This window comes from Panthera tigris, chromosome C2 (genome assembly GCF_018350195.1).
Source record: "Panthera tigris isolate Pti1 chromosome C2, P.tigris_Pti1_mat1.1, whole genome shotgun sequence".
NCBI lineage: Eukaryota > Metazoa > Chordata > Mammalia > Carnivora > Felidae > Panthera > Panthera tigris.
Window position 1 is genome coordinate 101,196,008 of NC_056668.1, and position 72,089 is coordinate 101,268,096.

The window sequence follows — 72,089 nt, forward strand, 5'->3', positions numbered from 1 at the left end:
ATGTGGGAATTAGGGCATAAATTTTTGCTTATATAGAGAAAATAATCCCAATCCACTTTTTCCCTACCAGTCTCCTATTATAGAAGCTAAAAATGCTAGCTATTTGTCAACTCAGCCTCCCTCGCAGCCAAGTATAGACATTTGACTGAATTCTGGTAAATAAGAATCAGGGGGCTTCTAAAACAAAATTTAACTTCCAGTTTTTAATAAATGGGACAAACAAGATAATAGAAAACTGTAGAGCTTCTTCTCCCCTATTTCTACCATCCATGACCTTGACTTTGACATCAGAAGATAAACCAGTCACCTTATTACATCTAGGTAAAATAACAGGAAAATGAAAAACATGCTAAGGCAAGCAGAGCAAGAGTCATCATCACCATCACCATCTTTGAGCTAAATTCTCTATGATTTCATTGAGTCTTGACTCTATAAACCCGACCTTAAGAACCATAAATGCATTTAACCAGTGTTGGTTTGTTTTCCTGATTTAATAGCTGAAGGAATTACTAATTTAAACAGAATCTGTCAATGCAAAATGTTGTGATGAACTTAATTACAAATTACCATTGTATATTATGTGGGTGTGTATATGTGTGTGTGTGTGTGTGTGTGTGTGTATTTAAGTTTATTTATTTAGAGAGAAGAGGGGAGGGGCAGAGAGAGAGGGAGAAAGAATCCCAAACAGACTCCATGCTGTCAACCCAGAGCCCACTATGGTTCAATCCCTGAACTGGGAGATCATGACCTGAGCCAAAACCAAGAGTTGGATGCTCAACAACTAAGCCACCCAGGTGCCCCTATCTCTGTTTATATTTTAACTGAATAAAATTTGATAGCCAAATTCTCTATTTTAGATTATACACAGTATGACCAAAATGTATTTTATAGTAATATTTTTTAGTCCTTTCACTTACTTCATAATTGATATAATGTTGTTAAAGTGACAGTTTTCAAATATCTGTTGACAATTATTACCAGATCTGTGATCCATTTACATAATTGCTTCTTGTACAACCAAAATAAACAAATAATGAATTCCTTGTTCTATAAAATATATCTAAGAATACACAAGAATATTATAAAATTTAAAAATAACTCAAAATCTATACACTTAAATTTTAATATGTATAACATTATATATGTATTTGGTCCTTTTTAAAAAAATATATTTCCAGGGGTCCCTGGCTGGCTCAGTTGGCAGAAAAAGCAGCTGTTGATTTCAGAGTCATGAGTTCAAGCCCCATGTAGGGCATGCAGCCTTCTTAAAAAAATTATATATATATATATATTTATGTATTAAATTGGTTCAGTAAATTTGTGCTTTGATAAATGATTCTTTTCTACCACATGTAAGGAACAAAATCTATAAAGAAAAAACCATGAATGTAAAACTATACTCAGGGGCGCCTGGGTGGCTCAGTCGGTTGAGCGGCCGACTTCGGCTCAGGTCACTATCTCGCGGTCCATGAGTTCGAGCCCCGCATCAGGCTCTGTGTTGACAGCTCGGAGCCTGGAGCCTGTTTCGGGTTCTGTGTCTCCCTCTCTCTGACCCTCCCCCATTCATGCTCTGTCTCTCTCTGTCTCAAAAATAAATAAACGTTAAAAAAAATTTTTTTTAATAAAAAAAAAAAACTATACTCAAATACAGTTATTTATTTAATAACAATATTAATAATAATAATAATGGTCTAGGCTAACACCATGTACTTGCCATTCTCCACAACGGGAACTTGAAGCAGGGGTGGACCTCTGTGGAACGCTGCATGTGATTACCTGATGTTTCAATACAGGGGTTAGCCTCAGCTGAACAGGCTATGCAGGGCTAATCACAGTCTACTCTCCCCTGGCAACTCATCCTGGTGAAAAATAAAGCTCTGAAAAACTGGCAAATTATGAAATCCCTTTAGTTTCATGAAAATAGAAGATTATGCGGGTAAAGAGTCAGGCCTAATCTTATAATAAAGAGCTCAGTCCACCAGTCAGTTGTTTCTGTGAGTAGATTTGCAACATCCCAAGCTTCACCACATCAGCAGAAAGCAACAACTTCAGACTGTCTTCACAGAAGGGAGAGAAAGAGAGAAAGAAGCTCCTAAGATATGGCATTTCTGAAGAAATTTACTTGGAACAAGAGTAGTTTGGGACTACTTTTGTACTGTATGATAATATGTGATTATTCTCCATTCCCTTAAGCTGATTCCATTATTTTTTTAAGTTTAGTTATTTAAGTACTCTCTACACCCAACATGGGGCTTGAACTCATGACCCCGAGATCAAGAATCACATGTTCCTCCTACTGAGACAGCCAGGTGCTCCACATTCCATTACTTTTAACTGATCTTCCTGTTGGTATTATCAGTTCTGAGTTAAAACAAAAACAAAAAGAAAAATACCTCCATGCATTGGGAAAGGTGAGGGTAGTATAATAATTATAAGCTCCTCTTTTTTCCCTTTCCAGAGGCTATGTCCTGCAAAAAATAATAGCATATGGTGGGGGAGGTAAAGAAAGAAAAACATAATAGTAACAACGACCAAACCAACATAGAATTCCACACCTATCCCAACTCAGGAGATTGCTTATATATACCTAGCTTTTCTGAGGTTACTGGTTCTAAGAAGACCAGTCCATTTCAATTGGTGGATCCTTTTTTAAATATTTATTTATTTTGAGAGGGAGAAAAAGAGCACAAGTAGGGGAGGGGCAGAGAGCAAATCCCCAGCAGGCTTCATGTTCAGCCCAGAGCCTGATGTGGGGCTCAAACTCATGACCATGAGATGATGACCTGAGCTGAAATCAAGAGTCAGATGCTCAACCAACTGAGCCACCCAGCCACCCTGGTGAGTCCTATCTGATATTAATATTTTTTCCTCTCCATTAGACAAAAGTAAATTAATTTAGTAAGATTTTGTAAGTCTTCATTAAAAAGAGTATTTTCTTGGGGCAGCTGGGTGTCTCAGTTGCTTAAGCATCTGACTTCGGCTCAGGTCATGATTTCATGGTTTGTGAGTTCGAGTCCCTCAATGGGCTCTCTGCTGTCAGCACAGAGCCTGTTTGGATCCTCTGTCTCCCTCTCTCTCTGCCCCTACTCCACCTGTGCACGTGTTTTCTCTCTCTCTCTTTCAAAAATAATAAACATTTCAAAATTTAAAAAAAATAAAATAAAGAATAGGGGCGCCTGGGTGGCTCAGTCAGTTAAGTGGCTGACTTCGACTCAGGTCATGATCTCGCGGTCCGTGAGTTCGAGCCCCGTGTCGGGCTCTGTGCTGACAGCTCGGAGCCTGGAGCCTGTTTCAGATTCTGTGTCTCCCTCTCTCTGACCCTCCCCCATTCATGCTCTGTCTCTCTCTCAAAAATAAACGTTTAAAAAAAATTTTTTTTAAGTAAAGAATATTTTCTAGCAACATGCCATCCCCTTACTTCTTTCTTCATTCCCCAAATTTACTTTTTCTAACAATTGCATTTATAACACTTAACATTCTTACTTCCCCATTTTTAAGCATGGTGTGATTTAAAACCTTAAATGAAAAAGGTAGAATTGTTTCCATTGATTGTTGAAGTACTTTTATCTCACTGTGAATCAAGTGCTATTCCTAAATACTCTACTGACCTACTAGCATTTGAAATTCAATATATAATTAAGTTGTAAAATATGCTTAAACTTGGAAAGCAAAAATATACATACTTATGTTTCAGCTTCTAAAGGCAATTTTGCTTTGTTTTGTTTTGTTTTTATTACTATCCTCCTTTGCCTGGATGTTTTACATTCAGCTCAAAAATATACGGTGATAAAGTTCTATGATGGATGTTGTAGGTACAAAGGTATCAATAAAACTTTACTTGTATTACCTTCAATATGCTGCTTATATGTGGAAGATAAGCATGACTTGCATACAGAGAGTTTCAATACTATTAATGTTCTTTGTCTTAAACTGTTGATTGAGAAACTTGGGTTTTTTAAACCTATAGTTCCTTGGGGTGCCTGGGTAGCTCAGTCGGTTGAGCATCCAACTTTGGCTCAGGTCATGATCTCGCGATTTGTGAGTTCGGGCTCTGCGTCGGGCTCTGTGCTGACAGCTCGGAGCCTGCAGCCTGCTTTGAATTCTGTGTCTCCCTCTCGCTCTGCCCCTCCCATGCACATACTCTGCCTCTCTCTGTCTCTCAAAAATAAATAAATAAATGTAAAAAAAAAAATTTAAACCTATAGCTCTTTATAGTTTTCTATGTATCAATTTCTATAATTTCAAAGAGTAAAGAAAAAGAAAAGTGTAAATAAAACTATGTAACAAGTAGGACAAGGCTGTGTGTTCTTATAATTATGGAGGGAAGCAATTACAAATGAGCACAGACAGTCAAGTATAACTGCCCACACTGTATACATTTACATATATTTATATACATTTATATACTAAGGAGGGAAGTAGTGTGCTGCAGATTAGACCACAGAATAGTAAGCTAATAATTAAAAAATTAGTTTGGAAGGGAAAAAGTGATCCACTTAAAGGTTGTGAGGAATGAATTGTGATTGAAATTTCATTTTGTTTCTGTGTCATGACTGATGTCCTGATTTTATAACTACAGAATTAATGCAATCTTTCCAAAGAGCAAAAATGACAATAGACTAAATAGATGTTAGACTTTTCTCCTCACCAGCATAGGGTACCTTCAGCATGAAATTGAGTGCCACAGACAACCAACTGATCAAATTAATTACAGTCATTTTACCAAACCCTATTACATGCTGCCCATCTACTTGGCTGGGATTAGTAGTTTCTTCTCCAGGTCCCACTAAAATTACAGACTATAAACCAGATCACACGAGATTTCAACAAAAACTCTCTTTATTAGTTCATCCATTAATAATCTTCTATCCAAAATATCTCTCAGATAAAACTCTATGTTCTCTATGCCCTATTCTGCCTGTATGCTCCATCTCACATGCATTTTTTCCCAGAAGTCTTTAATTTTATTTGGAAAACATATATTACCTTGATTACTGCAATGTCTCCTAATTTTTCTCTCCAATTCCTTACTTACCCATTTCAATTTATTCTTCACATTGTCATCACCAGATTGCCAGTAATATAGACATCTGATAATGTCATTACCGTCATCATTTTGATGACACAATCCATTATACAAGTAGACTCTTTATGCTATGCTTTATTTCATGTTTTTTGTATATACTTACTCATTTTTCATCATAGTAAGATTTGTGTTAAATACTGTTATGAAATCAATTTTCAAGATAAATTGAAAAATATATACATATATAACTTATATACACATTAAATTATATGCATATATAAAATATATGCATAGAAATTGTATATAAATTATATATTATATATATTCCACTAAAGTAGAGATCTATGTCTTAACATTAAATACATAAAAATTTGAAATAATAGTAATAATTAAAATCCTTCTAACAAAGATATCCAAAGCAGTGTTTTCTCTTTCAATTTTATCAGGTGAGGTAGGGCACAGCTGAAAACATAAAGAACCCACTACTTCAATGTTTTTGAGTTTTGAGAATACTGTACATGCCTACAAGGTCATATCCCACATCTTTAACTTTATTATCCTTTGAACTTTTTTTCTTCAAAGCCACCACGTGATGCAAAATATTGTATATAAGTAATTTATCAATTTAGGTGTTATGAGCTCTAGGTCAAATAAATGTATCTAATTATAATAGACTCTAGTGTGCAAGCTCTCTTCCCCTCCCACTTTGTTCTCCTCCTCCTTTTCCTCCCCTACTACATGTTTTAAAACATAAATGGGTTTTGACCACAATTAGGATGATATTAATTAAAGCAAATGATCTTTCGGCACTAAAAGACTTTTTATTTTTTAATCTAGTATAGCAGAATGAACCCTATAGCCTTTCAGACTATGTTCACATCCAAGTTCCTGACAATTACCAGCTGTATGACCATGATCAAGTTACTTAATATTTTTGATGCTTACTTGCTAAACTGGGATATTACACACAGAGACATTGCTAAGACTGAATGTAAACAGAGTTTATAATTCCTGGTCATTTTATGCAGTCCAAGAATAATTCAGCTTCACTGAAATTGGATATAGAGACACCACACAATCTCTGGGTAGGATTCATAGTTACACAGAATTACACAGGATTAATAGTTACACAGAAAGTATCACTGGAAGTCAATTCTTCACTGAAGAAAAAAGCTAAAGCTTGCATAGAGTTTTATAGAGGTGAGATATTAAAGTTATCAGAATGACTAGGCCTTCCTGTGGTCCTGTTAAACTGAAGACATATTTTTTGAAAAAGTAGTTCTGATTTATCCAGGTGCTTTGAATCATATATTTGTCATCTCCCACTGTTTTCTCAAGATCTCAAGTCTAAAGCAAGGTATAAATCCTAGATGGTCTAGTGAAAATGGGTATGGCATTCAAACTCTGTTTTAGAGTTATCTCATTGCTTTATCATCTTCTGTGGCTTCTTGAATGTATACCTATGTTTTTCCTGATTTTAGTTTAGCCTCCTCCAAGTACCTCCTCTACTGTGACCTGGTATTCCCATTTACTCGTTTGGTTTCCTAAATTTATTTTATAATTTTCAATGAGATATTAATACCTGATTGCATATTTCCAATTTTTGAGGCTTAGACATTGCAATCACCACACATGTGTTATTGTTTTTATTGCAATGGGGGGCGTGGGTCTTAATAGGTCTTATATTTACCTCATACAGAAGATGTGATTTCTCTGCACAGCAAAAGAATAAAAAAAAAAAACTGCAATCTATAGAATGAGAGGAAATATTTGCAAACTACAAATATGAAAAGGGGTTAAGATCCAAAATATATAAGGAACTTCTACAATTCAGTGGCAAAAAAAAATTTTTTTCTAAGTGAAAAATGGACAAAGGACCTGAATAGACATTTTTTGAAAGAAAATATTAATATGGTCAATAAGTAAATTGAAAGGTGTATAAGATCACTAATTGTCAAGGAAATGCAAATCAAAACCACAAAGAAATATCAACTCATATCTGTTGGAATAGCTATTCTCAAAAAGATAAGAGTTAACAAGTATTGCTGAGGATGTAGAGAAAAGCGAATCTCAGCCACTGTTAGTGGGAATATAAATTAGTGCAGTCAGTCACTATACAGTTAGTATGAGGGTTCCTCAAAAAATTAGAAACTTCCATATTATCTAACAGTTATACTTCTAGGTATATATCCAAAGAAAATGAAATCACTATGTTGAAGAGACATCTGACTCCCATGTTCACTGAAGTATTAGTTACAATAGTAACGACATGTAAACAATCTATCTGTCCATAGGTAATGAAAGAATGTGATATATATATATATACATGTGTATATATATTATTCACACATCCCCACCAATACACAATGAAGTATTATTATTCAGCCATAGAAAAGAAGGAAACCTTGCTATTTATGACAACATGGACGAACCTTGAGAGCAGTGTGCTAAGTAAGTCAAAGGCAAATACTGAAATGAATTAAATAACAACAACAAAACAAACAAAAAACCTCAGTTATACAGAGAATGGACTGGTGATTGCCAGCAGTGAGGGGTGAGGGATAGGCAAAATGGGTCAAAGGGGTTAAAAGTTACAAACTTCTAATTATAAGACAACCAAGTTCTAGGGATATAATGTACAGCATGGTACTATAGTTAACGATACTGCAATGTATATTTGAAAAGTTACTAACAGAGTACACCTTAAAAGTTCTTATCAAAAGAGAAAAATTATTACTATGTGAGGTGATGATGTTAACTAAACAGTGATAAAGATTCCACAATGAATACATACCTTAAACTCATACAATGTTATATGTCAGTGATATATCATTAAAACTGGGGGAAAAAAAAGATAAAACATTTAAAAAAAAGAAAACATGACTTCATCAGAAGGTTAGATAAATTCTGCCAGAATATTTATTAGTTTCTCAGAGTTGCAATCAGAGGGGATTTAATCTTTTATACCTCTCTTAATGTTCAATTAAGATGCATTACCACAACAAAAATAAATACAGAAGAGTTAAGGAGACAGATATTACTTTTAAGATCTTTCTGGGTCTCGTTTTGTTGTTGTTGTTGTTGTTGTTGTTGTTGTTGTTGTTGTTGTTTTTAAGAAAGCAAGTATAAATGATACTTAGGAAGAACAACCCTTTAGTGACTCAGACCATTACCTCATTGATGAGAATGTCACCACAGTCAAGACTACTATGCTTTCTCAGTTGCAGAATGATGTTTTCTCATGTAATGCCTTTTAAATTGTCAGGATTCCATGATGCATTTTGGAAATATTATATTAATGCAAAAGAAAGGGTTCAAATCAGAATATTGCAGAGGTGAAGCATTTGATTTGTTTTAATGAAATTTTACTCATTACTAGTCAGAGCGTGTCATTTCAAATTGGAACTTTTGGCAAAAATACTGAATCGGTTATAAGATTTTTATCTTAAACATAATTGTCTAACTTTGAAAATTATTTAATCTGTAATCATTAGTGAATGGGTGCACTCAGTAGTGGCAGTGCTTACAACGACATTGACATGTGTCTCTAATTCACATTTTTCTATAAGCAATAGTTCAAAATATTTTATATAACAAGTATCAATAAATGATGTATTCCAAAATCTCACCACACCTAAGATCAATGTAAGTAAAACATAAACTTTTCATTAGACCAATGGTAGCAGAGATGACTAGTCACCTATCTGACATCCAGTCTTCCTTTCTTCTTTTCTAAGAGAAGCCCAATATTACTGAGGATGACAATGAACCCAGTTAATGATTGTTTTCTAATATCCCTCACACTTGCCACCAGCTATGTGACACGGTGACTAAGTTCATCCTTTCATGAAGGATATGGGAATGGAGACAAAAACTGCCATTTTACTCTTCCCATGTCTGTTATGCTTTATTTCTAATAAGCCTAAATGATGGCAGGAATTCTAGAAATCTTCCTATGTCCTGAATCTGTGAATAAATATTTTGTGGTTATATAGAGCATCAAATGGAAGAAAAGCCTGTCTTTTTTTTTTTTTTTTTTTAACGTTTATTTATTTTTGACAGAGAGAGAGACAGAGCATGCATGGGGGAGGGTCAGAGAGAGAGGGAGACACAGAATCTGAAACAGGCTCCAGGCTGAGCGGTCAGCACAGAGCCCGACGCGGAGCTCGAACTCACGGACCGCGAGATCATGACCTGAGCCGAAGTCGGATGCTTAACCGACTGAGCCACCCAGGCGCCCCTAAGCCTGTCTTAATATCATTGGCACTATAAACAGTTCTACATTGCAAATAACCAGATCATAATATTTACATGTATATTTTAGAAGATATTCAAATTGAGAAGTCAAATAAGGTCCTTTATATAGAAACATAAATCAATTCTCCCTAAATGGAGACACATAAAATGTAACATTTATTCTTAATAAAATTACAGAGAGTAATAAATTTAAGAAAAAGGAGGGAAAAGTCAGAATAAAGATGCTATAAAATTTCCAGTTTCCAGTAATAGTGAGATAGGTTATTCAGGAAAATATGTGCGCGCGCACACACACCCACAGACATGCAAACACACACACACACGCGTACACACACACACAAACCTCTAATGAAAACATAAAAATGCTTAGTGAAATGCCTTGTTCATTCTTTATATATTTCAACATATTAAGAAGATAAAAGATATTAAGAGAATCTTTAGCCAATAATACAGGGAAAATTAATATAGAGAGTTAAATGAGGCATTTACTACTTTTTGCTTTGAGTGCATTTGCCATTCCTGGCAACTTCAAATTCATTTTGAGAGCGTTATCAATGCAAGGGGATTAGAAAACAAATTATAGGGCTCTTGAAGGTATGGGAATATAATAAAGCACTCTCCTTCAAAACTAAGATGAGAATATAAATTCCTATAAATTCAGGGATGCATAGACCAGAAGCAAAACAACAGTTTTGAAGAATTTTCCCCTGATATTAACATCAGCAGGATAGCCCATGTTACTTCAAAGTTTTAATTTAGATTCAAGTAATCCTAATGATCTTAGAAGAGCAAAAGCAAACGTTCTCTGAATAAAAGTAGATGCAAACTGGGTCTCATTATTTAAAAATTATGTTTCAATTATAATAACTAGTGCATTGTCAAAGATAACCTGACATACACGGATGTCAGTGAAAATGAAAGAAAACGGATGAGGGAGCATAAGGCAAGCTGAGAGCAAAGCACAAGCTAACAACCCCCACCCTCACCCTCACTGCCCAGCCAGGTAGGATATATGTGATATTCCTCAGGCACCTCTGGCTGCCCAAGAACAAAGGAAAGGAAAGAAAACAAATGGCTACCTGATAGAGATCACAGTCATAGAAGACATGAGTCTCCATCAGTGTACATATCTCTTAGATATGTAAATTACAAGAAAAAGGCAATCTTATCAATAGCCTATTCTCCAGAAACCTATAGACTCAGTTTCCTGGAGCCCCAACATCAACCTCCCCTCCACAGTGATGTGGGGAACAAAGGCAAGAATGAAATAGCAGATAAAATTAAGTTTCTTTATAACGTGCAGCCCACTGACAAATACTTGAGGCAAATATAACATTTTTCTAAGAACTCCCTACTGTCCTAATGTTAATTCCTTACTAGAGAGAAAACAACCTCAGCTTGACAATAGCAAAGCCCTTGACATTTTAGGAATCCTCTTTAGCATATCAAAGTCCTTCTGGAGGCCTCCCTTTTGCCTTTACCTCCCCCAACTCCATAGTATATAACCAGCCACTCTTCACAACCCCAGGGCAGCTCTTCCTGCCCACAGGTCCTGTCCCAGTGCTTTAATAAAATTTAATAAAATCACCCTTTTGCACCAAAGACCTCTCAAGAATTCTTTCTTGGCCATCAGCTCTGGACGACCACTGTTCCAAAACCCCATCAAAAACCATCACAAAAACATTAACAGATCTGTAAAATTTCTGGTATCATTCAACATAGACTATAAAACAAATAGACATAGTGTGCTAAAAAAAATAAAGACCAAGTTTGAAATGTATATTGTGAATGAATAGGAAACTATCAACAGTGACACAAAATATCTGGACCATCTCTAGAAATAAAACAACAAAAATATAAACTGAATTTTTAGGTTGCAAAGATTAGATGCCTGGGTGGCTCAGCTGATTGAGGGAAAGACTTGATTTCAGCTCAGGTCATGATCCCAGGGTCATGAAATTCAGCCCCATGTTGGGCTCTGTGCTGAGTGTGGAGACTGCTTAAGATTCTCTCTGCCCCTCTCCCTCACTTGCTCTCTCTATGAAAAATAAAATAAAAAAGCAGATTAGACACAGCTAAGAGAATATTACTGAAGATAAAAAATTACTTGGAATGTAGCAAGGACAAACCAGATGGAAGATAAAGGAGAGGGCACGAGCTACAAACAATAGAATGAATATATTTATAAGACTAACTGAAATCCCAAGATGAAATATGATATCAATGAATGGGTAGAAATATTTAGAGATATATTGGCTGATATTTTTAAATGATGAAAGACATCAATTTAAATTAATATAAAGCAGTCCAACTATAAAACACCTTGAAACTGTTAGGTAGAAGTTAGATAAAAGCAGTGGAAAGAACACTCAGAGGCAGTGTCAAGTCCTTGAAGGGGAATGATAGACAGGAGCTGGAGGCAAAGTCATGGGAGTTAAGGCACCAAAAAGGGTTAACCAGTGAGAGAGCCTGCATTGTGTGAAAGGAGGTCTTGGTCTTTGGATTCTCCAAGAAAAGATTTATGTGGGGATCCACGTTCAAATGAAGACAGCCAGAAGGAAAGTTGCAGGCACAAAACAGTTTATTAAAGCAAAAGTATACTCTCAGGGTGGGAGAGTGGTCAAGTTCCCAGTGGTGGACCCAGCCCTGGGTTGTTTTGAGATTGGATATTTGTTGTCTCTCAGGGGTGGGAAGAGCTGTGATATACAGTATATAGGGTGGTAGTCTCTAAAGGGAGGCTGTGTCTAGTCATTTGGGGGACTCCTCCCACAGGTTGGCATGGGGAGTTTTTGAACTTACAAGGTTTGTTCCTCAAACACCAGAGCAGCCCGTCTCCGTGGGGGCGGGGCTGTACCAGCAATGCAAATGTATTATAGGACACCAGGGGTTACCTGGGGCAAAGGTGGAAGAAGAGAGCCCTGCCCCTATCAGTGTCTCTTGATCGGTCTGCCCCTAGGTCTTGGAAGCCATTAAGTCAGGATGTTGTGTTCCCAGGCTTTTAATGTATAGCTTATTTATTATTGTCCTTGCCTCCATCTCAAGTCTCTGTCATTCCCCTTCAAGGACCTGGAACTCTGCCTCTGGGCATTCCTTCCCTGGCTCTTAGCTTCCACCTAACAAAACTTCTGAAAACCAAGGAATAGCAGAGATTTCTAAAAGTACTCAAAAGTGGGAGAAAAAACAGACTCCCTAAAAACACTGGCAATTGTGTGTACAGCTAAATGCTTAATAGTAACAATGACAGGAGAGAGAATGATATTAATTTCAAAAAAAAAAAAAAAAAAAAAAAAGATGGCTACCAGTCATGCTATATCCAGACGGGAAAAATAAAAACATTGAAAAAATAAAGACATAGACCAAACAGGAGAAGGGAGTAAACATGAGAAAGGAAAGGAGAAAGAGGGAAAGGAGGGGAGGGAGGGAAAGGAAGGAAGAATGGGGAGGAGAAAAGAACAGGAGAAAGAAAAGTACAAAAGTGACAGAGTTCACCATGAATACACATTTATTAAAATAGTGAAAGTACTTCCAGTGGAATTAAAATTATCTCAAGTGTAAGGTCTGAGATGAAAGGACTTTAGAAATAAGGAAAAAACACAATTAACTATAAATTAACACTCACTGCATAAAACATCAATAATGTGTATACTTAGGAAGGGTAACTAGACTGCATTAAGATTCCTTATATCCATATGGAGATCTAAGGTTTTAACCAATTTTAGATATACAAAATATCATTAATAATATAGTAATTTTATTGGTAACCATAAAAGAATTAAAAATGGAGAGAACTTCCAAAATAGTAATAGGAAAACATTGAATAGAAAACCATACAAATGCAAAAGGCAAGAGAGGAAAGAAAAAAAACATATATAGAACAGGCAGAAAAAAGAAGTCACATAATTGGATGATAAATTTAAGTCTTAATATAAATATAATTGTATTAAATAATCTAGTTACAAGATAAGAATTGTCAAGCTCAACTAAGGAAGAATAAAATAACAGTCCATTATAAAAGATGTATTACAAAAACTATAGGAATAAAATAAAAAGGTATAGCCTGCAAATTCAAACAGAAACAAAAAGTACTGAGAAAGCTATGTCAGTATCAAACAAAATAGATTACTAGAAATTGTTGCTTCTTCATGGAGAGAGACAGGAGACAAAGACTGAGAGATATCTGAGATCCATAAGAATACAAAAGATTTCAAAAATATAATTAACAAATTAGACCTAATGGCCATGTAAATAACACTAATTTCAATGGAAGAATAAACATTCTTTTCAAGCAGACAAAATATTTACCTAAAGAATATTTAAGAATGTTTCAAAACTTTTGAAATAAAACTAACATAAAGTAATTCTCTAATCTCAATGGAAATGAGCTAAAAATCGGTAACAAAATATAATTAGATATATCTCATATATTTGTAAATTATGAAATGATTTTAATAATATTTGGATCAATAAATAGTACTAATATGAGAATATTTTAAATACTGTATATTGAACATACCATGCTATATTAAATATAATATGCTAAATGCAGCTGAAGTACTTACAAAGTTATGTAAAAACTGAACATTTGAAAAAGGTAGGAAAACATCAGCAATAAAATGAGAATAAGAAAATCACAGAATAATAATACGAACATATATTCAATGTGTAAGGTTAAGAAAATTACAAGCAGATATTTTAAGCTAATAAAATTGGAAGGCTGATCAAGAGGGAGAGAAAAACAACTAATATCAGAAATCAGGAAGAAAATAATGCCAATGATGTTACAGACAAGGAAAAATGAGAGATTAAAGTAAATCAGGCAAATAAATATGGAATATTTACAAATAGTTTCCTAATCCTAGAAAATAATAAAATGTACCAGGATGAGCTTAAGCAAAAGTACATAGTAGTCTTTTAATGAATAAAAATGGTGCATAAACAGTAAAATTCTCTCTCCAAGAAAAATTTTCAGGTCTCCATAAATTTACTAGAGTGTTACGAAGCATTCATGGGAAAAATAAACCTATACCTAAACGGGGAGAAGATAGTTCCTAATGGAATGACAGAAACAAGTCTAACTATTCAGCAGCATCAATAAATGTAAAGAACTAAAACTTGTAGTTGTGGGACAAAAGTTGTCAGAATGGATTACAAAACTCCAGTTATATGGTGTTTAAAAGGGGCATTCCTAAAGTATAAGGATCCAGAAAGGTTGAAAGTAAAGGCATTAATTAAAGATACATTTTAGAAGGGTAGCCTGGCTGGCACAGTCAGTAGAGCATACCGCTCTTGACCTCAGACGGGGTTGTGAGTTGAGCCCCAAATTGAGAGTAGAGATTACTTAAAAATAAAATCTGTAAAAAAGGACACACTTTGCAAATACTAAGCAATATGATGCTTATGTGATTATAATGATTTCAGACAAAATACTCCTAAATCATTATTGGAGAAAAGCAGAGTTGCTAAATAACTATAAAATGTTCAATTTAACAGGAATATCCACATACATACATACTCACAGCAGGCATTTACTTCTAATCACCTAATAAAATTGAGCAGATATGTGAAATCACAAGTACCATTTCCATTGTAAAGAGAGATTAAAAATATTTAACACAAAAGTGAAAGAACTAGAAAAAGAAATGAAAACTTCAGAATCTTAGTTGGTAATTTTAATATACATCTTTCAGTAAATAACAGATCAGACAGCCAACACAACAAAGATAATTAACATTTAAAGAGAATATTTCAAATTCGATTTGTCAAACACATGTAGAAAATTGTTCCCACTATGGAGGACACATACTATTTTAACCACAAATGTAAAATTTATGCAAACTGGTTAGATGCTATGCAATAATAAATTTCAAAATTTCTGTCTCATACATACTACATTCTCTTATCACAATATAATTAAATTAGAAATTAACGACAAAAAAAAAAAAGCTAAAACATCCTCCATACTTTTGAAAATGTAAATTCAAATGCCTAAACAAATCACGTATATATGAAAGAATACTAATCTGAGATATTAGAAGCTGTGGGATTCAACTAAAGTGGTAAATGGACTGACATTAACAATTCTAAGTGCTTGCCTCAACAATGATAAGTCATTAAAATAATAGCCAAGCATCCAATAGGCAAGAATATAGGCAAGAAACCAGTAACTATAAGCAAAGAAATAAGAACAGAAGCTAATTCAAGAAAAAATATATAGACAGTAAAGAGGGCTGAAGGAAAATGCACCAATATTTGAAAAAATGAATATACTGAAAAATATCCAACAAGATTAATCTTCAAGAAAAAAGCGAAGGCAAAATTGAATATTAGGAAAAATATTGTTATATAAGTGCTGATATTGCAAGAGACTGTCTAACTTAGTTAAAAACTCAGCTAAGAAATTTCTGATATTAAAGCAGTACCAAAATAAAAATACTACCTAAATAATTGTATAACCATTAATTAAAATAAATGAAGAATCAAATGAATGAATAATGAAAAGGATTTCTACAATGTTAGGCCTAGAAAGCTTTAAAGGTGTATGGAAGCAAATGTGCGAGGAACACCAATCTTAACTGAACTCTTGAAGAAAGCAGAAATGACAGTAACACCTCTGCATATTTTATGAGGTTAGTATAACCCTGACACCAAGCCAGAAATGCCCAGTAAGGGGCGCCTGGGTGGCGCAGTCGGTTAAGCGTCCGACTTCAGCCAGGTCACGATCTCGCGGTCTGTGAGTTCGAGCCCCGCGTCAGGCTCTGGGGCTGACAGCTCGGAGCCTGGAGCCTGCTTCAGATTCTGTGTCTCCCTCTCTCTCTGCCCCTCCCCCGTTCATGCTCTGTCTCTCTCTGTCCCAAAAATAAATAAAAAACGTTGAAAAAAAATTAAAAAAAAAAAAAAAAAAAAAAAAAGAAATGCCCAGTAAGAGGAGGAAATTATAAATTAATCTCATGTTATAACATACATCTTAGTTAAGAAACACACTATTGTAAATAAAGGAACCCAGAAATCTAGTATCATCAAGCTAGAATCTCATCTCTCATGTAACCATCCAGCAGGGGATGAAGGATTAATGACTGGCTATAGGGTCTTTCCTACAAGATGATACAGGGACTCACACTCCATCATCTCTCTGATGTTGATCTCACAAGTATGGAAAAACTCGACTTGATGGCATCACATCTGTATTCCTCATCTATATTCCTATTCTAGCCCAGGAATATAGGAAAGGAAGCAGAAACAAAAAGAAGCTGCTTAGTGTATGCTTTAAGAATGGGTCACAGAAACGCACATAGCATTTGGTTCAAATTCTCCTTACGACTTCTAACTTCAGAGAAAGCTGAGATATATTGTCTTCTAGCTAAGTGGCCAAGTGAACCATTAAAATTGGATCAGATTGTGCATAATTTGACAAAAGTAGCACACTGAGTTGTTTCTATATGTAAAAGGAAGAAAGGGAGAAAAAATTCTGGGAGAAAAGTATCAATCTCTGATAAAATATCATTGTAAATATTCTCAACAAAATGAGCAAACTAATCCAGCATAGTTACTAAGATTTTAGTAAACCATTTGAAAGTTTCCTGGTTGCAGTGTTATTTTAGTATCAGAAAATTGACTAATATACTTCACCATCTTAACAAATTAAGGAAAAAATGCCCATAGGGATACTCCAGGATTAGCAAAAGAATTGCTTAATAAAAATTCAATATCCACACACATGGTTAAAAGACAATCTTAGCAAAATAAATATAGATGAAAACCATCTTAGTATGTGATGCAGCTTAATACTGCTAATTGTTTATCATTAACTATTATAATTTTGATTAGATTGGATTCTGAATTTAAATTTTCTATGGTTTATCATAAAAGATTAACAAATCCTAGCTATTTTTTTTCCACAGGTCCCACATCGTAAAAAGAAATAAGGTGATGGTGGCTATTTTTGTATTTAGACTAATGTTCCTCATTGCTATTAAACAAAATGTAATTAGGCATCATTCAAGCAATAATATTTGTTTGTTGTTTGTTGTGACCCTTGTGAACAGTAACCAGTTAGGGTTGTATTATTAAGAATGGTAGCAGCATCCATGCCTAATTCTCAGTCTTCAGTCTAAGTCAATATAGAACATGATGATTTTGGGGACTATCTTAAATACTTCCCTATCAGAGAATTTTATCTGTGGCATAATTACTCATTACAGAAATTTTTCTCAAGTGTTTTCTGCTAATTTATTTAATTAAATATCTTTAACATCTGAATTAAGCATTATACCACTCCATAATTGATTGATTAATAAATTCCAAGCAAGACAAACATTTTTCGTATGAATTTTCAAACCTCCTGACCATCTATATCCCCTACTCTTTATCACCATGTCAACACTCAGTTTAACTAGGGTAAAATCAAAATTCAAGCATGTTATATTATCGCAAATGACTTGTTTTACAATTCAGTAGGCATGCAGTATTTAAACAAGAAAAATCCTAAGATCCAAACATTGAGATCATGCAGCCAGAAGGAATATTTAACAGGATTAATAGACAAAAAGCTAATCAATAAATAATATTAATATAGACACTTTATATCTATCCATCGTGTACTCAATTTTCAGCTCATATCTCAGTAGGAAAGTTTCTCTTCTTACCAGAGAATACAAAATATAGTATTTATCATTGGTAAAACAATGTAGATCAAAAAATCTTTATCTATCTTAGAATAGGAAGACAGACCAGGTATCAAAAAACACAACCTAAAAGATACAGCATTGACAGAACAATAGCTAATACCCAAGAGTAGGCAATTTTTCAAAGCATTCTGGGAAGAAAGCAAAACCATGTTAATCAAATATGGATAGTGATCATTTTACTTAAAAGCTGAAATACTAGCAATCACAGATACACAGAGAAATTTCTCTGTAATTTCATAACACAGGAAAATGAGATTGTGATAGAGACAAGCACGGGTTTAAAAACTTGACTAGAGGGTAAATAAACATTGTAACTTGGGCAATAAAAGGAGAATTTCCAAACTAAAGCCTAACATCATTGTGGCTAAGTTTCTCACCATAAGAAGTAACCATTTGTATAAAATGACATATATTTCTAAAAACTTTATTGTCTGTTTTAACTAGTTTACCTCTACATAATTCTCATTCTATGGTATGAGTTCAGTCATCCACAAAATATGTCTTAATCATTCATAAAAAAATCTCTTCATAGATTCTTAAAGAATATATTGTTTATTTTTTAATGTTTATTTATTTTTGAGAGAGAGAAACAGAGAGAGAGAGAGAGAGAGAGAGAGAGAGAGAGAGAAGGGGAGGGCAGGGAGAGGGAGACAGAAGATACAAAGCAGGCTCTGTGCTGACAGCAGAGAGCCAGCTGCGGTGCTTGAACTCAAGAACCATGAGATCATGACCTGAGCTGAAGTCAGATGCTTCACCAAGTGAGCCACTCAGGAGCCCCAAGAATATATTGTTTAAATCAGTGGTGATTCTGTATTCAAGGACGGAAAAACAATTAGATAACAAGAGCCTTTCACAGAACGTTTCTTTTATAAAACCTACTTTTTGTGGGGGTTGATGTACGTAATTTTGGTAAATCAACGTGTTTTACTTTTCACCTTTTATGTGTACATACTTCAGAAGGACATACTCTACAAATTCATTTTAAAATAAAAGAAAAAATGAAAAACATGCAAACAGCATGAACTTTTGAAACATAAACTGTTAAAAATATAAAACAAGCACACAGAAGTACACAGCAAAAGCATTGTGTTAGTAATTGTAGTCATTTTCAAAACATCAAACACATGTTTTCTCATACAACTGAAACACATATGGGGGCGGCAGGTGGCTCAGTCGGTTAAGTGTCCAACTTCAGCTCAGGTCATGATCTCACAGGTCATGGATTTGAGTCCCAAGTCGGGCTCTGTGCTGACAACTCAGAGCATGGAGCGTTGCTTCAGATCCTGTGTCTCCCCCTCTCTCTGCCCCTGCTCACACTCTCTCTCCTCTTTGTCTCTCAAAAATGAATACACGTTAAAAAAAAACACATATGTATTTGAATATTCTTTCCAAATCTGTTTTTTAAAACTTGATGTGTTGACAATAATTTAAAAAATCACATTGATATTCTGGTGGCTGCTAAATATCAAGGTGAAGCAAAAGACAAAATTCCATCAAGTAAGTTTTTGAAAATATGAGGCACTTTCTTATTGAGGATGAGAGAAAATTAATATTTCTAATTCTGTATTCCATTTTTTATATCTTTAGGAAGTTATGTTGATCACATTTTCCAGTTTTGTTTAATCTCCATAATCTAATTACAGGAAAACATCTAAAACTGTTGAATTTTTATTTTATCAGAAGGTTGTGGTGGAGAATAATCTACCTGAATTGGTGCCAGCCACAGTAGACTATTTTTTCATATTATTACTGTATTAATATTTGACTATGTAGCTTCTATTTAAGATGCTATTTATAACTAAAGGCAACATCAATAAGACATTTTGCTTCTTTTTTTAGTTCACCAACTTATCATTCCTGTTATAAATAACGTGTTGTAATCATCACACATACCAAGAGATTAGTCTTCAATCCTTTCCTAATCTGTGGTCCTAAAGGCTAACAGGTTTTCCTCACTTAAATTCTTATTATTTGCTAATAATACCAGTGACACTAGAAAGGTACACCAACTTGCTTCCTCTCTTGATCTACATCAAGGAAACAAGAGCCTTTGAATAAGGAGCATGGTCTTCTTGATAAACACATTTATTGAGTTCTTAGTAAAACACCTCTTCTTGAACACTGAGAGCAACCATTAAATGAAATGTGAAGCACCTAGACTTTTTGAAAAAACTTAAGCATAATTTTGATGGTTGATTAGCGAATGGAGAAAGAAACAAAACACTACAAAGCTTATTAGTGTGATGTAGTGAGGCAAATAAGAAAATGAGATTTCCTTTCTTATCAATTTTCTGAAATTCTTCAAAGCTCAGAGAAGTAAATTCTCATGTTCAATTCCCATGTGAATCATCTAGCCTCACTGCAGCAAATGAGAAACATTTGGTAGAGTTATACCAAATAATTCTATTTCATGCTCATTGCCACAGTGCTTTGCAAAGTTTGACATACATGTGGGGATCTTGTTATGATGTACACAATGATGACCTGGTGAATGTTTTATAAATGGCTCTCTGGAAAAGGGTGTGCATGTATTTACATAGATAAGTGTAATATGAATTATACTAATAAAAAGGATTAGAAATAATTGTCACATTCTTTGTGGTAAATTTCAATAGCTAATTGAATCTCACAAGAAGTATCTTGGATTTTTGATGAGCTCTTGTATTCTTAGCCAATCTATAGTTGCAGTTCATCCATGACAAATGGAATTGCTATTCAATACACAAATTCCTTCCCCAATGAAGTTATTGCCATTAAAACTGATATACTGTCTACTGTAAAATTCCCACCATTGTACAAATTATATTCATTAAATCAAACTTCTTCCAGCTTCATTCTGAAGTATGTAGAAACTTCAGTCATTTGTCAGTGATGGGTCAGTGATTCTTTCCTAAACCAGATAATCCATTTTATATACCAGAAGATGATTTCCTCAATGGTCTGTGCTATTCACAGCTCAGGCTACAGATACAATACACTTCTACATTTGATCTACATTATTAATATATTCCCCATCACTTATATAAGTCAACCAAAAACAACCAAATAAATAAAGACTTGATTTGTAGTTTTTACCTATTTTCATGATGCAAATACCGCCATGGTGACTGATCAAGCCACCAAAGTGATACCACTAATTGCACAGCTATGAGGAGGTAAACAGTAACTACGGTATTTCCACAACACAGACAACAGACAACTTCAAGAGTATAGATGAAGGTAAATGTAAATACTTGTAAGTGAGGAGCTTTGAGAACTTATTCCTATTATTAATATAATTCAATGTTAAGGTTTTGTAGTTTATTTTTACTAGTGCCTTGTTGAATAATAAGCTTGCAAAATTGCTGGGAAACATACATGATGAATGCTAAGCACCATTAATGTTAATGATATTTAAAATAACATAGCTTCTGGAGTTGATTTTTGGAATGTGTTGTTATTGGCCATAAAGTCTATAAAACTACTTTCAAAATGCATCCCACGTGTGACTGTACACATAACTTTTTCTGGACTACCAAGTGTATTGTGGTTAAAATAGGGCACATAATCTATTTAAAGATATGGTCTTGAATAGAACACAGCAATAATCTGGGGAAAACATCTTTTAGTGACATGGACTGTATACAGATATCAGAACAAGATCTACCTTGTCCTCAAAGGAAAAAAAAATCAAGGTTCAAGATTTCAAAATACTGTCAACCCTTTATTCAAAAATAAAGGTAACAGATAAATATATTTTTACATGACATTTGAAAATATTACCGTAATAAGCATCTCCAGAAGAAACTGCTAGTGAATGAATAAAATTCATCCAAAGACTGAAAAACTACAGTAAAAAAATGACTAAAACATACTGAAAAAATAACTGGAAGCAGAAATTGCATTCCATACTCTCCTCTTCTAAACAAAACAAAACCTAAAAGCAACAGGTAAGGGGGGGGGGGGGTGGTGGCACCTGGGTGGCTAGGCCTGCCTGTTAAGCATCTGACTCTTGATTTCCACTCAGGTCATGATCTCCCAGTTCTCCCTGGGACTGAGCCCTGTGTTGATGGAGACCCACATCATGGAGCCCCATACTGTTAGTGCAGAGCCTGCTTCAGATTCTCTCTCTCCTCTCCCTCTGCCCCTCTCCCCACTTGAACGCATGCACACATGCTCTCTTTCTCTCTCAAATAAACATTTCTTAAAAAGAAACAAAAAAACCAAAAGGGGACAAGAACAAAAATATATCAAGTGTGACCAAAAAAAAAAAAAAAGGTCTGGGGAATTTAAAACCCAACAGATAAAACTCAGAACTATAAAATATATAGAAAGATTTCCCAAAGCAATAAAAACAGAGCAGAAGTAAATTCAGGATGAAGAGTAAAAAAGGACCCATAGCTAGCTACAGATGTCGACACCTAAGGCACATCTCTCAAAACTAACTGGTATCTGCAGGAGTACAAAGCAAAATCCCTTGCTTGCACCTAAGGGAAATTAATATTTTGGCTCTAAAGACTACAGGATTCAGAGTTCAACAAATAATGTCTTAATCAAGCCATGTTTTCGGAAAGTGATAGGAGTCATAGTAGGTGGCTGACGCAATACCAGGTACTTTTTATTGTGAATGTGCCACATATCTACGAATGCTTGGCTGAGAGTTCTGAAGGGAAAACTGGACTCACACTCAAACCTCTCTGTCTTTAGAAAATTTCTCACAGGACTCTGAACATCTCGTACAGCTTACGAATACTGCTATAGGCACCTACACATAAGTGTTCTCTAAATAACTCTCCTGAAAAAAGGAAGCAGCACAGAACCTATGAAAACAACAAGGAAAAAAAAATACATATGCAAACATTTGAGAGCAAAGACAATCATTAGAAAAATAACTCCATGGAGCCTGTGAAAATCATGCCCAAGTGATTGTCCCTAACCATAAACACCCCTACACACCTCACCTCACACACGCACGCACGCACGCACACACAGAGTTGCCTTCTACAAGCCAGGAAGAGAAACCTCACCAGAAACTGGATTTGACAGCACCTTGATCATTAACTTCTAGCCTCCAGAACTTTGAGAAATAAATTTCTCTTGTTTAAGTCACACAGTTTGTGGTATTTTATCATGGCGGCCCTCACAGACTAAGATAACTATAAGTCTCTGATGTTATCCAGTGCTAAATGCTTAAGATAGGAAGGCAACATGAAGGAGTGAAAAGAAATACTAGGTAAATAAATAGGTAAATGAGTAAAAGGAAATATTAGGTAAATAAAGAGGTATTGGTGCATGTGGTGAAGGCTATGATGAACTAGAGATACACAGTACAACTTAATAGGGAAAACATTCGCAATTAACATTAAACAAATTTGGCAATTGTATCAATGTAGATTCAGATACTTTAGAAAAAGAAATCCAGGTCTTTACGTGAAATCCCTCGAGTATTAAGTTTAGGCAACTAATTTAGATTTTGGTTTTCTTTCATACTGAAGGCTGAAAAATAGCTTAATATGGGAAGATTCAGCTCATAAACATGTCTGACATTTTTATAATGATGTGCATCAAGTTCAATGCATTCAAATGTAGCCAAATAGACTAGGCCTTAAAAGTGACAATAGAGAAGACCAATGAAATAATGCATTTTCAAGAAAATATAAAAGAAAATGTTCAAGATTAGAGTTCAACCTCACTCCTGTTTGGGCATGTTACATCAAAACATAAAACCATGAAAGAAAAAATAATTTCATTTTTTTCTTTTTATACCTCTGTTCCTTTATATTCCACTTTGCAGAGTTTAGATCAAGACCACACACACACACACACACGCGCGCACACACACACACTAAAGCAAAGAAAAATATTCATAAGTCTTCTTTTAATTAAGAATTAAAAGCTAGGCGCACCTGGGTGGCTCAGTCAGTTAAACGTCTGACTTCAGCTCAGGTCATGATCTCACAGTTCATGGGTTCAAGTCCTGTGTCAGGCTCTGTGCTGACAGCTCAGAGACTGGAGCCTGCTTCAGATTCTGTGTCTTCCTCTCTCTCTGCCCCTCCCAAGTTTGTACTCTGTCTCTCCCTCTCTCTCTCAAAAATAAATAAACATTAAAAAAAATTTTATAAAAGAATTAAAATCTAATGTAAAATAATACATTTTGCAAATAAATATATTTACTTTAGTTTTATATTAGTATTCATTACCCTGGAGACTGGGTGAAAAAAGCAAATCGGAAAACTGAGAGAGCCATAGACATATACTGCAGAGATTTAAGGGAAATATCTGGTAAATGTATTCCTCCTTTTCATGTTATTTATTTAAACTTTTAAAAATGCATACTAATGTGAGGGCTATGAAAATATTTAAAATTCTACATATTCTTATATATTGCATATTTACTGATATGCAACATATATGCTCACAAATCCTAAATGTACAGCACAAATAACTTTCACAAAAGTAATGCAACAATAAAACTTGCCCCAGATAAAGACACAGATAATTAGAGGTACAGAAGTGTACCTCTATCCCAGAGGGACTTCTAAGACCCCATGGTCATTTAAGTACAATCACTCACCACCTACCTGCTCTGCTGTGTCTGATTCTCTGGGCTTACACCATCCAAGCTGTGTTATAGGGGCTGTGATTAAATCTTACATTTTTCAAATTTCAGAGATTAAAATAATGCATCCATTCTGTGCTTTTTAGGATATCTCCATTAGACATGTTTAAAGAAAGAGTGTTAACAACTTTACAATTATAGTTTCCTTGGAAGCTACCGAACAGGTTGCACAAAACAAGAGTCAGATGCAGCATTTGGGTTAGATTTAATTATTTTTAAAAATTCCTAAGCCCAGATTTTAACAGTTTGGGGTATAATTTTCAGTTTAGTTTATACTTCCTAATATTATTTTATTCAATTTAGAATATGATTTATAGAACTTAACCTTTTGTTGTCTATTATTAATATAATTTCACTCTTTATTACCATCTCAAAACATCACAGTTGATACAGTATGTTCTCTAAGCCCACTAAAAAACACAACACAGGGGCTCCTGAGTGGCTCAGTCTGTTAAGCTTCCAACTCTTGATTTCAGCTCAGATCATGATCTCATGGTTCATGAGTTCCAGCTCTGCCATGGGATTCTCTCTCTGCCCCTCCCTTGTGTCCCCTGGATACACAGCGCTCTCTTTTTCAAAATAAATAAGATTTAAAATAAAAAAAAATAAGTAACAGAATATATATACATACACACACACACACGCATTTATTCAAAGATAGTGTGCTTGATTTTGAAGATACAACAGTAAACATAAAACAATCTCCTCCCTCAAGGAAATTGCACCAATGTTTAAAACTGACTAAAGTTTTTGGGTTTGGGTGCTTTTTGTTGTGGTGGTGGTTTTGTTTTGCTTTGTATTTTGCAGCACTCATCTTTTTTATTACATTTTCTTTAATTTCCTAACTATAATGCCTGAAGAGGCAATGTCTGGCAGATTCTGAACTTTGTTATCCAAAGGTGAAGATTTGGTTGTCAATGCTTCAATCTCTTCACCGGTAATGAAAGTCACACCTATAAAGGTGCTGAGAAATCAAAAGAGATGATAGATGGCAAATATCTGTAATATTTTTAAATGATAAAATATCATGATGTTGTATCACAATATCATAATATGAACATCAGTTATAATGAGCATAAGCTATCACAAGTGAAGGTGGAGAATAAGCAAAGATATAAAAGTATCTTAGATATTACTGATAAATCTTACACCAGTGTTAGGGAAGTACTAATATGAAAAAGAGCTTGGAGGTAGCTATCATGAGATAGTACGGATTATCGGTGTAGAAATGAAAGCCATTTTGCAAGTCCCAGTCTTTCCAAAGCTATCAGTTTTGATTCCACAGAGAGAAAATTACCATTACAGGTGGCAAAACAGTGATCACAGATGAATTCCGGAGAAATAAGGATTCTTTTTTTATGCAGATATCGTCTGCAATAAAGAATGAGGTAAACAACTTACATAAGTTATATGAAAGCAGATTGGTTTCTAAATAGAATTTTCCAAATTCTTCTCTAGATGTCAGCAGCTGCTATTTGAAGATGAGTGACTACTTTCAATATGCAGCAGTGGAAATGAGTCTCTCAAACTAAAACTCAAATTACTTTTCTCATCACCATCGAACAAAGTGGGCACTGAAATTAATGTTTTCCAGGTCCAGATCGAAGAAGGAAAGATAAGTACAAGAGTTCAAATCTCTACCCTAAAATCATTTCTTCTATTTTGTGTTCTCCCCATAAAATGGGAATATAGCTGATTAAAACTCAACAAGCAGAGCAAAGAGATTCAGCAGCCACTGTCAAGTCTGTTCTCCAAAGGGAGATGCTGAATCACAATGGGCTAGAGGCTGTACACACTGAGGTTTATGCTTTTAGGTCACTGAGAAATTCTATCACCCCAAATTTTCAGGAATACAACGTGTGGTTTATTCAGATTTTACAAAAGGTCCAACATTACTATTTTAGTCTATCCATGTAACTTCCATGTTTCCTAGTTTTTTTCTATTTTGGGCTTATATTTAACTCTAAAGCTTTTTGTCTCATTTATTATACAAAGATTGTTTTCAGGGCACCTGGGTGGCTCAGTTGGTTAAGCATCTGACTTTGGCTCAGGTCATGATCTCACAGTTCCTGGGTTCCAGCCCCATGTTGGGCTCTGTTCTGGCAGCTCAGAACCTGGAGCCTGCTTGGGATTCTGTGTCTCCCTCTCTTTTCCCTTCCCCCACTCGCACTCTATCTCAAAAATAAACAAATATTAAAAAAAAAAGATTGTTTTCAAAAAAAAAAAAACTAGAGCATATAAGTATAAAAATATTTGTATAAAAAGTTTACATTCTTTTCTATTCTTACCACAAATTATAAAACCTATTATTTAAGGAGAAATTCTGTCAAAAATATAATGAGAAGGGGCTATATTACATTAGTTGTTCAAAGCTCATACTCTACCAAATATGGATTTAAGTAGCCATCAAAAGGAAATACAGGTGCTGAAATTGTTACAGAGTTACTTCTTCCTGGGTCAAATGTTAAAAAACAAAATTGCAGACTCTTGAGTTTTCACTGCCAGATAGCTTTTCTTGTTCATCAGTGTACCTGTTTTGCTGATATTTCTCATCATTGTGGGTAATTATACAGCTCAGAAATTTATTGCGCATTAAAATTGTTCTCCATGCACTTTAACATTAAATAAAACGGTAACTGCTCTTTTAAGTATTTTATTTTTTATTTTTTGTTTCAGAAGTCTCTATTTTATTATTAATGAATACTAGGTTTAAAGTGATTAGTCCCCTTATTTCTTCATTTATCAAAAACATATTGTTCCGGATTTTAAAATTCAGACTTTGCTCTGGGCTGAATTGTGTTCCCTCAGTTCATATGCTGACAGTCTAACCAAGCGTATCTCCAGGTGTGACTGTATTTGGAGATAAAACCTTCAGAGATGTAATTAAGGAAAAATAAAGCCCTACGGATGAGCCCCGAACGAGTATGACCAATATCTTTATCAAGGCGAGGTGAGGACACCAGACAAGACCTAGGGAAAAGCAGGTGGACACAGGGAGAAGGCAAGAATCTGCAAACCAGGGAGAGAGGCCCCCAAAGACAACAAAGCCTGAGCGAAGGCAGGAAGATGGCCATAAGGAAGCCCCCTCTCCTTCCGCCACAGAGAAACTCACTGAACAACAATACAAGATCCGCAAAGCCTTTATAAGAACTCCAGAAACGGGTTAAAAAGTCACAGTACCCCAGGCAAGCGCAAAGCTGAGAAAAGTCGCGTTGAGGGGGGTGGGGGAAAAAAAAAAAAAAAAAAGCTGTTACATTTTACCTAAGAGGGCACTTACCTTTAGGTGTCACAGCTCAGCGCAATTTGAGAAAATGTGCAGCTTGGGTCTCATCCCGAGGAGAGGAAGAGAAGAGCTGAACTATGCCTAACGTTCCAGCTTTTCGGGAGGCTGACTCGCCTGACCTGGAGCTCTGGCGGGAAACCTCTGCTCACTTCCTTTGGCGGGAGCCAGTGAGAGGTCGAGCGACAGATGCTGCAGTACTGCAGACAGACGCCAGAGGGAGGAAGAGAATACGAGCTCGTAAAAGACAAACAGGTGAAACTCTTTTTTTTTTCAGGTGAAACTCTTTAACTGGAAAACTATCAACATAAGCCTAGAGAAAACACATCCCCAGCAATGGTGTGGGAAGCTTCTAGAACCTCTACCAAAGCTGATTGGTAAAGAGCTTCCCCTATAGGAAAGCAGTCTGTAAAGATGGAGGAGGGGTGGCTGATTTTTGTATAATGACCAACCCCAGAAAAAAATAAGAAGGCATGTGAAGAAACAGTAAAATGTGGCCCAATAAAAAGAAAAAAAAATCTCCAGCAACTGAGTCTATGTAAATGAAGATCTATGAATTAAGTGCCAAGTAACTTAAAATAACTGCTTTAAAGAAGTTCAGTGAAATGAGAAATCAATAACAAATGGAAAACTGTAAAATTCACATATATGTGGAAATTAAACAGTATGCTCTTGAGTAATCAACGAGTGGAAAAAGAAATTACAAGGGAAATTAGAAACGATGTTGAGATAAATGAAAACTAAACTACAACATACCAAAACTTAGGATGCAGCGGAAGCAATACTAAGAGAGAAGTTTACAATGCTAAATGTCTGCATTAAAAAAGAACGAGAGACACCTGCGTGGCTCAGTCCGTTGAGCATCAGACTCTTGATTTCAGCTCAGGTTTGGATCCCTGGGTTGTGAGATTGAGCTCTTTATCAGGCTTCATGCTGAGCATGAAGAATGCTTAAGATTCTCTCCCCCTCTCTCTGTCTCTCTCTCTCTCTCTCCCTCCCTCCCTCTGCCCCTCTTCCCCACTGTCCCTCTTCCCCACTGTCATACTCTCTCTGTCTTTAAAAGTAAAAATAAATAAATAATAAAATAAATAGAAGAAAAATCTCAAAACAACAATCTAACTTTACACTACAGGAACTGGAAAAACAACAACTATACCCAAAGTTAGCAGAAGGAAGGAAATAAAGATTAGAATACAAAAAAAAAAAAACAAAAAAAAAAAACAAAAACAAAAAAAAACAAAAACAAAAAACTTAATCATTGGTTTTTTGAAAGGATCAACAAAATTGACAGTCTTAAATATATACTAAAGCAAAAGGAGAAAAAACTCTATAATAGAAAAATCTGAAGTGAAAGAAGAAATATTACAACCGATGCTACATAAATAATGATTATTAAAAAAAATAAAAATAAAAAGGGGGCGCCTGGGTGGCTCAGTCGGTTAAGTGTCCGACTTCGGCTCAGGTCATGATCTCCCGGTCCATGAGTTTGAGCCCCGCATCGGGCTCTGTGCTGACGGCTCAGAGCCTGGAGCCTGTTTCAGCCTCTATGTCTCCTTCTCTCTCTGACCCTCTGCCTTTCATGCTCTGCCTCTCTCTGTCTCAAAAATAAATAAGCGTTAAAAAAAATTATGAAAGTAGATTATAAGGCACTGTGCCAACAAATTGGATAACCTGGAAGGAATGGATAGATTCCTAGAAACATGCAGTCTACCAAGACTGACTCATGAAGGAAAACAAAATAAAACAAAACAGACATATAATTAGTCAGGAGATTAAATCAGTAATCCAATCCTCCCAACTAAGAAATACTCAAGACCAGATGGCCTCACTGGAGAACTGTAACAATCACTCAAAGAAAAATTAACACCAATCCTTCTCAAGCTTGTTCGAAAACTTGACAAGGAGAGAATACTTCCAAATTCATTTTCGAAGCCAGCACTACCCTAATATTAAAGCCAGACAAAGATATAAGAAAAAAAAAAATTACAGACCAATATCCCTGTTGAATACTGATGTAAAAATCCTCAACAAAATACTAGCAAACCAATTCAACAGTACATTAAACGGATTATACACCATGACCAAGTGGGATTTATTTCTGGAAAGCAGGGAGGTTTCAACATGTGAAACTCAATGTGATATATCACATTAACAGAAGGAGGAGCCGAAAAATATGTACATGGTGATCTTAGCTGGTGCAGAAAAAAACATTTGACAAAATGCAATACTCTCAGAAAAAAAAAGTCGACAAATAAGAAATAGAAGGAAATTACTTCAACATAATAAAAGCCATTTACGAAAAGCCCTGCTGACATCTTGATTTCAGACTTCCGCCCTCCAGAATTGTGAGAGAATAAATTTCTATTGTTTTAAGCCACCCATTTGGTAGTACTTTGTTATGGCAGCTTTAAGAATCTGATATATTTGGCTATATATCTTTTCTACATTATATGAAATCCTGTTCGATTTCTACTTTTCTCTTATCATTAATTTCACCCTTGCAAACTATGCAACTATAAAACTCTATCGTATAAGTGTGTGTGTGTGGGTGGGTGTGTGGGGGTGTGTATTTTAAACATGTTTCATTTTAGAGTTAGGTGTCGGGAGCAAGAACACCGTGATTTGCTTCACATTCCCCTGTTCATTCACATATAAGAACCATAAAAGTTCACAAATGGAATTATCATTGACTCTATATGAGTTGTTAAGTAGATTTCGGACACTTGAATAGCAAAGCCATAAGGGATATTATAGGCAAATATGTTACATATTGTAAAAAACATAATATAGTTCTGATGTAACAATAAGCAAGAACTCTCTTAAAATTGCAATTACTTATAATTCTCCTATCAGACTCTGAAAGAACTTTCCATCAAAGTTGAAATCAACTCATATATAGTTTTAGTATCTGTGTGAACTTTATTTTTTTTCCTTTAAGGGTTGCACATGAAACCTTTGGGCCTTTCCAACTTTTTGTCTTTAGATGTTTCCCTTTAAGCTGTATCTCTAACCCCAAATAGCTTCTGTACTTTCTCATAAGCCATTCCTTACTCTGTAGGGAACTGATATAGAAGGTCTGACCTTGGTTCTAAAGAAAATTGAAGGAAGAAAAGGGGGTGGAAACTAACTAAAGCAATAGGAAGACGTGTACTATTCAAGGTCAGAGAAAATCAGAACACCAGCAATTCTAGAGAGTAGGCCTAATTTGCTTTACATCTGTTTAAAATGACATCTGTCATTAACACTCAGTATTTATCAAACATGTGTTCATACACACATGGAGAGAAGTATTTTCACCCATATGCTTGAATAACTATCCATGTGTACATATAAATACGTATGCATTTACTCCATGGAAAATTTAAAATTTCCATTTCCAGCATTGAATATGTGACAAAATACACATACATAATATCACAGATAAAAATTCTTAAATGAAAATTGAAGGTTTTATAATTACTAATTTATTATGTACTAATATAAGTAAAGTGAATATATTTCTGCAACAATGGAGAAAATTCATATGTATTTTTTGAAATGAAACTTTCGATGATGCAGTAAAGGATGTATAATACAGTTATACGAAACATATTTAGATAGGCATGTTTTTATTTACCATGAAATGAGGGAATATAGAGTAAAGGTTTTCTTAAAATTATCCAGGAAGTAATTTGTATCTTTTAACTCCCTATATTATAACATAATAATTGGTGTTTGTGTCTGAGAGATTCAAATATAAATTTATAGTTAAGAGTATCAAAATACCATAAACAATGTTGTGACTAATTTGCCACAGTTAATAAAATGGGTCAGAAGATGATTTTACAATACTTTATGTCTATAAAGGGGCAATATAATATGAACTGAGAGATATGGTTATATTTTGGTGTCTTCCACTCACAAATATAACAAATTGTGTATTTTATGCATATATGAAATATGTATTATGTATTTCCCAAAATTGTTTGGGATGCATGATTATGTATTTCAAAAACCTGTTATAAATCTGATAAATTCAGTATTTTAGGCATCGTAGTTATTTCATGTGGAACTCTAATAAAATTCTCCAAAATTGTTATACTGAATTGAAATGTCACAGGGCATTGACATAAACAAGCAATACCTCAACCTGCAATGATATTTCTTTCTAAAGCAAAAAGAAATTAAAAGATAGAAAAAATCATTTTAAATGCAACATTATATTGTATAACTCTGTTAAGTTGCCAAATTTCATCAAAGTGTACTATACATTATTTTGTAAGTAAGAATCACTAAATTTATTTCTACATTGTGGAATATAGACAATCCCTAAACATATGCATGTCTTAATATTAATTCATTCCTTTCAACTATAAGTACTCTAAAGATGACCGTAATGGTAACTAAGGTGTAGATGATATTTTGGGGTTTATCGTAGATAATATTTTGGATCACATGCTTTCCAAAAAAACATTATCTAATTTCATCTTCATATTTCAGTCATCTACATTGCCTGAAATGACAGAATCATCATTTATTAAGCATTATTATGTGCCACATAATGTTTATTTATTTTAAGTTTATTTATTTATTTTGAGAGAGAGAGAGACAGAGAGAGAGAATGTGAGCAGGGAAGGGGCAGAGAGAGAGGGAGAGGGAGAGAATCTCAAGCAGGCTCCACACTGTCAGGGTGGAGTCCAATACTGGGCTCAAAAGACTGTGGGATCATGACCTGAGCCAAAATCAAGAGTCAGATGCTTAACTGGCTGAGCCACACAGGTGCCTCATAATGTTCATGTTAATGTTGTTGGATAGGAACCCAACATGAATGAGATTCAGTTCTTGCCCTCAGAAATATTCAAATTCTGGAAAAAAAATCAAAGAAATCAATAATTTACACTTGGAAAATACATAATAACATGTGGAATTAATGACAGAAGTTTGTGTAGGGTGGTATGGGAAATTTACCATAGGCACTTAGTCCCACTTAGAGATCATCTACCCAAGAGAAAGAAATGTTATTATCAAATGAATGAGCAAGGAAGGTTATTCTAAAAGAGAGGACAGCATGAATAAAGGTTCAAATATATAACATAGTGAAGTATGTATAGCAAACCACAACCAGACCAGAGACCTAGAAATTAAAGGACAAAGCATAACACCACTTAAGACCATGTGGAGAGACAGGGCAGGTCTTTTATGCCCTCCAGAAGAGACTGTTCTTCATCCTGCAGACAAGACAGGAAACTACTGAAGAGATTTCAGAAGAGACATGATTAATTTTATCTCTTTGGGTAATTTAGCCTCTAGGTAACATAGGAGGTAGATTTGAGACATGAAAACTTGAAGCAGAAAGGTGACATAAGATGTTATTTTAATAATGTTAGTGAGATAAAGGAGATTTTAACTAGGAAGTGCTCTAAGGACATAGTGAGAACATCGCTAAGGGGCAGGTTTGAGAGATAAGGTCCTGAGTTATATTTTTACTTCTTGAACTTGACACATATAGGATCAAATCAAATATATTCAAAAGCCAAGGATACATGACACAATCTCATTCAGATTCTTGTCTCTTTACTATGTAGTCAGTCTTGGAACCCATCCCAATCCTATTTTTCCTCTGTTTTTGTGGATATTTGTCAAGTTCTTAGGTATGAGTAATGAAAGACAACTCACTAATATAATTGGAAAATGAAATTATTTTGCATAGCTCATGGAATCACAGGAGGTGCCGAAGGATTAGCCTCAAGGCCAAGCATCCACAGCCATGCCATTGACGGTACATCATCCTCGAGTGCATTCTCTACAGTTTGCACAACACCAAATTCTTTTCCAACAATTTGATCTAACAGCAGCTACTACTTAGCTTCCAAGTCAGCGCCCTGCATAATCACTTTTATTCATTATCTGGCTGTTTCTCTCCTGGGCCACTTTAGTAAATACCTAACTAGTTTCCTGAGTTCATCTGAGGGCACCTGCAGGAGTCTGTTCCCAGAGACTGACCAGGGTCTGCAAATTCTCCACTCCGAGCAGATCTGGACTGCCCTGATACCTGCTTTCTATCCTTTAAAAAACACTAGGTATAATGTCTCTGCATCAGCTTTTACTAGAGCCAATCACCTGTCATGTCTGGAACAGGGATTGTACCCAGATTGCTCTTAGCCCCAATAATTACGAAGTCCACATCTATAAGAAGAACAGGAGCCAACGGGTGAAAGCTCATGAACTCAAGGAGCACAACGGACATATCCCAGGTATGGACTGGGCTCTCAAGAGTGACCACATTGTCATTTGTGGGACAGACCGCAATGCCTGTGTCTGGAGTCTGAAAGATGGTGTCTAGAAGCCAACTCTGGTAATCCTGAGAATTAATCGTGTAGTGACTTTGTCAAGTGGCCCTCTAGAGAATAAATTTGCTGTGGGAATTGGAGCACGACTCATTTCTGTTTGTTACTTTGAGTCTGACAATGACTGGTGGGTAAGCAAGCACATTAAAAAGCTGATTCGTTCCACAGTCGTCAGTTTGGGTTGGCATCCCAATAATGTTTTGCTGGCAGCAGGATCATATGGTTTCAAATTCAGAGTATTTTCTGTCTAACTTAAAGAAGTGGCTGAAAAGCCAGCCAGTATGCCCTGTGGCAGCAAGAAGCCTTTTGGTAAGCTGATGTCAATGTGGTGGCAGTGGCACTGGTGGCTGGGTGGATTGGGTCAGCTTCTCTGCCAGTGGGAGCCACCTGGCCTGGGTCAGCCATGACAGAACCATATCTGTTGTTGGTGCCTCAAAAATTGTGCAGGTCTCAACTCTGAAAACAGAGTTCCTGCTCCTTTTGAGTGTGTCATTTGTCTTGGAAAATAGCTTTGTAGCTGCTGGCCATGACCGCTGTCCATTACACTGTAGATGACTGCGGCTGCTTGACCTTCATCTCCAAATTAGACATTCCAAACAGAACATCCAGCATTTGCCATGGAAAGGTCCCACAACATGGACAAGAGGACCACGACTCAGGACTAAAAAACAGTCTGCAGAATAGCATCACTCAAGTGTGTATTTATGAGGTGGACAAGCATGATTGCCACAAATTTTGCATTACTGGCATCATGGAACCATAATAATTTGGGATTTCAAGATCTTAGAGTCTTCTATCCCGGGCTTCCTAGGGTGTAGCTGGGTGAGCATCCCAGATCCAGCGTAACAAACTGACAAACTGTGCTGATGAGACCGGGCCATTTGCATGGTGGTCAGAAGAGCCAGCCCTGAGGAAACACTGAAGACACATATTGTGCAAATATTTTTTGTGCATTTTTGTTTGAATATAATTGGTGAAAGTGTTGTTTTTTTTAAAATTTTAATGTTTATTTATTTGTTTTTGAGAGAGAGAGTGCAAGTAAGAGAGGGGCAGAGAGAAAGGGAGATAGAGTCTGAAGCAGGCTCCTCCCTGTCAGCACAGAGCCCCATAAGAGGCTGGATCTTACAAACCTTGAGATCATGACCTGAGCCAAAATCAAGAGTCCCCTGATTAACCACCCAAATGCCCCAAAAATATTGTTGTTGTTTTTTTAAAGCAGCAGTGATTTGTTTTCTTTGTTGGTATTGTTTTGTTTTTGCTATTTCATTCTATTCTTGACCAAAGCTTCTCTTTAAGTAGTTTATTATGGAAAATTGTCACACTACCTTAAAGGAAAGGGTGGAGAGATATGTAAATTTTCTGCAAAACAATTAAATAAAAATACTGAATGTGAAAAACAAAAAAGAAATAAAGTTCATTCTACATCCCAAATGTTTAAGGTAATTTGACTTTTAGTGATTGTAAAATGTTAAAATATTTCTCATGGCAAGGATCTAATTTTTAGAACTGAAAGAATAATTCTCAAATAACACCCCTACATTTCAGGTTTATTCACAAAAACAATACATGATCTCCATCACTAACTTAAAGCGTAAAACCAGAACAGAAGAAGCCACGCGCATTTCACCCAAGGAATATTGACATGGGCTTCCAAAAACTTATAATGACTGGAAACAAGCTTGCTGTAAGGCAAATTTTAATTCTGAGATATTACTTATATGGCATTATGGTATGAGTATTAAAAATAAAAAGGAGAAGGAAAGATAAATCATTACATAAAGTGGAATATCAAATATCGAGAAAACATACCTGTCTGGCAATGACAACTGGATATTTTACTTTTAAAATTAAATTAAGCTTCTTAATAAGTATTATTAATTCTGGCTTGGCATGCACACACACAATTTAGAAAAAGACCTAGACAAGAAAGGATAACTTTATCCTAATTTTAAAATAGAGTAATATAAGACCTTCGTTAAATGTGATATGCACACATATTATTTTAAACAATATCTTCCTCCAGTGTGCTTAGAAGTCTGCATATTTTTCTTCTGAATGTGATAGTTTTGGACACAGAAATTGAAAAAGTAATCTGAAATAGTCACTTTATTTTAATGTGACTGGGGCCTCTTTCTCTATCTATATACATAACGTGACACACATTTCAGGTTAAGTTGCAATACATTAGGCCTGTATGGTCTTTGGTTTTCTATTTCCTTTACTTTAAAAAATATATATTTTACAGTGTCTCTTTAATTCTTAAGCAGGAAAGATTATGCTTAATTAAATCTAAACATGTGGCTCAGTTGGTTGAGCATCCGGCTCAGGTCATGATCCCAGGGTTGTGGGATTCAGCCCCAAGTTGGCCTCTGCTCTAAGCATGGAGCCTGCTTAAGATTCTCAATCTCTTTGTCTCTCTCTCTCTCTCTCCCCTCCCCACCTCTCTTCCCATTTCATGCTTGCTCTCCATCTTTCTAAAAAATTTAAAAAAGGAAAAAGAAACATGTTTCATCATATGCATTTTGTCAGCTGCAACAATAAAGTTTTTAAGACATCAGAATATAATAGGAAACCAAGAATACAGTGCTATTATAGAAATATATGGATTGTTTTGTCAAATATACAACATTAGGGAAAGTGGAAATATATATTAGCCTTTGAGAATGACAGATCATTCAGATAAATTTGCTTTTGCCTACAGAACCAAGATGAAATTTATCTGTTAAAATTGTATCATTTCCTATTTTAACCTGCAAATATTATTTTGTATTCTTAGTGATAATTTGGTAGATGGATTACTGTTGTACTGGATTACTGTTTGAATAACATAAACTTATATCACAAAGGTTGTTCAAATAACATCAGTCTTTTTATTTACCCCAGAAGAACTTCTGGCTTTTACAAATATGTCCATTTTTATTACTTAATTGTGTTAAAATATGCTCAGGTTGCAGTTAGTAGCACAATTCTCTTGACCTCTTGAGTGAAATAATAAAACACTGGTTTGTATCTATTACTTTGCTTTCTAAGCATTCCATTGCTTGCACAATAGGACACTAACTACACTGTGCATAATTTAGCATTACAATCATATATAATTTCAGATAATGCCAGCTTGCTAAATCACATTGCATTACACTTTTCCTCTGTTAGTCCCTGTAGGTGAAACACAGTGCAGTCCCTTTAGAACTCTGGAGGCATACCTTTCTCTGTAGAAAAATGTTTTCCTTTTATGAAACAGATTCTGGTTTGCCACTGAGCCCCAGGAAAGACTGAATTCTTGACCACGGACTGATAAGCTATTATTAAATCAGAACTACTACAAATGTACTAGGTGTTGCCTGGCACACCAAATCACAAAGATAGTTATGCACAGAAGCCTTGCATCATCAAACGGAAGTAACATAGACTAGTCCTCCTTTGTCTGTTGGAGGATCCATTCCGAGATTCCCAGCAGATTCTTGACACAGCAAATAGTACCAACCCTATGTATACTATGTTTTTTTCCTACATGTACATACCTGTGGTAAAGTTTAATTTATATATTAGGTACAATAAGAGATGATCAATAATATCTATCGGTAAAATAGTACAATTAAAACAATATACTGTAATAAAAATTATGTGAATATAGTCTCCCTCAAAATGTCTAATGTACTACATTGCTCTTCTTCTTGTGAGGATGTGAAATGATGAAATGCCTACATGAGGAGATAAAGTGAGGCATTGTGAGAGTGTTAGGCTGCTGTTGCCCTGATGATAGGGAAAAGGAATGATCATCTCTGCTTCTGGACTTCAGTTAACATCAGGTGATTAAAACTATGGAAAGGGAAGTCACAGATACAGGGGGGGCTACTACTTACAAAAGTGTCCTCAAGCGGGACCTGAACACATGGTAAGCTGCACAAGCAAGTGATTCCTACTTCTGTGATCCTTACTGATGCTAGATTGCTTCTCTTCTTTCAACCATGACTTGCAGCTTCATATGGATTTCCATCTAACCAAATGACTAAAATAGTCATTTGTGTCTTGTTCACATATAGTTCCATTACAGCCCTTATCATGGGTGGTCCTAAAGGATAGTGGTGAAAGGAAGTTCTCTCAGAAGACACAACTTTAAATAGTTCACTTGATCATTAATTTTTCTAGGAAAGAGAGATGGCAAAAGATACATATCCACATCATTTCATAGGCAGTGGGTAGGATTTTGCTGGATGGTAAGACTTGAAAGATGATTCAAAAATTGGTGATGAGGAGGTATATTTGCATGTCACATACACATTCATCTGAGATCAAACTCAAGCTCTTCTTCAGCTTTGTTGTAAGATATTCTTTATTTTGTGGCATGCAATAACTGTTCAACGTGGCTTTCTTTTCTTTGTGAAGTGTGCTCCAGTGGAAAGGATTTAAGGATTTAAGGTTTTAATGAATTGTATTGGGTGTAAAAGAACACATCACAAATAATTTACAGGTCTTGGCACTATCTATATCCCTTTATAAAGGTGAATAAATGCACTTATATAATTTATAGTTCAGAAAATTAATCCCCTTGACCACTGTAGAAATGTGGCTGATGCATGTGCCAGTGGGACTAAAAAAAATGTGTAAAATCTGTGGTGTTTGGGACTTCTTTCAGGCATAATGCATAACACACACACACACACACACACACACATCTTGCATGTTTATAGGTATACATATACCTACTGTGGCCTTTAATCCTTTACAGAAAAGAAACAAAGTGAGCCCTACCATTTCCCTGCCTTCATACCTGTGAGCATTTTTAGGAGTACACTGACACCCCAAAGAGACAGAGATCAGAGTTCAAACAAGCTGAAGTACTGGAATTGGTGGATAAGAGAACAGGAGAGGAGGAAGCTTTGCATATAAAAAGCTTAGAAATCTGCACAAGAGTCACCTTCAATCTTTGCAGAACGCTAAGCTGTGCATACATACTGTGAAATTCCATAGGGCTAAGCAAAGAGCAAGTACAGATTTTATACAACATCAAAGACTTTTAGTTTGAATCTTAATAACCAGATAGAAAAGGTAGGGAAAGATGTCCATTCTTTGATTATTAGTTAGCTTCTTTCCCCATCCACCTCATCTTTGTCCAGGGTTTATAAACGAAGTGACTGTAGTAGTTAGGATGGAAGTTATCCATGGGCTAAATAAGCTTATTCATAAAAGCTCGCTGGCTACAAAACTTGTCGAGTCAGCAGAGATCAATACTATTGCTGAATATGACACCATCCTGCACAAAGATCAGTCAGACACTGGGCAGCAGGTTAGATAATTTCCATCAGGGGAATGGCAGTACTTTATGGAGTTCAAAATACCTCTCACTGAAGTAGATACTTAAGTCCATATATTGGTTTTCCTTTCCTGACTACAATGCTTCTACAGAGACAACCATTGCAGATGTACAGAATGTCTTATTCACCGTTATGCTTACTTCTGAAGAAGTAATTTTCACATTGGAACAAATGAAACACGGAAGAGTGCTCATCATTTGGGAATTCAAGGTGGTATAAGATTCTGTGTCCATGTCCTCAACTGTGTCTGAAGATATGAGAGGACTGATGTCCCACTTGAAGACAGGCAGAGAGAGTGAATTGTTCCTTACCCAGCCTGTTTATTCTATCTAAGTCTTCAAGAGATTGGATAATGCCCAACCACACCGTGGAGGGCAATCTGCTTTATTCATACTGAATCAAATGTTAATCTCATTCATAAACACCTTCACAGACAGATCCTGAGTAATATTTAATCAAATATCTGAGTACCCTATGGCCCAGTCAAGTTGACATAGATAATTAACCATCATACCATCATACTAAAGAAGATGGCCTGATATGATAATGAAATGGTCTTTAGGAGATTGAATTTTAGCACCAGCAGGATGGCAATACCTTCTTGGACTACTGTAATTTCTTTCAAGTTGTGACTCCAAAATAAAAAGAACAATAGAAAATGCAGTTTCTTACACAGTCCCAATTCATGGGTCTGGGAATCTAAGGGTAGAAATGGAAATGATTCTGCTTAATATTGCCCCTAGAAATCTGAGGGGTTTTGTTGTTGTTGTTGTTGTTTGCTTTCCATAAACACAATTTTAGGCTTTATTGCCTAGAGGTTTTAAGTCTCCAGAAAGGAGTGCTTCCAACAGAGGACACTGATGTCTCTCTATTAAACTAGAAGTTGAGCCTGTCACTTGTCTACTTACAAATCTTCAAGCCAGCAAATCATTAGGCAAATAAGAGGGTTTCTGTGCTAGTTATGCTGATTGATCCTGATTGCTGCTATATGACAGGACTAAAGAGAACTGTGTAAAAAATGCAGTAAATTCCATGGAGCCCTCCTTAATACACTGAGGCCATGTGATAAAAATCATACACTCCTCAATTCAGGAAGGACTGCAAGAGGCCAGATACTTTAGGAGAATACACTAGGGTTACCCTACCAAGCAAAGAACAAAGACTAGCCAAGTTGCTTTCTAAAATTTTTTTCTAACGTTTATTTATTTTTGAGACAGAGAGAGACAGAGCATGAATGGGGTAGGGTCAGAGAGAGGGAGACATAGAATCTGAAACAGGCTCCAGGATCTGAGCTGTCAGCACAGAGCCTGACACGGGGCTTGAACTCACGAACCGCGAGATCATGACCTGAGCCGAAGTCGCCCGCTTAACCGACTGAGGCACCCAGGCGCCCCCAAGTTGCTTTCTAAAGACAAAGGGAATATGAAATGGGTAATAGAAGAAGGAAGTTATAGATACTAGCTACACCTATGTTACAAATTGCAGAAATAATGATGTAAAAATTATGGGTATGTTTTCCTGATTTTGATGCAAATATACTTGTGTATGTATATTAGATTATTTTCTCATTTTCCACTACTCTAGCATACACCTTCTAAATTATAAAAAACATGCTAAAATATATTAGCTTCTGGCAACTTCAAGATATATCTTAAACCTACAGAAAATCCAGCACTGTGAAATTATTCATTACTAATTTCAGGTTTGGGTGTCTCATTTTTTTGTTTCATAACTTTGTTTCTAAAAAAAATATCTTGGAGTGTTTTCTATATCTTGCATGCTCCCTGTAATGTAGATAGGCATAATATATTTAGAGTTTTAAGAAATACATATGGAAAAATGATGTGTTAATAGCAACAGAATAATTTTAAGGTATAACAATTTATAAATAAAGCTTTATTAAATTTGAAAATAGCTGATTTTGATGTTATTATCATCATTTCAATGATAGCAAAGGGAGTTTTGAGGACCTGGAAATATAAACTCTTTTGAAATTTGACTGCCCAGTAGAGAAAGACTCTAGAACTACTCATTATTATAAAATTTAGCAAGCAATTGGAATCAAAGAGGACTGGCAGTGGCAGCAAAATCCTCCCCTCTAGGGTGGAATTCAATGAAATAATCTCTAACGAGGACAACTTCCTGCTGTTGCCATATTGAAACAATGGAACCACTACCTCCTAGGTCTGGAGCTTATTTACATGGATGGTTCATGATTCCAGTTATGAAACTGGGACTCAAAATCAAATCAAAAGTGATTCCATACTTAAAATAAACACAACTATAACTCTTCTTATTTATGATGTTTGGTAGGAACTTCACTGATACAACATTCACCCAAATCAATCAATCAATCAATCAATAAATAAATAAATGAATGAATGAATGAAAAAATAAATTTTAAAAGTTAAAACAATTAAAAATAAGTATTTTTCAATTTTTTTAATTAAAAACTCATTTACATTTACTGCAAACATGTTTGTAATCACTGGTTTCACACTAAGCACTATGTTTGAAATTTCAATTTCCAATTAAATGGATTAGTTTGTAGCTATTGAAAAAATCAGGAGACAAAGGAGGATACTTATGTAAGAAGACTGTGGAAGTCAGGAAAAAATTCCCTTGAAAATAATAACAATAATAGCAATAGTGAGTATTTCCAATTTTCTTAATAGAATATATCCATCCTGATATAGATGATACAGTAGATATTGCCCAGTAGAGAAAGACTCTAGGTCCATTCATTATTCTAAAACTTAGATTTGCTTTGCTTTTAAATGGTGACATTGAGTTTTCAGAATGTACTGTGTTTTAAAACAGTAATTCTAACTACATTAGAAACAGATATATTGCAAAACACATTATTTTTCTCATTGTAAACTACCATACTTATGATAATTAATTTATAGTTCTAATACATATTTATTTTTTTATTTAAGTGACTTTATTTTTACATTTTTATTTAAATTCCAGTTAGTTCACATACAGTGTAATAGTAGCTTCAGGTGTACAATAGAGTAATTCAGTGCTTCCTTGCAACACCCAGTGCTCATCACAATGAATGCACTCCTTAAGTGACTTTTTTGAGGTTATTATATAAATAACCTAATATGAAGATAAATATTAAGAAAAAACACTAAACCCTCCACTTTCCCTCACCTCGACATGTATCGCCTCTTGCTATTAAGGTGAGGACTTTGTGCATCTTGGTAAAATTATGAAACTCCTAATTTGATCTCTCAGGGTAACACCTTATTAAATATATTTTCCAAATATGAAACGTTTGGGTTGGCATTTTCTTTGCAGAAAGATTTTGTCCAAAGCATAATTTCTCAGGATACACAAGTCACAGCAATAATTTTTAGTTAGATAAACCAGCAAAGGCATGGTAAAATAAATTTGCAATTATAACGTTCTATTTTCTGCTCCTTTCTGAATTAGAACATTTTATACCATAGGGCAGTGTACATAATTATGTTAAATGTGAAACATTAATTAAATCTTATTTTTAGAAAAACAGTTGAATATAAAGGGTCTTTATTGCTGGACCCAAGTTATCTTAGACTATAAACTGCATTTCCAATGACTAATTGACAATTATTATTGAGGAAATTGAAAATTGGAAAAAAAGTAGATTATCTGCCAATAGATAACTTCATGTGCTACAGAGAAGTTTATTTAATCTCAGTGACAATTTCCTTGGAATGGAGGTCAAGTCATTTCTACTACAAGGTAGGTTTTATAGACTGACTGACAGCTTGGCATATAATCAGCAAAAAGACATTTTTCAGCAATAGTGTTTCAAATACTGAGAAACTAGGACCTTTGGGGACTCTGGTGTTGGAAATAACATGTATTCATCTAGGAAGACTCCAAAAATTACTGGCCCAAGAAGTTTCTCTACATCTATGTGAATCCGTATGTTTGAGCCCATATGACATTTCCAGTCATTGATTAATCATTTCCTACATTAATGACCATGGCTATTCTATTTCATGGCACTACTCTATTTCCTTCTTCTGTCAAATGACAATGTCTGTAATCTTACTTCTCAGCTAACATAGAATTCAAGTGAAATTGCATATTAGATATCACAAACTGTTAAATAAATCACATAGAATTCAGATTTAGAAAATCCTGGGATAATGGCCCAGGTAATTTATACTTTTAGTTTTCTACCCATTTGATTCATTTATAATGGAGCTGCCTCTCTATGTTTACTAATGTAGTTTAATCTTAATGGCAATGAGCCAGCCATGGTAATTTAGATTAATAATGAAAAAAATTCAAGTAATTTCATTAATTTTATCCTGAAAACATCTATTATGGTTCACCTACATTATTACATTACATTTCAAATCTCTGTTAATCTAGAATATATAAATTTCATAAGACACTTTAAGGTCTACAATTTTTTAAGTTAAGAGAATAAGTATAAAGATTTTATTTTATTTTATTTTTTAATGTCTATTTATTTTTTTGAGAGAGAGAGAGAGAAATAGAGAAAGAGAGAGAGAGAGAGAGAGAAAGAACATGAGTGGGGGAGGGGCAGAGAGGGAGACACAGAACTCAACGCAGGCTCCAGGCTCTGAGCTGTCAGCACAGAGCCCTACACGGCACTCGGACTCATGGACCGTGAGATTATGACCTGAGCTGAAGTTGGACACTCAACAGACTGAGTCACCCAGGTGCCCCAAATATGAAGATTTTATAAATTTTACATAATTATGTATATAAACCTTATAAAATATATATACATATTTTACCACTATGTTCTATAAATTTTCCAGTGTTTGAAATCTTTAAGGAATAAAGTCATCAATTTTAAATTTTATTCTGTATTGTTTCTTGAATTTTTCCCTTTAATAAGTACATAGATAGCACGTAAATGCAATTTGCCTAAAACCTTCACTACTTTCTAAATATGTTTTTATTTTTAAGTCTGTGTTCATAGTTGTCTAATGACTGTGTCTCTCCATTTTAATTACACATTTTCTTTTATTTTTTTAAGTTTATTTATTTTGAGAGAGAGAGAGAGAGAGAGAGAGAGAGAGAGAGCAGGCTTAAGTGGGAAAGGGGCAGAGAGAAAAGGAGAGAGAGAAAACCAAGCAGGCTCCACACTGTCAGCACAGAGCCTGATGGGGGCTTGAACTCAGGAAACATGAAATTATGACCTGGGCAAAAATCAAGAGTATGATGCTTAACCCACTGAACCACACAGGCACCACTATTATTATTTTTAAAATATGTTCACAAGTAAGGAAAATCTGAATCTAAATATCATTGAGTATTTAAAGAGTCCATATGTCTAAATGTATAATGTTTGAAGCTGCTCATATTAAATCACAATTAAGGACTTAGAAACCTTTCTAATTTAAAAACTTATCTCAGGAAAAATAAAAGTGGTAAACAGCTTAAATGTATTTCTTTTCTTTTTTAATTTTTTTAAATGTTTATTTTTGAGAGAGAGAGAGAGAGAGAGAAAGAGGGAGAGAGACAGTGTGCAAGTGGGGAGGGGCAGAGAGAAAAGGAGACACAGAATCCCAAGCAGACTCCAGGCTCAGAGCTGTCAGGACAGAGACCAATGTGGGACTCAAATCCACAAGGAAGATGCTAGGCAAGCTGTCCATTTTGGCTTCTTCCTCTTCAAAGTAACTGCATTCTATAATTGGCCACTTGAATTGGGATTTTGTCACATGAAATGTATAATAAAAGACAAAATAATACAAACAAGTGTGCAATTGTTCTGGGTGAAAATTTCATAACTTTATTTTCAGATTGCAAATCTTGTGCAAGTACTTACTTCTTATAATGCAGATTTGGTATCCAATTAACATTGAGTAAATAATAAAACAGAGTATTTAATTTTAACTTATGAATGATATCTCTGATACCCTCATGTATGAAACCTCACAGGTATATTGTGGAACCCATAAAGGTAATCTAAAGGAAATATAGAATCACAGATATATGAAATTGTAAAAATTTTAAATATTTATGAAATTCTAAAAGTATTTAAAATGTATATTTTACATTATATATTTTAATTATTTATTATTTTATACCTTTTTTCTGTCTGTTAATTTTCTACTATGTGACACACAATAGAAAACATTATGCCAAATATATATATGTATGTGTGTGTGTATATATATACATGTATATATGTATATATGTGTGTATATATGTATATATATATGTATATATATGCATGTATATATGTACATATTTATATTAATTTATATGTATGTATGTATATATATGTGTATATATGTGCATATATATGTGTGTATATATGTATATATATAAATATTACTTTGTATATATATATAAACTAATATTTGGAAGTTTGTGAAATTTTAATAAATTTGAAAACATTTAAATATTTAAGTTTTAAACTAAATACTTCAGTGCTTCCACACAAAAAGAAAAAAAAAAACAAACCTGCACTAATGCTACAAAGATGAAGTAACTATATCATATATGGAAAATCAATCTTAATAAAATCGGCTGAAATATTTAATACATATGATGGGGTTCAGAAAATATTATCTCAAAATATGTTACCTTGGTGTACTGAATATTTCAGGCTGACATATTTCCATGACTTTCGACCCTTCATCAGACCTAGCATACAACCTCTTTGGTTCTTCTTTTCCTTATGAGGGCTACCATGTCATGTAAAACTTAATGTAAAGTGAATTTGCATAGCTTCCTCTTGTTAATCTGTCTGTCTTTTGTTACATGGGCCCTAGCCAAGAACTATCCCAAACAGGTAAGGGATATTTTCTCTCTTGCTAGTTGGAATAATAAAATGATTCTGAAAATCAAATTCAATTACAAATAGTCTGAGTTATTTTTAACAGTGCTCCTGAAATTATTCTCACTGGTTCACAGAGTGCATATTTATAAGTCTGGCCTCAGAATTCCACGTTTTAACTGAGGCGCAGATGGCATTTAATCATGGTTATTCTGACATTCACGCTACTATTATATGAGGAGTATATTTAGAATTCAATTAAGGAAAAAAAAATAGAACATTATTTTCTCTATTGTTTTAGTCTCCCTAAGAATCAATTTTACTGAATTTCTTTTGCTTGGTGCCATCAGTCTACTTTACCAGAGATAAATCTATAAATGCATTTTTGAACTTACTTTAACAATTCGGTTCAAATTGTTTAATATATTACAGAGTGTTCACTACAAGAGTTCTTGGGACAAATTTCTCTCTCATCTTAGGACTAGGTATATGATTCTTCTATGGAACATCTGGCTTGCTTTTATCTTAAGTGTACTATAAATAAACAACATAATCATATTCTACTGTTTTCATTGGCTGCTGAAAAGCTTTAGAGCTAAACATGTTACATTCTTCAAGCAAGTGTATCAGAATTAATAGCATCTGTTTAATGTTTCAATAGCCCTCCTAGCTTCACCTTGCTTCCGTTTCCCCCATGACCCCACTTAAAGATATTTATTCATTATAGAAATACCATTTTTGCAAATAGTCTTAAGCATTATACTGTGAATTCAGTGAGGTGTTATTACATGAGCAGCCTTATAGCCAAAGATGTGAAAATCAGAGAGAAGAGAAATGCAGAAGATTTTAGTCTAATTTTAACCATCTTTTGTTCATAACCAGCTAAGCTTTAAAAGACAATGAATGTTGAAATTTCTCAAGAAAAGGAGTTTAATTGAATAGTTGGTTTCAAATGGCTGTTTTATATTACAACTTGGACATTTAAAAAAAAATCTGCCAGCAGCAAAGCAAGAGCAGCTTGGTACAAATACAATGTCGTATTTTTTGTTTGTTTATTTTAATTTAGTATAATATTCCTCATAAAGCCTTCACCACATGTGTATCTGGCATATGGACTAGAGGATTTATCTGTGCTTCAGGCCAAAAGAAAAAGAGGAGGGAGACTGCTGTGAAGTTTAGTACAAACAGAAATAATGAAAGTTAAGATGTGATCCAAGGTTAAAATGCAAGCTAGAGATTATGGCATCAGGTATTCTGAAGTTTTATGGGCTTCAGAGGCCCTCAGGTTTTGAGAAGTGTTACTTAAACTCTCAAATATGTCCTGGGTTTTCTCATCTGTAGAGTTGAATATAAATATATAAAGCATGTAGCACAATGCCAGACACACAGCATTTAGGAAATCTCATTCTTATCCCGTCCTCACTTTTTTGTTCTTACTTTTAATTCACCACAGTGCCTTTCTCAGTGTATTCTCCAGAAGTTTTTTAAATGACCAATGCCTGGCCAGGTGAAGCCAAATCTCTCTTGGTGGAGTCTGCAGACCTGCAATCTTAGAGCTTTTCAGGTGATTCTATTTCTATTCTATCCAGTCATTATTTCTGAATTGGCCTTACAAAGCATCTGGAAAAGTGTTTGACATTTGATATAATTTGAGTCTGAATATCTACCGAATGAACCTAGGAATCTGAGCATATCAGAATATTTAGCGTAGGATAGAGTTCAGGAAGAATGACTATAGTCATTTGAGCTGAGAATGCTTCAATGATTCACTGGTTATTTTGAGTTGATAGGAGAATGGACTCTCTTAGGAAGAGTGTAGGCTTCTTCCTAACTATCTACTCCTATCTATTTCCACACTTCCAGCCCTCTGCATTTATGATTTTCCTAAACCAATGCAGAGTATCACAAATGATTTTTTGTTGTCAGATTAAATATTTTCTTTTCAATCTTTCAGAATCACTCGGCTCAGTCAGTCACCTTCCCTTTTGCAAGGATTCATCTGCTTTTGCTTCTGGCGAAACCATACTCCTCTAGTTTTCTTCCTACTTCACTGGCTATTTCTTTTGAGTGACCTTTGCTAGATTGTTCTTATTTTCCTTACTACCCCAACATTGGATGCCCCAGGGATCAGTGATCTCTGATCACTTCTCTTTCTTATTTTAATTCACTCTGTAGCAGATTTCAACCAGCTAAATGACCTTAAATACCATATCTATTCTGAAGACTCTCAGGTATATATCTTCAGCCATGTCATTTCCCTTACATTCACGCTCACATTTCAAAGTCACTATTTTCTATTTCCTCTTGAATGTCTCATAGGTATCTTACACCCAATATGTTCAAGACCCAAATCCTGGGCTCCTAATCCAAATTTGTTCTTCTAGTGTTGCTGATTAGTATTGCCGTGACCAATTTTTTCAGGTCTAAAACACTGGCAGCCATCCTGGATTCTTTTCTTTCACACTCCATATGTACAATACCTTCAAGCCCTGTTATAGCTATATCAAAATTAATTCTAGAATTGGATTATTTTTTATTACTTCCATTTTAGACCAATCTTCCACCATACCTCAAGCGAACTGGTGCCACAGCCTTTCCCAAAACTTACCAGAGAGTAGAAGGTCCTGCATTGTCCGCTATGCATAACTTTCTCCTCAATTTCATCTTCTAACACATTCCCCATGGTCATGGAACCCTGGGTGCTCTCTCCCTTACCATCCCCTGATCTTTCTAAAACATTTACTCCCACTTTGGCATCCACCATTCTCATTGCTTGGAACACTCCTCCCATATGTGTCTATGTGATTGCTCATTCACTTCTTTTGGTGACTTCTCTGCTCAGAAGTCACTTTCTCAGAGAGGACTACCTTGATTCTCAGATCAAGCTCTATCTCCTTATCCTGCTTTCAGTATCTTTATAGCACTTACCTAGATGGTGTTTTGTTATGTAAGTATGCTTATTTATTTGTTTCATTTTTGCTTCTGACCAACTCAACAGAATGTAGGATGCATAAAATCAGAGAATTTGGCTGCTTGTTTATTTATAATCTCAACACCAAGAACAGTCTTGGCATATAGTGGGTATTTAATAATTATTTTCTTTGCTAAAAGACTATACGTCAGAGTGGCATCATTTTATGATTCTTCCATGGTTGACATAATCCATTTATTAGGATTATATGCTGTTTGCTCTGATTCTCTCGCTTGAGAGATACCACATTACCATCTCATAGCACAATCTCTCCAGTTCTAGTTAGAGCAGGCAGCTTTGACAACATGAGCTGACATTTCTCAAGTTTAAAAAACTTTCTTTAATTTTTGCCCATTGTTTGACTCCCTTTTATTTGCTCTCCTTTCTTATTTTTAAAGTTATTGAATTTGTATTTTATATTTATGGATTTTAGAAGTGTCTTGTGTTTTAAGTTTATTTATTTTGAGAGAGACAGAGACAGCATCTGTGGGGAGGGGCAGAGAGAGGGAGACACAGAATCTGAAGCAGGCTCCAGGCTCTGAGCTGTCAGCACAGAGCCTAATGTGGGGATCGAACCCACGAACCACAAGATCATGACCTGAGCTTAAGTCTGACGCTCAACCAATTGAGCCACCCAGGCACCCCAGAAGTGACTTTAATGAAGAAATATCATTTACATCTGTGTGTGTGTATGTATGTGTGTGCATGTACCTATAGCTTGCGTGGCTAATGCCACAGATGGTTATGCCCCAGCATTTGAGGTAGAATGTAATAGTTCATTTTGTAGGAAATTATTTACAAGGATTCATTGTTGCTCAATTTATCTATTAGAGAGGTCACATTTTTATTGTCTTAAAAAATCTAATTTTCTATTTCTAAATCTCTTAAATTCAGGGTACATTTAACTTTGTAACAAAACTGAGGCTTTATGAGATGTTTTCCTGCTCTTTATTCTGCTGATGGGTATAGAATGTCAAACGTTGTTGTAATTTAAAGTGGTATTTATTTTTAGTAATATAAGCTCATGCTGAGAATATTCAAATGCCTTCCTCTGAACATAATTAACACGGCAAGTTAGATTTAAAATAACAATAATAAAAAGAAGTCGTGAAACCAAATAATCAGAAAACTCTCCAATACTATCTGAATTAACATTTTTTCAATGGTCAAGTCTCTTGCAATACAAACAACATTATTTTAGCCGTTCATATTTTAAGATTATTATACAAAGGAGGGTTACAATAATCATGTTTTACTCTTCTGTGTAATAATGTACAGATACTTCTTTGGCTGCAGTGAAAGGTTTTCCTGATAGAATATTGCATCAGCAGAGCTATGACAAAAATCAAGCCAATGAATCAGCTTCACATCAATTCTGTTTTCTTTCATGAGATTAGAGGAATAGAAGATGAGAGGTCAATTTTCTTTCCTACTCTTAATTCAGAAATCCATTCACCGGAATGCCTCATGTCACAATTAATATTCTGACACCATCATTCTTTCAGTGGAAAGCAAATTTAGCAGTCTAAACTGGGTCTCATCCCCTTTCATCTATGGTCATGTCTGAACTTCTGCATGCTACTTGCCAACACATACTTCAGATAATTGCTGTACCATGAAACTCCCTCAAAGTATAAGAAATCATGGAGAGTTATAGGGATTAATAATTATTTTACCAATTTTAAAAGAGTGAAACCAGTTTAATAAACATATTAAAAAAGAAAGAAAGAAGATAGCATCTTTTTGACACCATTCCTATTTTTGACATATAAGCCTTGTGCCTACATTCTAATTTTACTGATGTAGCAAATTGACATCTCGTCTATTTTTAATAATCACCTTTGTTTCTCTATGTGTCTGGAGATTCATAAAATGATTTAGAGATGCAAGTGACTCAGAGATCACTTTCTTAAACTTATTTGTTTTACAGATGCTGGCCTGGTGGTATTATGTGTAACCATTCGTGCATTAGCATAGTCTCAGACTTCAAGTACAATTCAAGCTGATAAATGGCCATCCTGCTGGCAAAAGGAACCTGTAATGTTCCAGGACAGTGTATCCCATCAATGAGCAGTCCTAGTCATCAAAACGGTCTATGGTAAACTCAAGTAGGCCTTTAGTTTCAAGTTATTTATCCCACTCTTATCCAGGGGAACAGAATATTTTCTATTAGCATTCCTATTTGCAGGATGATCCTTGAATATTTGTAGAGGTTTCTTAGCTCTCTTCTCATTCTTCTCTTTTCCAAAGTACACACATCCAGGCTCTCAAGCACTTAAAAAAATTTTTTTAATATTTATTCATATTTGAGAAACAGAGAGAGACAGAATGTGAGCAGGGGAGGGGAAGATAAGAGAGAAGACACAGAATTAGAAGCAGGCTCCAGGCTTTGGACTGTCAGCACAGAGCCAGGCAAGGGGCTTAAATCCATGAGCTCTGAGATCATGACCTGAGCCAAAGTGGGAAGTCTGACCAACTTGAGCTACATAGGCACACCTCAAGCACTTTTCATGAAACAATCTTACATCATTTAAGTCCCACCAGCTTTTCATATCTTCCACAAATCAAAGCAGCTGAAAGTGAACACAGCACTCTGACTTGCAATTCATACACATTAAATCTTAATCTCAGTTAAGGTATTTGGTACCTAACTAGTGCTTCTTGGATATGTGAAGCTCAGTCTCTCCTAGTTCCAACCTTAATATTACCTGTTGTGATTTGTCATCCTTTTTTTTTTTTTCTTCCTCCCTCCTTCCTTCCCCATTCCCTTCCTCCACCTCTCTCTCTCTCTCTCAGTCAGATTACAGATTCTGGAATTGTGGCTTCTGTAAAGAACAGCGAAGAGTCTAAGATTTTGCTGTACTCCCAGCTAACACAGCAGCCTGCCACAATCAGAACCAATGGACTTTTCCACTAGGAGAAAAACACAAGAGCCAGAGGAACAGCATGTGCACCAGTTTCTGCAGTCCCAGCTCCTACAGAGGGTGGGAGATGCTTATATGCACAGCAGGTTCCAGTCCAGAAGACAAGGCCTGAGTTTAGGAAATCTGAATCTTTTATAACAGGCAATAAACCTGCCTGTCATTTGCATTGCAGGAGGACGTAAGCTTTATTTTAGTAGGCAATGAAAAACAAACAAACAAACAAACAAACAAACAACAAAAAACCTGACCTTTGCTCTGGAGAAAGTCACTTCTGCCTATCCAAGGCTGTTCAACATGCAAAATCTTTGAAAAAATAGTCTGGAATGAAGGCAGGTAGCATGTCTGTTTATAATACACACAAAATTGCAGAAGACTCAACTACTTTTAAAATATATTGGTATTACTTCTATAGGTTGTTCTTTTTGATTAAATCTGGAAAATTTCAGCCACATTTCTTCAAACATATTTCTTCTATCCCATTTTCTCACTTTTCCCTTTCTGAGATTAAAATTACATGTGCGTTAGACTCTGTCCCACTGATCATTAAAGCTCTTTGACTTTTTTTCCCCCCTCTCTGTGCTTCAGCTTTGATTATTTCAGTTAACCTGACTTTCAGTTTACTAATCCTTTCTTGTGGGATATCCAATGTGTTTTTAATCTCATCTAGTGAATTTTTTTCCAGATATTTTATTTTTACATTCTAAGATTTCCATTTGATTCCCTTTTACACTTTGGTAATTTTACATGAAATTCACCATTTTTTATTCCATTATTTCCTGCTTTTTCCTGTAGACTATTAAACTTATTTTACAGTTTTTGTCAAGACCTGTTTAATTTGTGGGTCTGTTTTCTTGGACTGGTCTTTTGATTATTGATTACATTTTCTCTTTATTCTTACCTCTACTACTTTTTTTTTTTTTTTAATGTTTATTTATTTATTTTGAGAGAGAGAAAGAGAGAGAGTGCACACAAGCTGGGGAGGGGCAGACCTAAAGACCCAGAGAGAAAATCCCAAGCAGGCTCCATGCTGTCAGCACAGAGCCCAATGCAGGCTCAGTCTCCTGTACCATGAGATCTGACCTGAGCCCAAATCAAGAGTCAGACGCTCAACTGACTGAGCCATTCAGTTGCCCCACTATTAGTTTTTAATTGTATGCAGGATGATATCTTACAATATGATACCCTGAATTTTTTTAATCTACCACTGAAGACTGTTGAATTTTGTGGTAATGGGCAGTGAAATAACCAGATTATCTTGAATTTGTGGCTACTTGATTTGATACTTTGTAGTGTGAATCTATTTAGATTTTTTTGCTTTGTCCTAAGGATAATATATTAGTAAGAGGGTCTAGCTCTCCTGGAAAGGCAATGGAAAGTTCTAGGTATTTGACAAATTGTCAAGACTCTATATCGTCAAGGCACAACTCTAGGCTGCATTGGGTAGTAGCTGAAATCACTGCTCAGGTGTTCTCTCTCTGCTCCTCAGAATCTTGTCTGCAGTTCTAGAGTTAAAGTTCTAAGGGAATTTATATGAATACTCTTTGGCATATACATTGGAATATCTCACATCCATATGCGTCTTTCATTTCCAAGTTTCTCTTAATGTCTCATATTTCTCAGGCCAATAAGACTGTAATTTTCTGTTTGTGATCTGCCCAGTAGGAACTGAGAAGTGCCCTGGGGGAAGAGGGGAATCTGTGTAAATGAAGATCTCACCCTTAACCTTTCAGTTCAAGAGAGTCAAATTCTCTGTTTTGTCTGCCTGCCATTTGCTCACTCTTCAATATTTTTAAATGGGATTTTTTTGTATTTCCCTAAGAATTGGTAATGTTTTCTGTGAAGGGATTAATTTGTTACAAGTTACTCTGCCAGTACTGGAATCAGCTCTGTAATTTTTAGCTGTGTGATTGTGGGAAAGTTGATTTCTTAAAAAAGCTGTGCTTTTTTCATCTTTATTTTTTTTAACTTAAAAAAAATTTTTTAATGTTTATTTATTTTTGAGAGAGAGAGACAGAGAAAGAGACAGAGCATGAGCAGGGAGGGACAGAGAGAGAGAGAGAGAGAGAGAGAGAGAGAGAGAAAATCCAAAGTAGGCTCCAGGCTCCAGGCTCCAAGCTGTCAGCACAGAGCCTGGTGTGGGGCTCGAACTCAGGGACTGGACCGCGAGATCATGACCTGAGCCAAAGTCCGACACCCAACTGACTGGGCCACTCAGGCTCCCTTCTGCCTTGTTATCTTTAAATTAGGGATGTTAAGAATTTATACTACCTAAGCATGTTATGACAATCTGTTGTCAACATTAATGTAAAGCACTGAAAATGAAGATTGGTGAATTGTAAGAACACACAAACTTTACTCCTAGGCTTACAATAGGAATATCTTTCACAAAAACTCTCAAGACTGATACTCTTAGGTTAGCAATAAAAGAAAAAATACCTATTTTTATTGATTTTGGAGTCTCTTTCTTGATTGCAAACTTTCTAAAATTCGACTCTTTTTATATGATAAAGAGAATTATTCAGTTTCTGCCACTAAAATGTTTATTAAAGAGATAAATTAAAAAATTACCACACAGTAGATGTTAAACTATTTTTCTCTGAAAAATAGTAAAAGTTATACATACTAAATCTGCATCTATTAAGCAAATACTCATAGGTCAGTCTGCTATAATTTGAGATGAGAAACATGAAATAGTCCATATACACTTTTTGGCTCTATCTCCTTGAAACTTCCATTAAAGAATAACTAACTGGGGTGCTTAGGTGGCTCAGTCGGTTGAGCGTCCGACTTCGGCTCAGGTCATGATCTCGTGGTCCGTGAGTTCAAGCCCCGCATCGGGCTCTGGGCTGATGGCTCGGAGCCTGGAGCCTGTTTCCAATTCTGTGTCTCCCTCTCTCTCTGCCCCTCCCCTGTTCATGCTCTGTCTCTGTCTCAAAAATAAATAAACGTTAAAAAAAAATTTAAAAAATAACTAACTAAATAATAACCATATAAAAATCACTTTGTTAGCACTTGATACCAGTCTTATATATGTACATATACCCAGAAACACATAGACACAAAAACTCACAATTAGCATTATTGTGGTGTTCTTTGAAAGCCTGTAATCCTGGAGTTGTAGATAATGCTAACTGTGTCTGAGTAAATTGCTGAGTCAGTATGAAAGGCTTTCTCCTTTTTTAGCTCATTTTCTCAATACCCCCCATCTCCTTTTGAGCTATGTTCAGCCAGACTAAAATATTTCATCGCCAGCATAACCAGAACTGAGGCAGACCCTGAAATGATGTGGACTCAAGCCCAAGAGAATGCCAGGGAATCTACCAACAACCAGAAAAGGCAAGGGGTGGACTCTTCCCTAGAGTTCCTGGAGTGAGTGTGACCCTGCCAACCACCTTAATTTCTGATTTGTAGCCTCCAGAACGGTGACAGAATACATTTCTGTTATTTTAAGCTACCAAATTTGTGGTTATTTGTTAAGACAGCCTCTAAAAACAAATTCCACACCTCCATTAACATATTGGCTTCTCACATGTAAGAGCTATACCCTTTCCACCAGTTTCTTTTCTGCAACTCAATGTAGTTCTAAGTATATAATATACTTTTATTAAAGTGAATAGTTTCTTTGTTAAAACATTGCTTTTCTATAGTGATAGTATGGTTATTTATAATCCATTTTATAACACATAGCATAAAAAACATCATTTCTAGGGATACAAATATACACTGTGCATCACGACTAAAAATATCTTCCCTGGGCTGTGACAATATTTATTACTCATTTTGAAATTGTATAAATGGCAGTGTAGCACCATTTGTATCATTTACACTATGTCATAGTGAGAAAATTTCTCAGTATTGTTTTTTCTTGAATTTATCATGATCCTCTGTGAAGATTATGTCAGTTATTTATATGAACCCTTAACAGATGAGAAATGTTAATACAATGGACTTTTCTTAAGAAACATTTAAGTATTTTATGCAACCGTTGTTACACTTGAGAATTCCCTTCTCTGATTACCAGACTTCAAAAATGAAAGAAAAAACTGAAATAATGTGTCTTTGCTCATTACTATTGAAAGACTCAAGCTGCTAAATAATATTTTGCTGAACACAAATAGTTTTTTACCTGCTAGATGTTTTGCTTTTCAATCCCTTTACCTTTACAATATTTTCCACAATGTGACAATTTGTAACTTTCAAAATATTGTCTAAACACACATCTTTAGCAACCTCTTAAATATCTTCTTAGCTATAATCTCATTCGAGCCAAACATGGAACTGTAACTGATAGTTATAACTGACTTTATAGGGAGCTAGAGATTCCGGAATTATAAACAATGATATATTCATTGTATTTCTGAAGAGTGCACAATTTATAATTCTTTCCAATCATTTAAACCACTATCACCTATAATATAATATAGAGTATTTTTTTAATTATAGAATTCAGTTTTTTATTTTATTATTATTTTTAATGTTTATTTATTTTGAGAGAGAGAGAGAGAGAGAGAGAGACTATGAATGGGGGACGGGAAGAGAGAGAGGGAGAGGGAGAGAGAGAATCCCAAGTAGGTTCCATGCTGTCAGCATAAAACCCAACATTGGGCTTGATCTCATGAACTGTGAGATCATGACCTGAGCCAAAATCAAGAGTCAGACACTTAACCCGCTGAGCCACCTAGGCTCCTGAAGTCAGAGTTTTTATATAAATTGTATTATTTTCATGATCAGAAAAATGTAAGAAATATTATTTATCAAGTTACTAATTAATATCTATTTTAAGAATAATTATAGTAATAAGCTTACACATTTTAAAAACATATGCTAACCAGTTAAGTTTAAGGGCAGTAGCTGAAGTTCAACTAAGTCTCATGAGTTTGTTTCATAAACAATGTGATAATTCTATCCTTATTGATTTTTCACTTTTCTAATTTTAGATGAGACTATTAAGAAATGCTAACAGACTATTATAAAGTGATTATGCTTTGTTGGAAAACTAAAATATTTAAAAATTATAATTTCTTATACAAAATCAGAAAATCTAAACTATAAACACCTCACAAAAGAAATTTTTGCAGATGACATATATTGTGTTTGTATTTGGAGGTGTTCTTCTTAAAGTGCTTGCAGTGATTAATTTTTAACTCATTCCTCTGCAGAACCTTAACTTTTTCCACCAAAGAATTTATCAAATTTGTATTGATACTTACATTTTAGCTCACATTACACAATCTAACTAAATACTGATTCTAATATTTAGAGTAAATACTCATATGATGCTTATAATATGCAGGGTTCTTTTGTAAGATCTTTTAATACATTAATCCATTTAATCACCTCACAATTCTATCAGGTGGCAATTTTATCATTCACAATTTTATACATAAGGCACAGAGTTTAGGAAATGTATCCCAGGGATGCCTGGGTGGCTCAGTCGGCTAAGTGTCTGACTTCGGCTCAGGTCATGACCTCACAGTTTGTGAGTTCGAGTCCTGCAAAGGGCTCTGTGCTAAGAGCTCAGAGCCTGGAGCCTGCTTCAGATTCTGTGTCTCCCTCTCTCTGCCCCTCCCCCACTCATGCTCTTTGTCTCACTTTCTCTCAAAAGTAAATAAAAACATTATTATAAAAAAGGAAATATATCTCAAATATGGAATTAAAAACTCAGGAAATCTTGTTTCAGAAGATGTGCTAACTATCCTTTTACCATACCTCTCTACAAAAATAATAACCACTAACAAAAAATATCAAGGGAAAATATAATAAAGTGATTTAAACTTAAAAAGCAAAAAAAATCCAACATGTCAAACATACTATCTTGAGAAGAACATAATGCAACATTTCTCATTGACCTTCCTGATTTTCTAAAAATAATTACTTTCCTGGGGCACTTGGGTCTTCAGTCTGTTAAGTGGCCGACACTTCATTTAGGCTCAGGTCATGATCTCACACTTCGTGGGTCAGAGTCCTGCGTTGGGCTCTGTGCTGACAGCACAGAGTCTGCTTGGGATTCTCTCTTTCCCTCTCTCTACCCTTCCCATGCTTTTCTCTCTCTGTCTCTCTCAAAATAATTAAATAAAAAACTTATTACTTTTCTTAAAATTTCTCCTCCAGGGAAGCTTTCCTGTTACTATGCTTTCCTTCAGACCATTCCTCTGACATTTCCTCTATCACCAGTTTCTATAAGCCTAAATCTCATCTCATCCCATGGCATTCCAATTTTGCTGGTAAGAAATCTTTCCTTTCAGATCTTCAGGAGAAGGGAGAAGGGATCCTAATTCTAAGTATTATATCACTGTCATTTATATATCAAATTACATACCACAACAAATGTCCTGATGTCTTCACCAAAATGATATCTACCTTCTGTTAAGACAGGTATGGATTATTTTGCCTCTTCTCTTATCCATTCCCTGTTTAGGTACAGTCATTAGTTTTTGTATTTCAGTTTCCTCAAGCCTCCCATATCTAGCAGCCCAAACAACTATAGTACATTTATTTTTTAAATGTTTATGTGTTTATTTTGAGAGAGACAGACAGAGAAAGAGAAAGAGAGAGAGAGAGAGAGGGAAAGCAAGCAGGGGAGGGGCAGAGAGGGAGAGAGAGATCCCAAGCAGTCTCCTCACTGTCAGCATGGAGCCCAATGTGGGGCTGGAACCTACTAACCTTGAAATCATGACCTGAGCAGAAAGGAAGAGTCAGATGCTTAACTGCTTATGACTGAGTCATCCAGGTGCCCAGCAACTATAGCACATTGAAATGAATGTGTTTAATATGAAATACAGTATATCAAACTCTCACAGAGAATATACCATATTGCTGAATCATTTGAGCAACATTTCAGTGCCAATTTAGAAGAAAGCAATTTACAAAGTTGGATCAAAATAATTTTAAAAATTTAGAATTGATAAGATTAAGGAGTGTTACAGATTCCACTTATAACCTAACCATAAATATTTCCTTTGTCTTAAATGTGTTTGCTGTATTAGGATTCAAAATAAGATGCAATGCTATAGATGGTCTGGAATTTCCAATTTGTAGAGGAAAGGAGAAAACCTTACTAATCAGTAAAATTCCCACCATGTATGTATTACTGTCAATTTGTGACTGACAGTTAATGTATTACTGTTAATTTGTAATAATGACATAATTTTTCAAGTTGCATAAATATACATATAGGAGATATTTTAAAAGGACATTTATACCAGCTTAAAGTGCTTTGAAGAATATATTAATATAATTAATTTGGGGATATTTGGTATTTTTTCATGTAGGTCAGTAAAAACAAATATTTTTAAAATATTAATAAAATATTTTTAAAATGTATTTTGAAAGTTATGTGCACTTTGGAAGTAAACCTGGAAAGAATCTTGACAAATCCTAGGCAGCCTACAAAAAAGAAAAGTAGAACAATAATAGAGGGCTTAGCAAAAGTTACCAGCTGACAATTTGACTTTTAAGCTTTCTTATTCAAGGAAAACCCAATTAAAACTTTCCTGGGGTGGTGTGGTTCAAAATGATGGTGTAGGAAAATCCTGAACTCACCTCCTCCCACAGACACACCAAATATACAGCTGCATATGGAATAACTCCCTCAGGAAAAGACCTAAAAACTAGCTGAAACTCTCCTCCATAACAAAGGATAAAAGGGCCACATCAACATGGACAGGACAGGCAAAGATGCAATCTTGTAGTTTCCCAGTCTTGCCAAAAATCCCCTCCCCTCAGCATGGCAAACCTCAATTGGCAGGGATCTTATAAAGCAGGAGCTCATCCCTGAGAAGTGTGGGATTCATGCTCTACATCAGGCACCTCAACTCTCGGGACCTGCAACAAAGAGACAAGCCTCCAAAATACCTAGTTTTGAAAAAACAACAGTCCAGGAAACCCAAAGGTCTGTGGGGAACTGAAATTACACTCCTCTGCAGACTCACTCAGCCCGGGGCCTAGAGGATATTATGGTAAATGATAAGTCTGATAGAGAAAGACAAATACCATATGATTTCACTTGTATGTGAAATCTAGAAAAACCAAAAAAAAAAAAAAAAAAAAAAAAAACAAAGGAACAAGACAAAACTCAGACACAAAGGACAGAAAGATGGTTGCTAGAAGGGCGTGGTGTGGAGTGGGTGAAATAGGTGAAGGGGGCAAGAAATACCAACTTCCAATTATAAAATTAATAAGCCATGAGGATGTAATGTACAGCATGGTGACCATAGTCAATAATATCGTGGTGCATTCTTGAAAGCTGCCAGAGAGTAAATCCTAACAGCTCTCACCACAAGGAAAAAATTTTGTGACTTTGTGTGGTAACAGATGTGAACTGGATTATTATTGTATGTAATTATGTCACAGTATATACAAGTATTGAATTATTATGTTGTACACATGAAATTCATATAATGTTTTATGTCAATTATACCTCAATAAAAAACAAATAAATAAGATACAAGTGCAAGCCAGGACAAACAACAACAACGAAACTCTTACGCCTTCACAAAATGATTTTCATTTACTTTAAATCAATGAAAACTTCATGTAGCCCCAGTTTAGAGCTGGTCTTCCAATGCATGAAGAGTCTCCACCAGAGTAGCCCATTCATCTACGTCCTTTTCCTCTTAATGAAGTTGCACGGAGTATCAACAGCGGCTAACAGCTGCTGTGGCCCCAAACTTTGTATCTGTCCATACTGTAGATCTGCAATAAAACTTTCAAACTATACATGGATCATGATCAGCAATCCCAAAATATTTAAGAAGTTTGTTAAATTGCTTTAAAATGTCTGATTTGCAGCTTTTTTTTTTTTTTTTGGACTGAATTTGCAACTTAGCACTATGAAAATGTTTCCATTTGGTCATCAGAGTAGCTAAAGTACGGATAATTTGTACAGATTCCAAAGATGATAATTAAGGTTATTACAGTGATAACCCCCAGCATATTTGTAGACTTTCTAGGCAGCACTAATAACCAGCTCATCGTCTTTAATTAAAATGGTAGTCATTTTGTTTTCTAAATATAAAATTGGATCCCATTTTATTGTCAGTGGAATGGCATTTTTACTACAGTAGACATTTTATTTCAGTTTTCATTTGACATTAGAACATTTTTTGCCTTATGTGATCCATATTATCAAACTAAATATAAAATAATATCATAATGCCTATAGTAACCAGTAAAAGATCATAATACATTTATACGAGGCAGTTGGCTTTTTAAATAGAATCATGTCTTGTAATTTTATGTGTTTTTCATAAACAGAAAGAGTACAGACATGACTCTTGCAAATTTTAAATAAGTAAATGGATCTATAAAACAATGTAATTGAATCCATGCAATAACCATGATTCCATTGTGTTTGTCATTATAGTTTTTCTTCCTCAATATTATCATTTCTAAATTGAAGAATCAGATTTCTAAAAATTTAAGAGCTACCTGAAGAACAGTAGATGTTTAAGCAACTTTACAGATTAGGGAGAGACTGCTGGACCAAGCTTTCTAAACCCAAGACTTTCTTAGTGTGTATAAAATAGAGCAGATTAGGGACATTCTCTGAACTACAGAGTAGAGCTTGATTTTAAAAAAAAATGGAGGATTTTACAAATGATAAATGTTTTGCTTGCTTGACAAAATTTCCTGAAGATTAGAGCAGTTTCATATTGTGCTTCATCAAATCCTATCATTCTCATTCAAACTAAATGTGCAATTGCAATCATTCCTCATTTTCCCCTTAACAATTGAAGGGCTAAAAGTTTGGAATACTTTTGCAGAAAACTAACCACCATTAAAATTAGTCTTATTAGCATTTTCATTTTAAGGCCACAGTATTCCTTTGGTTTCATTTTTCTATTCAAAATATTTGAATAGAAAATATTGAAATGGTACAGAAAATGGCAATTTATGGCCAATAATAATATTCTTTCATATTTAATATCCTATAGTTCATTGAAATGGGGTTAGTTCAGTTCAGTTTTCTTTAACTATATGACTTCAATTGTTACATTGATTTTCTGGGGTTTTTTTGTTTTTTTGTTTTTTTTTTTTTTACAAAATAAACAACTTGAGTTAAATGTTACTATCATGCAATAATTTATATTTGCATTTTGGTATATAGTATTTTTTGATACTTTACATTGTGACTAATCATTAATATAAACAAGAAGTATCAGGCTGCGTGCCTGGTACCAAGAATTTGAACAGAAGAGATATCTTGGTTTCAGTCTCTCTCTTCTTCTTTCCTACAGGCAGAAGTAACAGGCTGAGGTGGCAGAGATGCAGGATAGAAGGTGTGTGTGTGTGTGTGTGTGTGTGTGTGTGTGTGTGTGTAGGCATACACATGTGTGTGTATACGGGTATACACACATGCACATAAACTTATACACACAACATACAGTACATACATGGTAAGGGGTACTGATATATGAGCCCCATTACAGTGGTTCACATATGCTAAAACAAAATAAATTTAGCCATGTGAATATTTGGGAGACTATAGTTTCAGGACAAGCATCCGAGCAAGGAATTAGCTTGGCTTTTATATGAAACAAAAGGAAGTCAGAGTAGCGGGAAGAGAGTGAGCATGTTTGGACCAGGGAGGTGAGGGCAGAGAGGTTCAGAAGGGCTGGATGAGATGGGAGTAAGTAAACCATGTTGTAAGGGAGATCAGTTTGCACACACTGAGACTAGCAAACATATAAAAAACAAAAACAAAAATACCTTTTTTGGAAAACTTTAAGAAGAGAAGTAGTGAAATAGAAATTGTCCTACCAAAGTTAGCTACGGCTCCTGCAGATCGGGAGAGGTGAAAGTGAAAGCAGATTGATAATCACAAAGCTATTGTAAAAGTCCAGGGTGAAACCATGCTGTCTTTTGAAGATGGTGACACTTGGGCTTGAGAAATGTAGGCAGTGATTAAGGTGCCCTGAACAGAGAGGAAGGAAATCTCTATAACATTGAAACACCGGTAATTACATTTCTGAGAGCAAGTGTTATATTTCTAGCTAGGTCTTATAATTTTTTCTCTAAATCAGATTATACTCACAGTCAGAGATGGGACCTAAAGATCATTATCTTACTATATTAAAATCTCGCTCCATGAATGAACTCTACAACAGATAGTGTATAGATAATGTATCAAATATATTCATGCATACTATCATTGTATATCCTGTAATTTTCTTTTGATAGATAGGAGTACTCAAGCTTTCAATTCTTAGGAGCTTTCTTATTATTAAAAAATATTGACATCGCCAGAGAGATTGTTCTTTATGTATACTATGTCTATTTGCTTTTGAAAGTAGAAATTAAAATGCGGAATTTAAAGATATTCATTAACTAATTTCAAGATAAAAATAAACTCATCATATATTATCCACAAATCAAAATAATTAGAGAAGAGTCCCATTGTTTTACATTTTTGCAAACCTCTCAAAGACTAGCCTACTACAAGATAAATGAATTCTCATATCTATTTCTGCATTCAGTCAGTTGTGATACGTTGTTTTGGCTGAAGTGAATGAAGAAAATCTAGCATCACAAGAAATATGTGAATATACATATTTGATACCACACCAAATTTTGACAGATGGTAGTTTCTTTAAGATTACTTGCATATGGAATCCGAAACAATGTCCATTAATTTTTGTAGCTTCTTACATTATAATCCATTGACCTGTCTTCCGCTTTGACTGCATCTCTATCCATTTGTGATGTTACAACATTAAAGTCAGTAGGAAAATATTGGTTCATTGAGGTATGAAGAAATACCAAACACTGATATATGTCTTTATATAATATCAAATGATACATTTGTTACTATTATCACCAGATTTATTAACAAAGACTTTATTGGCAAGCTGTGAAGTTTTCAATGATAGATTTAAGTTTTTGAAAATTCTCCTTTTTAAAGTTTATTTATTCATTTTGAGAGTTAGCACGAGTTGGGGAGGGGCAGAGAGAGAGAGGGAGAGAGAGAGGATCCCGAACAGTCTCTGCACTGTCAGCACACAGCCTGATGTGGGGCTCAAACTTGCCACTGTGAGGTCATGGCCTGAGCCCAAATCAAAAGCTGGACGCTTAACCAACTGAGCCATCCAGGCGCCCCTAATTTTTCACAATTCTAATATTTGGTTGAAATCAAATTTTATTATCCACAGCAAATAGTATCCTTTGTTTTTCTTGAAGAGACAAGTCCATTTCTTCACTTTTGAAGACAATGTCTATAAAGTATGCAAATCTGAATTACTATAGTGCATCTGCTAAAACTTCTTTCTAGTGTAATGGTTTCCACAAAAACAAAACAAAATAAAACAAAACCTAATTTAGCTTGCAAGTGTCACAATAGCCCCCTTCCCCAGCACACAGGTGTTTTCCTTAGCAACAGTCATATACTTAGGCAGCAGAAGTGCTTTATGGATAATTTTCATTTCCTCACGTAGAATACTGAAAAACATGTACTCTAGGGTCAAAATTTAATCAAATCAATAATTTGCACTGCTTCATCAAGGGCACTGTTAAGTGAAGCCTTTATTCCTTTACTGTAAATTCGTGGTGGTAAAAATATAAGGAATACTAGTGCAGTTTAGTGCCACTGCTTTAATTCATGCCAAGGTGCCATACTTTTTATTGAAAATTGCTTTTGCAATACCAGTGCAGATTTCACCCCAGAAAAATGTTTTTGTGTTCTTACAAAAAAATATTTTTAATTTGTTGATCTCCTGAGAGGGTCTTAGGGATGCCTAGAAGTTCATAGAAGTCACTTTGAAGACCACTGTAATTGCATGATTAAATTATGTTATGCATTTAAATGTGAATAATTTTGTTTGGAATTTATTAATTTTTACTTATTATATTGAAGAATTGAAGAGGCTCAGATTACTTTCAACCTTGCAGAAGCCTTCACCAGATGGATGAGAACAAAGTACACCCAGGTACATGTGAATAGGGCTGACTGAATTGAAGGCATAAACACTTAAGTTGGGTCAACTTTTCAGCCTTTATATATTTAAGACCACAAACTATTCAGTTAGTGGTCCAACTATGCCTTTAACACTCTGTCTAATAGGAAGAGAAGTATCAAAAGACATAGTTGACTAATAACATCTTTTTCTAAGGCTGTGGAAGTAACTTCTTACCTCCCCGGTCATTTTCTGACTCCAAAATCACAGTCTATTGTATATTTCCATGACTGAGATGACAAATTTAGGATGTTATGGGCCAAATGGTGTTCCCCCTTCCAAATTCATATGTTCATGTCCTAACCTCTAGTACTTCAGAATGTGACTGTGTTTATAAATAGGGTCTTTAAAAAGGAAAATTAAGCTAACATGAGGTCTTTAGGGTTGGTCCCTAATTGAATATAGTTGGTATCCTTATAAGAGGAAGAGATTAAGGTCTTTAGGGTTGGTCCCTAATTGAATATAGTTGGTATCCTTATAAGAGGAAGAGATTAGAATACTGACATTCACAGAACGGAGGATCATATGAGAACATCAGAAGACGGACATGTACACACCAAAAAGGGAGGCCTGATAGGAGACCAACCTTGATGACTCCTCGATCCCAGATTTCTAGCCTGCAGAACTATGTAAAAAATAATCTCTTAAGTCCCCATTCTGTGGTCCTTTCTCATTGCAGCTCTTTCAGACAAATCAAGTGCATTTGAAAAGTAACTGCTTCTAAAGCCAACTCAGGAATGTTATATTTAGTTGATAAAATTATATACTTGAAATTTCTACTTTCATTGGCTCGGGATGTAAATATATCCACAATCAATGTACACACGCAAAAAATTCCAGCATAAATCCCTTTAAGATCTGATATTTTTAAAAGGGGAAATACAACACGTGTCAAATTGGGTTCTATTATTTTGTAAAATGGAAATTTTAAACAATTACAAGGGGCAAAGAAATGTAGTGTAGTTCTTTGCTCAGAAAGGAGAAAACTGAATATAGAGAATCTAATCATTCTCTGTTCTAGTTCTTGATAGTTGTTAATGGTCTTATACTATATTTTACACACATCAACTCAGTTAATCCTCAAAACCACCTAGAAGCACTATTATTATTCCATTTTATTAAAAAGGAATATGAGACTCAGAGAGATTACACAATTGCTCAAATCACAGAAATTATAAAAAGCCGAGACTTGAAAACAATTTTTCTAATGTCATAGCCAAGACTTACACATTAAAATTCTGAAAGAAGATGACAAATAACATGAATGATAATTAATCAAAGATAAGCAACATAGTGATATTCGTTATTTGTGGGCTTTTCATTTTGTTAACAATTTTTCTTTCAATTTTAACATTTCTTTCAAAAAATTTAGAAACAGAGAATATTAGAAATAACAGGGCAATGAATATTTACTTTTATAATGGATATAGATTTACCAGGTGTTAATATTTTACTATATCTACTTTACCATTCTTTTTCTATGAAATTACAGCTAATTGTCAAATATTTATCAGAACTTACACATCATCACTTTAAATCTACAAACTTAGAACTTATCTCCTAGCAATAAATCATCTAAAATCTATAATGCATCTACTATTGGGTGTTCATTCACACTCAACAATTTAATACTGGTAAAAACCATGTATTAAACAATACATTAACCATATTCAAATTTTTCAGTTACTCCAAAAAATGTTTTTGTAGTGTCTTTTTTCAAGAACCATGAACCATTCAAGCAAAGTATAATGAACATTTATAATGCGGTAATGGTTTGGGGTTTTTTTGGTCTCCTTTTTTTTTTTTAAGAGAGAGAGAGACAGAGACAGAGCATGCACAGGGCAGGGGCATTGGGAGGGAGAGAGAGAGAGAGAGAGACAGAGAGAGAGAGAGAGAGAGAGAGAGAGAGAGAATGAATTTCAGGCAGGCTCTGAAAGGGCGGGCCTACGCCGGCCAACTCCATCTTGTTCTGTGTCCTTCACCTTGACCACACCTCCTCCCCTTGAGTAACCCACCCCTCACCTGCCTAACAGGGCTGGGACCCTTCCACAGCCAATCGGCTGAGGCCACAGCCATTACCTCACCAACTGCCCTTAGGCCCCAATAAAACCTTTGTCCTTTTGAAACTTGCTCTCTCTCCCTGGTATCTCACCGCTGCATCGGTGCAGGTAGGGGATTGAGCTCGAGCTAGCTCGAATAAAGGCTCTTTTGCTTTTACATCGGACTCAGCTCCCTGGCAGTATTTGGGGATCACGAATTCTGGGCATAACAGCTCCATGTTCAAAGCAGAGCCCCAAGCTGGGCTCAGCTCAAAACTGTGAGATCGTGACCTGAGCTGAAATCAAGTCTGAAGCTCAACCAACTGAGCCACCCACGGACAAGGTTTTTGTTTGTGTGTTTGTTTTGTTTTTATCTCTTTAATCAAGATTTATTCTCCCACTTTTACAGATATTATTTAACAAACACACCAGGTTTTTGCTTTGGGATTCGTTTTGTGTTTCTTTGTTTTTCCAGAATTTTTTTCAATTTGAATTTGTCTCAATCTTTCCATCATAGCTAGTTTCAGGGGGAAATTTTTGGTCAGCAGGTCAGTAAATTCACTTAGGTGTGCCCTTCTGGGTGCATCACCTCAGGAGTCACATAATATCAGTGGCTCTGTTTTTATGTTGTTAAGTTTGATCCTTTAAGGTGTAAACTGGCTGCCTTTATTTGCATGCATTCCCTTTCCTCCTCCTTCTTCAAGGCCTTTCTTTTGCAACTGTCGTTTTTCTTTCTTTCCTTCAAGGGCCTGTATTGTGGCAAGTTTGTAATGTTCCTCTTCAAGTGTAAAGATGTCTTCCGACCTTTATAGTTAAAAAGTAATCATTCAGAACCAGCGGTGGATCCTCGGATGCTGGGACCCGGGGTCCTGGCAGCAGGGTGGCCTACAGGCCCAGGGCAGGGATGCATGGCCTCTGGGTGGGAGCCGGCGCTACAGCCAAGAAGGAGCTTGCCGAGGTCAAGCATAAGGAACGAAGGACTGTCTTGGCTGAGGACCATCTGGCCCAGATGCCAAAGCAGTTGGACGTGTTCAAGACCAACCAGGAGGAATTTGCCGGCAAACACAAGCAGGAGATCCTGGAGAAGCCTGAGTTCCTGGCGCAGTTCCAGGACACGTGTGCACTACTGGGGTGGATCCTCTGACCTCCGGAAAAGGATTTTGTCTGAGATGGTAGGCGGGGGAGATTTCTATTATGAGCTGGGTGTCCAAATTATCGAAGTGTGCCTGGCCCTGAAGCACCGGAAGGGAGGCCTGATGACTCTGGAGGAACTACATCACCGGGTATTAAAAGGAAGGAGCAAGAAGGCACAGGATGTCAGCCAAGAAGACCTCATGAGGGCCATCAAGAGACTGAAGGCACCCGTTTCCGCATCATCCCTGTGGGTGGCGCCTACCTCTTTTGGTCTGTTCCAGCTGAGCCCAATACGGATCACACTGTAGTGCTGCGGCTGGCAGAGAAAAATGGCCACGTGACTGTCAGCGCTCTCAAAGCCAGTCTTCTACGGGAGACGGAGCAAGCACAGCAATGCTGAACACCCTGGCTGGACCCGCAGCCCCGGGGAAGCTCACTATTGGCTGCCAGCCCTCTTCACTGACCTTGGCTCCTAGATTACAGCCAGAGGCCAGAGAAGTGCTCCCCTGAGGCTGGGAGTGCAGGAGGGGGTGGGGGCAACAGCAGGCAGGGAGAGGAGGGAGGAGCTTAAAAGCTGAGACTTCCTTGGAAAGGAAAGGAGGAAGTGAAGGGGAGGCTAGGGGAGGGAAGGAAAAAGTAATCATTCAGGTAACACTTTGGCTGTTTGAGTATTTTGTCCCCTCGCCCCCCCCTGCAGATACTTTTCACCAACTGATTTTAGTATTTGTTGGTGATTTTGTCTAAATCAGTTATTACAGAGAAAGGTGTAAAGTGATTTTCTGATTCTCTCCTTTCTGATTTTACTAGCTGGCATTCTCCTACAAAACTTTTTTTATCCTATTAAAGTCATATATATATATATATATATATATATATATATACACAGTTCAACCTATCCTTTGCTTTTGATTTTCAGTATAGTTTCTTTTAATTATTCACTGGGTCATTACTACCATGGTTGATGCTAAAAGTAATTTCAAATCCGCCAATGGAAGCAACTTCTGATAGGGTAACATCTGGTTTTTGTTGTTGTTGTGGTTGTGGTTGTTGTTCTTGTTTTCGTTCTTATTTTTTTGAGGGCATTTGGAGGAATAAATCTATTTATTAAACATAGTATGTGCCAGTTTCTTTGCATGTACATTCAATTCTCATAATAATCACATGGAATAGGTAACATTATAATAGTCATATTACAGATGAAAACAACAACAACTACAACAAAAACAAAAACAAACAAAAACCAAAAAAACAATGCCAGAGAGATAAAGAAACTTAGATAAGGTTATACAGAAATTTGGGCCTGGATCAATCTGGCCTTTTTCCATTTTACCACAAACCCCAGCCAAAGAGCTTATACTGCTTTTACCAAAGCCCTGAAGCTGTTTGTGGAAATCCTGGGTGTCAATATTGATAAGTTCTATGTGAATGAGTCAAGGATTACTCATATGTAGAAACAAAGAAAGAAACAGTTTTCTGTTTCACATCTTGTTACCAGTAACGGTCTTTACAAAACATAGCTGCATCCTGGTAGATGGAGAAATGTGGCTTCTGAAGCATTTCTTTCCTCCCCTCAATGTGACAGCACAATTATATACTAGATCTGTGTCTCATAGTGCTTATGCTTTTTTATCTCTTAAAAATACTTTATTTTCCTCTGAGAGTGGGAGTTGTTTTTTAAAAATTATTTTTAGTGTTTATTTATTTTTGAAAGAGAGACAGAACATGAGTGTGGTGGGGGTTGGGGGGAGTGGGGAGGGTGGGGTGGCAGAGAGAGAGGGAGACACAGAATCTGAAGCAGGTTCCAGGCTCTGAGCTGTCAGCACAGTGCCTGACCCAGGACTCCAACTCACAAACCATGAGATCATGACCTGAGCCCAAGTCAGACGCTTAACCCACTGAGCCACCCAGGCGCCCCAAGAATGGGAGGTTTTATATTTCCTATTTAATTGTCTTTCAGTTCACTAATCTTCTTTTCTGTGCCATGTAACTTCCAATAGACTCATCTATGGAGCTTTTAATTCTGGTTATTGTATCTTGCCATTCTAATTCTGTGGAAGAACTCTACATTTTAATTTGTATTCCCTTATGTCCCTTTATTTTCTTGAAAATATTAATCATATTTATAGTAAGATCATTGTCTATTAACTTCAGTATGTCAATCATCTATATGTCTGTTTCTAGTGTGTATTTGTGTGGTTGTGTATGCGTGTATATGTATTGGCCTTGGCTGTTTATTAATTGGCCTTCCTCTGCATGCTTGATTATTTATAATTAAATGCTGTGCATTTTTACTGGAAAAAAATGTATAGGCTCTGGATGATGTTATTTTCATTTTCCTTTAAGAGTCCATTCTTCCCTTTACTATGGCATGAGCTGTCATTTTAATTAGGTGTGAACTGGTAGAAGGAGAGATGTTCCCCTAGGCTCCTTCCCCAGGCAAATCTTAAAATCCGATTCTAGTCTTCCTAGGTCTATGAGACTGCCAAAAATTCTAATCTGCTTTTCAAAAGCTCTCTGCTGTGCTCCTTTCTTGACTGCAATGTACCATTCCAGCATTTGGCAAATGTCCTGAAAGGGCATTAGCACCTGGTCAAGTTTATTGCTCATCCCATTCTTTTCATCTGAAACTGGCAAGTTTCTAATTTTTGTCTCTCCAGACCCATGAGACTGCCGGAATTCAGGTGACTTCATCTCTTTTTAGTAAGTCTCGACCTCAGGTCTTTGCCCATATTCTGTCCCTCTGGGTCCGGAGTAACTGTCCTCCTTGAAAAAGCACAGGTAAAGTATTAGCTTGCTTCGCTTGGTGGTTCTCCCTTCTTTGAGACTCCCCCACCCCCGCAACTTTGATTGGGGTTACCTTAGCAGCTCTCAAATCCTATCAGTTTTTGAACACATCCTGACTTTCTGATTCCAGGTGTTTGATGTATATCTTGTATTTTCCTGTCCTAGTACTATAATTATTAACACTTATAAGGACCACTGTTTGCTCTCATTGCTTTTAGTCCGTTTCTGTTGGTAGAGCAATGAATTTCATACACATGCAGATATATGTGTGAGTATATATAAATACATGAAAATATATACTGACATAGGTAGGCATACATACTCATAATTTCACATGGATACCTGCAATTCCAATCCATTAACACAGAGTTATTCCTTCCTCTTGCATTCCTTGTTTGTGTTTCCCTCCTTTCATGATAAAAACCTTACTTTCAAACATTCTATTTTATTTTTAGGGCTTATGGAACAGTAAACAGTATTTCCTTGGAATGCACTGGTATTTTTACTTTAAAGGCTAGAGGCTTTATGAGCAATATAAGCCATTTAAAGTTTATTTCTCAATGCTTTTAAAATGTATTCATTTTAAAACTCTAATGCCCACTGAGCTCAGCATCAAATCCAGATAAAGGCAATATGGAACAGAGTTTGCGTTTAGAGTCTCTGTAGGAAACTCACTTACAAGAGGATGCAAATATATCTTCAGGGGAGTACCATAAAAGTGAATTTGTGAAGACGATGTTAAAATATGGTTGATAATCCTTCCTGAAAGCGCAAAACCTTTCCACTATAAAAATATAATAGTGTTTGCTCAAATATTTATTCAGAGAATCACAGGGCTACCCTGAGAGGCTGTCAAGTCCGTTTTCTGACCTTCAGGCAAGACCACATTTAATCTACCTTAGATGATGAAAATGTCTTTCCTTGTAAAGGACTTCCTTTTTTGGGTAGCCCACAGTTACACTTAATATTTTTAACTGTGAGGGAATCCATTATATGTAGCTTATACCTTCTATGATGCAGTTTAATCCACTTTATCTTCTT

At 35.5% G+C, this 72,089-nt stretch overlaps 1 non-coding gene and 2 pseudogenes across 1 annotated transcript; 2 read left to right on the forward strand and 1 right to left on the reverse strand.

Annotated features, from left to right (window-relative positions):
• The first annotated feature begins 33,949 nt into the window (after positions 1-33,949).
• On the forward strand, positions 33,950-35,017 carry LOC102958092 (annotated as a pseudogene).
• Positions 35,018-49,772: 14,755 nt separating this feature from the next.
• TRNAL-UAA lies at positions 49,773-49,857 on the reverse strand. Its single transcript is given in 2 exon segments — positions 49,773-49,809; positions 49,821-49,857. It is a non-coding gene; the product is annotated as a tRNA-Leu (tRNA).
• An 18,177-nt stretch (positions 49,858-68,034) lies between these two features.
• On the forward strand, positions 68,035-68,774 carry LOC102965027 (annotated as a pseudogene).
• Positions 68,775-72,089: the final 3,315 nt, after the last annotated feature.